The sequence below is a fragment of the Eucalyptus grandis genome, chromosome 10 (assembly GCF_016545825.1).
Source record: "Eucalyptus grandis isolate ANBG69807.140 chromosome 10, ASM1654582v1, whole genome shotgun sequence".
NCBI classification, from domain to species: Eukaryota; Viridiplantae; Streptophyta; class Magnoliopsida; order Myrtales; family Myrtaceae; genus Eucalyptus; species Eucalyptus grandis.
In genome coordinates, this window is record NC_052621.1 from 17,370,779 (window position 1) to 17,442,867 (window position 72,089).

Sequence of the window (72,089 nt, forward strand, 5' to 3'; positions counted from 1 at the left end):
CTACGAACTAGAGATTTTGGATACGGGGACTTGATTACGTTAGATTTCTCTTACGTCATTTCAGTACCTTTCTCTTTTATTTTGAAAAATGTTTTTGCAAACAGTTTGGATTGATTTTAAAGCTAATTCCCTAACATGTGAAGCGATCATACGGGTGCGCAAACCATCAATTTAACACCCAAGAAAGCAATTAAATAATGCAAAACTTACCTCAAAGCAACGAAAGCATCTGTAGTGTTAAATTAAAATCCACATCAACAATCCTATGATATGGTTTCTAATTAACACGTAATTTCTTTTTTTGTTTTCACTTATTTAATGAGAATTATGCAATATGCAATGCGATATTAGCTAAATGACCTAACTCTAATGACATGTAATTTCTAATTAAATGCACCTACAAACAATCTCTAAGTGACGTGCATTTCATGAATCTAATCCTATATGACATGCAAATGACATTTTTTTTTATTTTTTCTTAAAAAGAATGCAACCTATCCTAGGGATTGAAACTATTTATCTTAAGACATGTTTGTATTTTTTCCTGAAATTCGGAATTAGGTAAAATGTGAAAATTATCTAACTAGATTAAGATTCTATTCAATTTGCATTAGGAATTAGATTAAGCCAAATCCTAATTTAAACTAAAATATTATCTTAATTCAAGTAATCCTAAAATGCAATCTAATATCTAAATTTATAATGAATAAAGGAAAATATTACTTAGAATTAAACTAAGTGCAATTTTACCCTAATATGCAATGACGTACAAAAAAAATGCCCTAACACTACATGATGATTTTTTGTGTTTTTATTAATTTTGAAATTAAAATTTCACATGCAATTCAAATAATGATAAAACTAACATCCTAAATGAATGTGCTTTCTTTTTTTGGTTTTCTTGCCCATAATTCAAAATAAAATTCCTATTCTAAAAATGCAAGATAATAAAAAAAAAAAAACAAACCTAATCCTAATTCAACATTTTTTGGATTTTCTTATTTAAAAATTCGAAATAAGATTGCAATTCTAATCCTAAGACTAGAAACATTCTAAAACAAACTTTAACCCTAATTCAAATTGTTTTGATATTTTCCTCTAATCCAAACACCACGACATCAAATCAAGCAAGACAATGTTGATATCCAAAAATTAGCAAACCATATCTTTCGCATGAGATTGGGTTGACCAATTTTAAAATTAAATCGCGAATCGAATCTCGAGCGTGAGATTGGATTATCGATTTTTGTAAGAGATTGCGAGTTGGATTTCGGGTGCGAAAATCAGACTATCAATCATAGCTCGAGGGACTATTTCATGTTGGAATATCAATAATATATTAAGGAAAAATTCCACTAAAACATAATATTAAAGAAATAATAAAAAAATAAAAAATAAAAAACTACCTAATCTGATTTTTCTTTTTCTCTTTCGAGCACGGCTTGCTCATGGGTCTCCAAAGGCAGCGGGTCAATCGGTCTGGCAAAGGGGAACTCCGGCAAGGGCGACAACGGTACAGCTAGTCACGGGTCAGGCGGGACAGGGGTAGCACAGGCGAAGCCACCAATGTTCGGGCACCGGCAAAGGTGCGCTAGTGTAGCAGTGGCTTCACAGGGTCACAAACAGCAGCGGGTCACAGAACAACGCGGCGAGATAGGCAGTAGCTGAGGCGGTCTGGCGTTTTGGGTGAGGAGGAGTCGGCGAGCAGTGGACTCATGGCTTTGAGCGGGCGGAGCAGGGCTCGACGAAGCTGCTACGCAAGGAAGAAGAAGACCCAGTTTTCTTCTTCCTTCTTTTTTTCCTTTTTCCTGCTCTGCTGCACGCCTCTCTCTCTCTCTCACACACACACACACACACTGTTCCTGCTGCACTTTTTCACTTTTTTCAGCCTTCGACGAAGAGAACCCCCTTCTCTCACCGTACATGATTGCTTTTATAGGTAAAAATAGGTGATCTTCGTAGAATATTTTATCTCGCTTGTTCAATATACACGAAGATAATCTATGACCTCCCAATCACCCAAAATCCTCTTATTTTCCTTATCTCCTTAATATTCCCAACGATCTTATCACCTAGAGACTAAAGATAAGATTGCAACCTGATTCCAAAAACCACCGCAATATCGCATAAAATCTCAATTTCTCACAAGATAATTAATTTAAAAAACAACGGGCTTGGGCTAATTTACTCCTTTGGCGGGCCTAATTCGGTTTTCCAAGCTAGAGTTCAGAAATATTAATTCACACCCCTCCACCACCAGTCCTAAAAAGTAAAATGCAAATATGTTGACTAAAAATAAATGCATCTAAATTTATATGCTATGCAATTAATATTTTTTCAGGGATAAAATTACCCCTAATTTTCTATGCAATAAATAAATGACCGGCTCGCCAAAATTTAGGTGTCAACAGCTGCCCCTTTTTGAAGGTGAGCTCGTAGAGGTTGCCTTCAAAGACAAATTAAGACCTAAATTTTGATCATGCACATATATTGAATGATTTTTTTTTGTCGGGAAATGTATCCCATTTAAAAAAAAATGCAATTCATATGGTTTCATGGAAATGCTAATGCAAATGCATGATGTCAAAGGAAAGAACGTACCTATAATTACTTACCAATTAGTGCGGTAAAGCATCTTGAGGTACATGATAAATCCCTATTTACTCCACAAGTACCCAACTCTCACTCAGGTTCCTTGAAAAGTGTAACAGGTAATAGATTGAGACATTGAGATTGAGAAGAACATTCACATTCAAAGTGAAATGTTCAACGGAAAAAATTGAGACATCCAGATCCAGACTGAGATGTCAAGATTTTTTTAAAACTCGAAATATCTAGATCCAGACTAAGGTATAACGAGGAAGCTCGAAAAACAATCACATCCATAGTGAAATGTTTAACGAAAAGAATTAAGACATCCAGATCCAGACTAAGATGTCAAGATTTTGTGCTCGAAATACCTAGATCCAAACTAAGGTATAACGAGAAGGATTGACAAACATTCACATCAAAAGTGAAATGTTTGAATGAAAATAATCAAGACATCCGGGTCCAGGCTGAGATGTCAAGATTTTTGTACTCGAGATACCTAGATCCAAACTAAGTATAACGAGAAAAGTCGAAAAAACATTCACATCCAGAGAGAAATGTTTAGACGAAAATAATCAAGACATCCAGGTTTAGACAGAGATGTCATGATTTTAGAAGCTCGAAATACCTAGATCCAGACTAAGGTATAATAATGAAAGTTGAAGAACATTCACATCCAGAGTGAAACGTTCAACGAAGAGAATTGAGACATCCAGATCCATACTGAGATGTCGAAATTTTGGAATGCAATTTTTATGCAAATGGTAAAGGATCCTACTTGGAATATCTTACCTTCAAGGAGGGTAAAGTGATTCAAGGTAGCTTGCGTTACACGTCCAGGACCTGTAACTTTCTACAGTCGCCTAGCATTGCAACATAGACTATCTGACCAAAACCCCAACCTTTCTTCGGTCGCCTGAATCTAAAGAAAACTTATGGGGGACAACTTAATCAAGTCAAGTGTCGGTGCATTTAAGAGGGAAATACCTGTGCAATGACAAGTATTTAAGGTATGGATAGAGATATACTTACCTGGTAACATCTCTGATCTTGGGGGATATGTCTCCTGCAAAACATAGTCGTAGGAGAGGCAATATGCATTTGCAGTCATGAACATGCTTTAATTCAAAAGATGTTCATACGTGATGATTTCCATCAATTTGGCATTTTCATTCCAATCTGAACACATGAGTGTCATGGATGTGTCAAATGAGGGATCTTTCAGTCTGAATTGACTTTTCACTCATCCTCATTAAAAGGGTCATTTCATCCTGACCTTTGATGCAAGATTTTTGACAATCACTCAATCTTTCCATCGTCATGCCAAACAAGGGTCTGAGCAATCTCGCAAGTGGTACGGCCTTACCAATATGAGAGGTCTTTAATAGGGACCGTAATGCAGGCTTGGTCAATGACTTAACAAAGGAAGACTCTTTGAGTCGAGGCTATTGAAAAATGACATTTCGCAACTATATTGGGGTTTACAAGTCAAGCAACATACGAAATGAATCAGAAATTATTTTACTCGCACTTTCTCGAGCAATGCTTTCAAACATATGAACTTTTACGTTAATTCAAGTGCCCTAATCTGAAGAGACTTTGTAAGGGACGTAACATAGGCTAGGTTCATGGGTTGAGAAATGAAATGATCATTAGGCTCAAAAAGTGTTTAGGGGTCAAAGTTGGTGATCATCTTGACATCTCCACCTACTTTCTCCTTCATCATCGAAAATTTTCTTCACATCACAACTCCATTGATTGCAACATCTCAGCATTTGAGTTTTTTAGTACTACCTTGTGGGGGGATACGACTCAAGTGTTTGATTTTTTTCTTTTCTTTTCTGGGCATTGGCTTTGCTTATACCAGGTACACTGCTTTTTCATGCCCCATTTTTTTTGCATTTATTTTCTTTGAACTTGCACAGCCTTTCATCTTTTGTTATCATTCTAAACCATGCTACTTGAATGGTTTGTTTTTTCTTGCCTTGCCCCAGTGTGGGGATGATCACCAACTAGGCTTAATATGAAACGAATTCATAAGCTCAAATGGGCTATACAATGGATAATAGTGTGTGGATAGAGAAAGAACTGCTCTTCGTCATTCTAAGGCACTTCAAATTATCGTACAAGTTACACTGCGAAAACAATACTCGAAGATTATGCAAGTGAGAGCAAGAAAATTTCAATCCATTTTCTTCACCTCATGATACTGTCTTACCTCTAATTTGCCCCGATGTGGGGTGGTTCTTGACAGGGATAATTTGAAAGAATTTCCACAAGTGTATGGGGCTCAAAGAAATTAAGCAATGGCTCACCTGTAGTGTTTAGGATAGAGAAATGAATTGCTCATCATCACTTCGATTGACGTACCCTTTGCGAGATCACCATTTTCCTCATGGGCATGGAATTTTTCCACACAACTCACCAGGGATTAGTGTATGAAACAGTGTATGGAATAAGGTTTGCCTTTCGTCATTACAAAGTATCTCATTTGACACATTCAATTTATCTCACATAATTCATCAAGGAAGAAAAATGCAAGATTTGTGACGAATTTGAACAATTCATTGAGGCATTTTATTCATCATAGAAATACTTGCAATTCAAAACAAGACATGGCAAATTCTATCATGGATAATACTTTTTGACAACATCAGAATTGACTGGAGTGGAAAACTCATGACCATCCATTTCGCCAAGATCAAAGCACCTCCAGGAAGTACCTTCTTCACCCCATATGGGTCGCTGTAATTTGGAGCAAACTTGCCCCCAAGATCTGAAAAAATTGACAACAGCTCCCTTAGAACAAGATCATTTACCTCATTGGCTTCTTCAATTCATCTAAATTAATAGTGATGGTCTATTCGATTGTAAGAGCCTCAGCTCTTTCATGTTATTCCCAACTATGCTGCACCTCAATGGCACCTTTGATCGAGTCTTCGGAACCATCATTATCAGCACTTGTCGCATTAGATCAGACCATTTCCACACCTTTGCATGCTATATGACTGTCCTTGCAATGGAAAGTAGATGGATCAAAAGGACAAACAGAGTAAATCATTTTTTCAAAAGATTTTTTTTTGAAATTTTTTTGAAAAGAAATTGGAAATGCATTTCTTTAACATTTTCACACGGGAAAGCATAATGAAGCCCAGGCCTCAAAATTCTCCTTGGATTTCTCTTTTTGTTTATCGACTGGATAACATCACCGAGTTGGTTTGGTGTACCTCATCATGCCCTCAAAATAAAACTTGTAATTTCATTGATATTCATCAATCAATTACATTTATTGAATGGAAAATGTGAATTCAAGTCCTAAAAAGAAAGTGAAAAAGAAGAAACCGAAAACAATCGCTAGATAGTGATAATAACTCCTAAAAAGCAATAAAATTCCTAGAAAGCAATAAAAATTCCCGCGTAGGGGAATGTGCAAAAGTAATAAGTTACTCTTGTGGGCCAAGGCCCATTTCTTCCAAAGGTCCTTCATCAATGGCATTCATCATATCCTCATGCTCAGGTAGAGGATTCTTTTTGACATTCGGTTGAGCGGTACTAAAGGTAAACGCCTTAGTGTCTAGTAAGTTTTGAACCTTATGTTTCAAAGTTATGCATTCATCAGTCGAATGTCCTACTTCCCCCATATGGTACTCGCATTTCTTGGAGGGATCGTAGTTGGAAAATTTTTCAGCATTGGGTCGCTTTGGCTCATAGGACAGCAACCCCTTCTTTTAAAGAACCTTTAAGACTTGGGACAGAGGGCCAAGAAGAGGAGTGAACTGCCTTTTAACAAATTGTCGGGGAGCGGACGGTCAGCCTTCCCCTTGTTGATTCTTAGGGACATGAACAACTGAAGACTTGCTAGATTTTGCATATGTAACATTGACTTCTATGCTTGGTTCTTTGTCTTTCTTCATGGTGAACCTTTTTCCTTGATGAGTCGGTTCGTCGAACCATCCATCTCTTAGCCCAATCTCAATTTGCTCACCCACCAGGATAAGTTGGTTGAAGCTCTCCACATACGTGCTGGCCATTCAGGTACGGAACTCAGACGATAGGGTCTTCATGAACAACTTCATTAGCTCCTTGTTGGTAGGCTTAGGAGTGATTTGAGCCGCCAGGTTTCTCCATCTTATAGCATATTCTTTAAATGACTCGCTCCTTTTCTTTTCCATCCGCTCCAAGTCTTCTCGGGAAGGTGCGATGTCCATGTTGAACTTGTACTATTTGAGGAACGCGTTAGCCACTTCGTTCCAGGTGTCGAGGAGGTTCACATTCTTCATCACGTACCAGTTTAGTGCGGGTTTAGTTAAACTCCCATGGAATGATTGGATCACGAGGGACTCATTTTTGACGTGCTGGGTCATGCGCACGTGGTACATCTGCAGATGAGATTTTTGGCAAGATGTACCGTCATATTTCTCAAACTCCGGCATTTTGACCTTCTCATAGACCGAGAGGTCGAACAGGAGTGAGCTTTATGACTCTTGCAGCTGTCTCACTTTCTCTTCCAACTTCGCGACACGCTCATCCTGATCTGTCTTGGGAACGCTGTCAAGTTTGGCCTTTCCAAGAAGGACTGAGTCATCTTCCAGCTCGGGCATGTTGTCGTCAATCGTTTGAACCTTATTTGCTTGCTTCGAGATAACTACTTCAGGAAGAGCGGGTGCAGCTGTTGGATTCACTTGGAGGAATTGGAGTTGATCCGTCACAAGCTGTATAGAGGTGAGTACTTGTTGGAGTTGAGTCTCCACAGAGGACATATGATCTCGCATTTCGGCTTGGTCGGCCATTTTTGCTCTCGACCGTGTAATGATGGGCGAACGTGGAGGATCCGTTATCACCTAATTCAAATGAACGAAAATATGTAAGGAAAATGTGTAAATAGAGAGTCAATCCATGACAACAATCTATTTTTTAGTCAAGAAAAGTCTACTCATGAACTAGAAAACCAAAGATATGGGATGCCCCAGTAGGGACGAAATTTCTTAAACATGAACTAGGAAGAGCCAAGACACAAATTGAAAACAAATTTCCAATTTTTTTTTTATTTTCCAAATGATTTATTACATGGCAATTTCCTCATTTCATTTCTAATTGACAAATGAATTAAATCAAATGACTAACCTAGATTGTCATGGACGGACCAAAAGTATGAAAAAATAAGTAAATTGCATAGTATAGGGATAAAAGACTTACTTCACCAAATAAACGGCAATCACATAGACATGCACATGAGATGTGAGGCTCGATTTCTACTCTAGACAGGCTTAACAAAGTGAAGCCATAAGGATGATCGGACTAGCCGCGAGCATGCGGACTAAGTCGGGTCCTCATGACTTCGGCTTGGTCAAAGAGCTGACCCGGGTTGCGGGCATGCAAACCAAGGTGGGTACTCTTGACACCAAAAAGAAACTCCGAGATTGAAATGGGCAACTCGTACCACGAGCATGCGGTCGGAGTGGTATCCATCTCAATACCATCCTAAATGATCCTATGCAGCCCAGGTCCGACGGCAGGTTTTGTGTGTGCAAAGTGTAGTGATAAATGCAAAGCATGCACAGCAGTTTAAATCAAACAACACTTCAATAAAAAATAAAAAAATAAACCATACATCCCTAACTCCAACCTGCAAGGCAAGGGTTAACAATCACTTCCCCTTATACCTCCTAATCTGCAAAAACATTTAACACATTATATGTTAGGGACGTACCTGGGATCCTCGCTGCAAAAAAAAAACATTTAAAAGAGAAAATTGGCCTAAGTCCACTAGGAGTTTCAACTCAAGTCCCCAGTGAAGTCGCCAAGCTGTCGCGATCAAATTTTTCGAGGTAAACCACCTAGAGTTTGGCTAATGGATTGTTAAGCCTAGACTTAACTCGGGCTCTCCCAAGCCCATACCAATTCGCGACTTAGGTTTGAATTCTTAACATACAAATGATTTTCAATCAAGAGTCACCAATAATCAATTTATGGTAGGTCGATTAGACACCTAAGTAAAATAGCGGGAGAATTATTTTACTTCTATGAACCAGAGATTTTGGATACGGGGACTTGATTACGTTAGATTTCTCTTACGTCATTTCAGTACCTTTCTCTTTTATTTTGAAAAATGTTTTTGCAAACAGTTTGGATTGATTTTAAATCTAATTCCCTAACATGTGAAGCGATCATGCGGGTGCGCAAACCATCAATTTAACACCCAAGAAAGCAATTAAATAATGCAAAACTTACCTCAAAGCAACGAAAGCATCTGTAGTGTTAAATTAAAATCCACATCAACAATCCTACGATATAGCTTCTAATTAACACGTAATTTTTTTTTTTTCACTTATTTAATGAGAATTATCCAATATGTGATGCGATATTAGCTAAATGACCTAACTCTAATGACATGCTATTTCTAATTAAATGGACCTACAAACAATCTCTAAGTGACGTGCATTTCATGAATCTAATCCTATATGACATGCAAATGACATTTTTTTTTTATTTTTTCTTAAAAAGAATGCAACCTATCCTAGGGATTGAAACTATTTATCTTAAGACATTTTTGTATTTTTTCCTGAAATTCGGAATTAGGTAAAATGTGAAAATTATCTAACTAGATTAAGATTCTATTCAATTTGCATTAGGAATTAGATTAAGCCAAATCCTAATTTAAACTAAAATATTATCTTAATTCAAGTAATCCTAAAATGCAATCTAATATCTAAATTTATAATGAATTAAGGAAAATATTACTTAGAATTAAACTAAGTGCAATTTTACCCTAATATGCAATGACGTACAAAAAAAAATGCCCTAACACTACATGATGATTTTTTGTGTTTTTATTAATTTCGAAATTAAAATTTCACATGCAATTCAAATAATGATAAAACTAACATCCTAAATGAATGTGCTTTCATTTTTTGGTTTTCTTTTCCATGATTCAAAATAAAATTCCTATTCTAGATATGCAAGATAATAAAAAAAACAAACATAATCCTAATTCAACATTTTTTGGATTTTCTTATTTAAAATTTTGAAATAAGATTGCAATTCTAACCCTAAGACTAGAAACATTCTAAAACAAACTTTAACCCTAATTCAATTTTTTTTTTATTTTTTCCTCTAATCCAAACACCACGACATCAAATCAAGCAAGACAATGTTGATATCCAAAAATTAGCGAACCATATCTCGTGCATGAGATTGGGTTGACCAATTTTAAAATTAAATCGCGAATCGAATATCGGGCGTGAGATTGGATTATCGATTTTTGTAAGAGATTGCAAGTCGAATTTCGGGCGCGAAAATCGGACTGTCAATCCCTAGCTTGAGGGACTATTTTATGTTGGAATATCAATAATATATTAAGGAACAATTCCACTAAAACAAAATATTAAAGAAATAATAAAAAAAAAAACTACCTAATCTGATTTTTCTTTTTCTCTTTTTCAAGCACGGCTTGCTCGCAGGTCTCCAAAGGCAGCGGGTCAATCGGTCCGGCAAAAGGGAACTCCGGCAAGGGCAGCAGCAGGTACAGCTAGTCACGGGTCAGGTGGGACAGGGGTGGCACGGGCGAAGCCACCAGTGTTTGGGCACCGGCAAAGGTGCGCTAGTGCAGTAGTAGCTTCACGGGGTCACAAACAGCAGCGGGTCACAGACCAGCGCGGGGAGACGGGCAATAGCTGAGGCGGTCTGGCATCGTGGGTGAGGAGGAGTCGGCGAGCAGTGGACTCACAGCTTCGAGCGGGCGGAGCAGGGCTCGACGAAGCTGCTACGCGAGGAAGAAGAATACCCTATTTTCTTCTTCCTTCTTTTTTTCCTTTTTTTCCTTTTCCTCTCTCTCTCTCTCTCTCTCTCTCTCTCTCACTGTTCCTGCTGCACTTTTTCACTTTTTTCAGCCTTCGACGAAGAGAACCCCCTTCTCTCACCGTACACAATTGCTTTTATAGGTAAAAATAGGTGATCTTCGTAGAATATTTTATCTCGCTTTTTCAATATACACGAAGATAATCTATAACCTCCCGATCACCCAAAATCCTCTTATTTTCCTTATCTCCTTAATATTCCCAATGATCTTATCACCTAAAGACTAAAGATAAGATTGCAACCCGATTCCAAAAACCACCGCAATATTGCATAAAATCTCAATTTCCCACGAGATAATTAATTTAAAAAACAACGGGCTTGGGCTAATTTACTCTTTTCGCGGGCCGAATTCGGCTTGCCAAGCTAGAGTTCAGAAATATTAATTCACACCCCTCCACCACCAGTCCTAAAAAATAAAATGCAAATATGCTAACTAAAAATAAATGCATCTAAATTTATATGTTATGCAATTAATATTTTTTCAGGGATAAAATTACCCCTAATTTTCTATGCAATAAATAAATGACCGACTCGCCAAAATTTAGGTGTCAACAAATGGTTAGATTCAATGCTTGATGGTTAATGGGTTTGCTAATTTGCTGTAATTTTTTATGCAAATGATGGCGAAATGAATGAGTAGTACAAAGTTCTCGAGTGTTTATTTCAATGCCATAAGTTGTAAATAGTAATCGTTTGAGTGCCAATTTTAGCTGAAAGTGATCACTTAAGTGCCATTCATGATAAAAAAAAACAAAACAAAAAAACAAAACAAGTGATCCCTCATGGTGCATAAGTTTTTAGTGATGATCGTTTGAGTGCCAATTTTGGCTAAAAGTGATCATTTGTGCATCTTGTCCACATCCTACACTAATAGCTTGCTACATCACCAATAAGCATCTTGTACCAGCACAGCCTACACTAACAAGCTATTGCACCAAACATCAACACACCCTATACCAGTAAGCTACCGTATCAACACCAAGCATCTTGTGCTTGTATCGGTATATCCTACAACAGCAAGTTATTACAAGAACACCAAACACCACAAATAGAAGACAAGAGCATCAACACCTTGTGCTTACACCAAGTGCTGCACCAACACCAAGCATAACCACGAATAAACTAGCACATCCAGGAATGCCAACAAAATCATCACCACTAGCATAATTAACATACCACCAAAACCAAAAGGAAAATATGTGTAAGTGGAAGAAATATAAACAAAATAAACATCGGTCCACTAATATAGAACATAGTGTCTTATAGTGGGTTAATATCCAACTACAATACCCACCTTTAGGGGTTGGCTTCCAACTAAAAAAAAAAAAAAAAAACAAGTAACTGGACACCTAAGAATGTCAACTTTAGTTCATAGCAACCTCCCAACAAAAATTAGAAACAACCATATGTAGCACCCTCCCATCATCATCAATATTCACAACCCCGCCAATCCATTTTATTTTTTTTATAGACCTTTGGCTTGAATCCTCACTCTTCCTAACTGCAACTGAACTTGGAGGTTGTTGTACTAGCTTTTCTATCTTGTGCTTTCGCTTTTTCTTTTTAGTAGGTACCACATTCTTAGTGGTGATGTCATTGGCTGTTTTGGAACTACCAATATCAATTCCTTGAGATGGTACTAGTACCGAATTCATTTTTTATGGTTGTTTTGGAGTTGCCACTTGTGTCATTTGTTTTGGAGCATTTTTCTTTCTCAATTGTGCTCTTGATGTTGGATTTGATGCTCGCATCATTTTTTTTTAAAAGCACTCTTCTTACTCAACTGTGCTCCAATTGACGTTGTTGTGGTTCTTCTTTTGGATGCAGCGATTGACTCTTGGCTCAGGCCACCTTGAGAGATGAGCACTTCCGAAGTTCTCCCAAGCTATAACAATATAATTATATTGTCAACAAGATCCAATACTATAAATTAAATGCATAATACATGCTAAACTTACATTCAAAATAGTTATTCCAGTGTTGAAATATATATTGCCTTATCCTTCTCCCAATAGATCCTCCAGTTCGAAGTGGTGCATCGGTTTTAGTAACCTAAGCAACTTGTGCAGCTTATCTTCTTCTCACCTAAGAATATAACACACATAATCAACCCATAAATAACATTATACACACAACATAAACTGTCACCTAAGCACATAAACAGCCCATAAACCAATATAGCACACACAAGCAGCCCATAAATAACATTACACACACAACAGAAATTATCACCTAAGCACACATGCAACCCATAAAATAATATAACACACAGAGCCAACTCACAACATGACACACAAGAGAAATTATATGACTTACAGGACATTTAGTCATTGTCTGTGCAATTGTTTCATTAAGGGTTGGCCCTATAATTCAGCCTTCAAATAATATTTCAATTGTCTTTTCACTTGATCATTTAGTCATTCCTTCTTTAGCTGGCTCTTCAATAGTTGTTCTTTTAGTTGGCTATTCTTCAAACTCTGTAGATGGTCGTTATTGTTGATATACCTTCTTCAAATGACAACCAGCCTTATCGTGTCCTTCCTTATGACAATAAGAACACTTTATTTTTAGGCTCATCCTGCCCATCTTCTTACTTGAGATCTCCCTCTCCTACATTCTCCGTCTCTTTTTTGGCCTACCCATTTGTTTTTTAAGGGGCAAAAACTGAAGGTTCCATGAGTTGTGGGTTCCCAAAACTTGCTGCTTCTAACTGGCCGCAACATGTTCTTGTAGGAAGCAACATATGTGCCTCTCTTGTAGCATCATTTAGGTAGTCATCTACACTATGATGCTTCAATAGGATGGCACAAATGGTATGTGCACATGGAATTCCAATCAATTGCCAACCACAGCATGAACATTTTCTCCCCTTCAACTAGATAATGTACTTATTAGCATTGTGCATTATCTCATATCCATCATCTTTATTTCAAATCGAATGACGAAACCTACTAGCAACCATGTTCTCCTCTAATCTCTTTGCAATCTTGGGACCGCACTCTCGAGTTCATTTTATAGTCTCATCCTTCTGCCTTTGAAGCCTAGTCATGACTATTATTCTTATATCTTCAAGCATGTTGATGATTGGTTTGCACTTAGTCTTTGAGATCCTCCTATTGAATGTTTCATTGAGGTCATTATCAATGATGTCACACTTGAATTCTTCATTGAAGAATGCCCTATACCAATGTCTAGGTTCAATTTGGAATAGTGCTTTAAATCCTTCCTTAGTCAACTCAAGCAAGACTTATTTATGTATTCTAAAATCAGCTATGTCAGTACTTCTTGTTATAAGCTAAAATTGCTTCTACAACTTGTCTCTTGTCTCTTTTATAGTTCTTTGCCTAGTTTGCATAAATATGCCTCGAACACATTCTATGTTCAGCATTTGGTATCAACTCAGCTAATGCTAGAACAAGCCCCTACAATAACTCCAAAAACAAATATTTGTAAGTTAAAATAAGTAAATAATATGAAAAGTAAACAATTGATAATAGCATTACCTTCTATTGGTCACTCATGAATGCCCAATGTTCCCCATTATTAATGTCTAAGTCGGCCATTATATTCTTCAAAAACCAGGACCAAGTGTCCTTATTCTCTACTCTCACAATAGCCCATGCTATTGGAAACATTTGGTTATTGGCATCTCTCTCAACAATAGCCAACAACTCTCCTTTGCATAATCCTTTAAAAAAAAACATTCATCCAACCCTATGGCTCTTCTAAACTAGTCAAATATCCTCTCTTACATGCATCAAAGCAAACACAAATCCTATCAATTGATAATAGCATTACCTTCTATTGGTCACTCATGAATGCCCAATGTTCCCCATTATTAATGTCTAAGTCGGCCATTATATTCTTCAAAAACCAGGACCAAGTGTCCTTATTCTCTGCTCTCACAATAGCCCATGCTATTGGAAACATTTGGTTATTGGCATCTCTCTCAATAATAGCCAACAACTCTCCTTTGCATAATCCTTTCAAAAAAAAAAAAAAAAAAGAAAGAAACATTCATCCAACCCTATAACTCTTCTACAACCAATCAGATATCCTCTCTTGCATGCATCAAAGCAAACACAAATCATATCAAACTAACTCCCATGGTCAGATAATGGCATTTCCATAACTTCTATACATGTTCTACTCAATAGGTTTTGAAGGTTACACTCAGCAGCATAATTTCAAATCTAAGCATATTCTTCCTCGTACCTACCCATAAGTGTACTCATCACCCTCTGTTTGGCTCTTTTGTACTAGTTCCTGGACACATTTACTCTTACTTGCTCCTTCACTAATTGCTTGAACTGATAACTCTTCATTTGAGGCATCACGTTGATGGTGTTGAAGAAGTGCTTCGATAACCATGCACCTGTTATATTTTTGTTGTCAAACACAATGGAACAAGTATGTTCGTCTTGGAAAAACCTAAGTCAGAATGATCTGATGTTCTTATTCGCTACATCATAGATCTTTCATGAACAATTTCTTTGTGAACACCTTGTTCTCACAAATTTATTGGTATTTCTAATGATCTCAACACTCCTTTGTTTAGCAATTCAATATTTCACAATAGCTTATTTGAACTGCTACGCATCATCAAATATCATACCAATAGTTAATACAAGATAAGCAATAGTGGGATCATAATATGGATACTTAATCTTCCTAATATGCACAGCTCATTTGGCATCTTCATTTTTTGAATTGTCAATCTCGTCATCACTAGCACTTTCTTCATAATCGATTTGATTACCATCAACTAGAACTCATTCATCCCCTTTTAGAGGTTTAGATTCATACGATTCTCCTAATACTGCAATTTTATTTGTCTGAAAGTCCCTATGCTTTTGCCTTGACTGTGCAAGTTCCTCATCATCATCATCACTCGGGTAATTCACATCTTGCAAAGTTTCATCATCTGATTCACTAGATAGAGCAACTTCCCGCTCTAATCCAATGAATTCTTCATCACCTAAGTCTTCACTAGAAACTCTTCTTGACTGTGCTCTATGCCTTGCCTCTATCTCCTCCATAACCTGAGCAAGCTATTGTCCTTCATCTAAAACAGATCCATACCTAATCTGAGTAGTCGGTTCAACACTACCTTCTACTTCTCCTATTGAGTACTCTCATCATCTCCATAGTCTTCATCTTCATCATCTCCATTGTCTTCGCAATACTTGACGTATACCATAGCTTCCTCGCCATGAAGATAATAGCAAATAATATCATTTATACCATTATCATCATTGAAGGTTCTCAAACCCTCATTCAATTCTTTCCCAGAAAGACAATAAAGCAATTTTCCTATTTTGCAACATAACCGATACACTATCTCTCTCATGAAACTAATATATGATGGCTTACCTACATTGATAGAAATAGTCCCCTCATTTCCACCAGCATATTCCCATTCATCGACGCTAATGAGGAATTCCCCACCATATCTAACAATGATGCTTACAGTATTGTTGTCCCCCATGCCGACTTTGGACCCAAAAATAAAATAAAAAAATTAGCTTTTGGATCACATAAAGGACAACCGACAACTTAACATGGAGGTCCCCATATGACATCTAATTTTTTAAAATAAATAAATCGGCGCTTTATCTTTTATCAGACAGAAAGCAACAACAGAGCAATCAGGGGTTGATGTATTTTATATCGAGGTCTCCACATTGCTAGCTTTGTAACCAAAAGAGTAATGAGGTGGTGAGCACTAATAACCTTAATTTTTCCCTCCTAAACCTCTAACTTTTTTCCCTCCGACTGACTTACTTAAAGCAAGGAGGAGATGGTGAGTGACAACTAACTTGATGGAATGAAAGAAAGGATGCGGCGAGCAACGACGGCAAGCGAGCAAGTGATGGCCAGCAAGCAAGTGGTAGCAAGTGAAGGCAAGCGATGTTCAAACACAAAGTGGCATCAACAATGAGGCAACACAATCGAATCCCTAATTTTTGTTCATTTGGGGCAGCATCGTGTAGCGTTGTTATGGGCAAATGATGTGGTGCCACATCGTTTAGTCCAACCCAGCCACATTGGACTAAGCAACACCGTTTAGCCAGTCCACGTGAACTAGAATTTTTAGAAATCCAACTCAAACATTTTTTAAAAAAAATTGTAAATGTCACGTAATTATTTTGGATGGAATTTTTCGTTGGAAGCACTAAAGTGATCTTTTTTCTCAAATTTTGGCACTAAAGTGAGCCAATGAAAAGTTGTAGCACCAAAGTGAGTGCCGTAGACAAGTTCAGGCACTTTTGATGTACTTTTCCCCAAAATTTACTCTACTAGTAGTTGAGTTGTCAAGGGATATACTTTCACTTGATTTTGGTTGGAATTTAACAAACACTATCATTTGCATTTTTAAAAATGTAACATTTGCAATCAAAGAGGTGAGAGTTCGATACGCTTAAATTTCTCTTTGAAGAGTTCATAGAGTTTTTTCTCCAGCAATGTCTTAGGAATACTTGATTCATAATAATAAGTAGCAACCTTCTCTAGTAGAAACACCATTTCCTATCATTATGGTCCGTGCCAAATCTTGGAGATTACAATTTTTTCTTTCTACAATACCTTTTTTCTGTGGTGTATAAGGTGAGGAAAAATTGTTCTCATAGTCATTTTCATCACGTAATTCTAAGAAGCTATGATTTTGGAATTCTCCCCTATGGTCATTTCAAATAAATGAGATACTATATAACTTTCTCATTTTGAACTTTTTGAGCAAATTTCACAAATGAGTGGAAAGCTTCACTCTTTTGTGTTAAGAACATTACTCATGTGAATCTCGAATGGTTATCCACAACCACTAAGCAATACTTTTTTGCTTTTGAGGCTTGTGTTTCTAATTGGTCCAAACAAGTCCATGTGGAGTAGCTGGAAAGCTCTATAAGTAGCAACAATGTTCATAGACTTGAAAGAACATTTTGCTTGCTTTCCCTTGGAACATGTGTTACATAGCTCAACTTTCTCATACCTGATATTGGGCAAACCTCGCACAAATTTTTTAGCTACTAATTTTGAGATTCATTTCATCGTTACATGACCCAGCTTTCTGTGCCAAATTCCTTTCTCATCTTTAGAAGAGATTAGGCATTAACCATAGTCACAATCAATATCAAGTAGGTAAGTATTACCACATTTCTTTCTTGTAAACGATTGAAATTTGTTTTACCTACCCCAACACATTAGCTTTCCTCAAAATTAATTTTAATTATTTTGTCTGGTGATGGCTTATGCAGGTCAAATTGTGACAGAGTCCTTTAGCAAGTGAGACATCCTTGATGATTAAATTTTCTGTTTGGATGTTGTTGCTCTTACCAACAACTCTTCCTCTATCCTTACCCCAAAGGTGACAATCCCACCATCGACCGGTTAAGGTTATAAATTTGGTAGCATCGCCAATCATGTGCGCGAACAGCCACTATCTAAGTACTACTTGTTCTTCTTCCTTTTTACCTACAAGAAATAAAGATTTCGATGTCTCTTCGGTACCTTGGTAAATTTGGGTCCTTACTTGTCAGTTGAATTGAATCTCCAACAGATCTTCTTTGATTTAACTTGCTCATTTGGACATTCATTCTTAAAATGACCACATTCATTGCAACTGGAACAGTTGAAAAATTTTCCAACAATAAATCCAATGTAGTTCCTTGCATAATGATTCTTATTGTTATAGATTGGAGGTTTCTATCTAATTCTTTATTTTGCCTTTGCAACTGGATTCTTTACTTCCTATTCTTCCTCAAATCTCGAGCTTGACTTATTATAATAATAAATCTAAATGGAAATAATGTGATTGTCTTTGAGCCAAGAGAGAACTTTGTCCAGATTTTAACATGTTCTCCTTAAGAGTAGTTAGGGATGTGCAACTGGACCAAGTATACCCAAGAACCGGACCGACCCACCTAGAAAACAGGGTCAGGAACCGGTTCTCGTTGAAACCGGCCTAGGAACCGGTTCCTAAAATTTGGAACTGGTTTAAACCAGTCTCAGAACTAGGTCCGAATGATTACCTACCTAGGAACCGATTCTTGGACCGGTTTTGGAATCAGTTTGGGTACCAATTTTGTAAGTATATGTCCAAAACCCTATTTTTTTCCCCTTATTTCTATTTTTACTCCTACAATCACACGTCGTTTTTCCTCAACACGCACAACACTCCTCCTTTGTCGTTCCTCTTCTTCACTTGCTTCGCTCCCTCATCAGCTCCCTCTTTGCACCGTCCAACAAGCGGACGGTGTTCATCGCCACTAAATTCTCGTGTACCACGTAAATTGGCTCCCTAATTTCTCTCTTGTAGGAGGAGTTATGCTTGCATAAATGAGTAGCTTCATGTAATAGTTGTGAGAATAAGACTAATATTAGACCCATGTTTGTTGCGAATTCTTTTTCTTATGATTTTATTTATTATAATTAGCCCCGTGGATCCTTAATTTTTCATTTAGTCAAAAAGTTCATGTATTTATTTATTACAAGTGCTTAATGTTTTGATACAAATTAGGAGAATTGTGTTATTTTCTCGCATATTAATACAAAATTCGAAATCGTATAGGATATTAGAAGATTGCAAAACAAGTTCCAGTGGAAATAGGGTTGACCCTAAAACCGGACCGAAAAAACAAGATGGGTCGAGTACATGGTCTAATACAAACAAGGTCAAGTACAAGGTCCAAAAAATGGAAACCAATTATAATAGGGTGGGCTACAGGGTCCAAGTCTAGACCCTACCCACCCTGGACCCGATCACCCCTAAGAGTAGTATTCTCATTCTTAGAAAGTTAATATTCACATTTGACAGTGGCAAGTTCCTTTTGCATACTTATAAGTTCTTCCTTTTGTAACGAGTCTCGGCTTGTGAGTTTTGAAAATTCTCTTTTTAGCTTAGAGATTTTAAGCCTTTTTGTGATCCTAAAAAAATCTCTTAAAATTTTCTGCATCTTTTCATAAGAGAGTTCAAAAGTATCTACCCCGTCTTCTTTATCAACTTTAGAGCTGGCATTAGACACTGATTTGCTTGTTTACATTATCAACACTTGGTTCGCATTTGGCGTTGCTCCAAGTTTCAGCTTAATGCACGTTTTTTCTTTTCATATTTGCCTACTTTCTTCTTGAGTAATTGGCAGTTTGGTTTGATATGACCAAGTTTCCCACACTTATGGCAAACAATGTATTTACCTTTACTTTCATCCTTTGTCTTGGAGAGATTTTTCTCTTCTGTGAATTTCATCTACCTTTTCCCTTAAAAGTTTCTTCTTTTTCTTATCATGCTCTTCAATCTTCTAGTCATAAGCCTCATTTCTTCATCATCTTCATCTTCTTATGATGTCTGATTACCTAAATTGTCATAATCAGCTTCGAAAGCAATAACTTTTTTTACATTTTCTTTTCTTTCTTCATTCATATGCTCAAGTTAATAAGACATCAGCATTACTATCAGCTCATCCATGATTATGGGCTGAATTCTTATTGTCTTTCATATAGAGTTATTCACATGACTCCATTGTTTTGGAAGTGCTCTCAAAAGTTTATTCATCGTTTCAACTCTGTGAAAGTTATCCCTTAATTTGCAAAACCATTCAGGATCTTAGTAAATCTTGTGAACATTTGTGTTATTATTTCGTCAGATTTCAACTTGAATGGTTCATAATTTCCAAGAAGGATGTTCATCTTTGTTCCCCCTCATTTTGTCCATTCCTTCCAATGTGACTATGAGTCAATCACAAATCTCTTTAATTGTCGCATATGATGGGATTTTGATCAATTTAATTGAAGGCATTGCATGGTGCAATAAATGTTTATCGTTTGCATTTTGTGCAAGTCTTCTCTATGATTCTTCAAATTGAGCTGCAATAGCAACAGCAGCAGTAGGTTGCAACTTCTTGCCTTCCTGTTGAGGGGGAGCTCTTGTTGGTATGGGCATAGCATGTCCATTTTGAATGATGTCCCCCATGAGGAATTCTATTGCTTCAATATAAGCTTGCATTCTTTGTTTCTTAATGTTAATGCCTTGAATGTGAGCCTAAAAAGTAAACTTTCCTAATTTAAATAGTTTTCTTAGTTAAAGTTGGTTTCCAATTTGACCGGTTACCTAGTTTCAGTTGGTATCCTATCATGGATCCAATTCATGTCTATGTCTAAAAGTAAATTCGTTGTGGAAAGCATTCAAGAGGCAACTTCATCAAGAATTACACCTTGAACCAATCCAAAAGGAGCTTGTACTATCAATTAATCCCAAGTGCTCTAAAGCTAATAAATCCAATAGTGAGATTTGTGAATTCCTCTATGAGATTAAGAGATTGTTTTGTGGAAAATTGTTGGGCTAAACATTCTATGAGTTATTGGGTGAAGTTAAGAATTTGAAAATGCTAAGAGTGTTTAATGACTCGAGTGTGGTTTAATCTTTGTCGAATGCTTGATCAATAGTGAAATTCTATGGCACTTTCCCTATGGACATAAGTTACACCAACCAAACCATGTAAAACTCGCGTTTGATCTTTTTTTATTATTATTATTCTTTCTATTTTTATTGTTTGATTGCTTGTTTACAAAACAATTCTCATCAAAGCTAGGCTTGGTTAAGTTCAACCAAATAGATGGCAACAAAAGAAATAAAGAAAAAATGAAAATTGATGGATTAAATGGTAATTATTTTGGTTTCTAGAAGATGGAAATTAAGAATTGTCTTTAGCAGAGAAATTTGATGAGTACGTTATTGATTAATTTGTTCTAAGAATATTTAGTTGTTCATGTTATGTTTGAGCGAGTGATGATTAGCTTGATAGGATGGCAAGAAAGTGCATATTCCCAAGCTATGCAAAAGGTGAGCAAGGTTATTAGTTGGGGTATTCGGAGTTATATTCACTTATTGTCAACATAAAAGTTATATTAGATGAGTCTCCAGTACTTTTGAGTAGGGGTATTTATGGTAGTATTTATTCATATTTGGAAAGTGTTCTACTCAAGGTAAAATTGTAACCACAAACTCATGAGCTAGTGAGTAGCTACGTAGTAATTAACATGGATTAGCTTGTAGCAAAGTGGGGCTTGTAGATCCAACAATTACTATAGTCGCTGATTTTTTTAAGGTGTGTGCTAAATCTTGAAACATAGATGGATGCAACGATGGTTTTGCTTTTTTGTGTTAGAGGAAGTTGTATGAGTATTCTTGTGAAATAGCTAAAGGTGCAGGTAGAGTTAGTGTTCTAATGAGATCCATAGTTATGACAAAATTCAAGTGAGCCTTGGATTTGGAAGACCTCTGTGGTGATTGCGTTCATGAGGGATTGGGGGAGAGTAACACTAAAGTTCGGATTTTCCAAGAAGCAATTGTAACTTAGTTCAAATGTCGAGTCGAGGTGGATATTGTTGAAAATAGTCTTGAGTTTGAGCCCAAAAAATAAACTTTCCTAATTTGAATAGTTTTCCTAGTTGGAATCGATTTCCTATTTGATTGGCTATCTTAGTTTGAGTATGTTTCCTATTTTTGGATCATACTATATATAAGAAGCATCTTCATTGTGAAAAGCATCCAAGAGGCAATTTCTTCATGAATTACACCCTAAGCTAATCCAATAGAAGCTTGTACTCATGAATTACATATCAAGTCTTTTCAATCCAATAAATTTTGTTTTGTGAATTCCTTTACGAGATTGGAGAAGAATTATGGAGTTAAAAAAAATTGTGAGTTATTGGATGTAATCGGGAGTTGGAAAATACTAAGAGTTTTGAATGACTCAAGTGTTTGGATATCTATTTTGCTCTTCCAATGGACGTAAGTCACTCCAATATAACTAAGTGAATATGATATCCAATTTAGTTTCTTGTTACGTCCATTATATCATTCGATTGTTTGTTTCCACAACACTTTCTTGATGACCTTCTCAAATGAAAGTGTCGAGCTTCTACTACGCGTTCTAAAAGTGGTATTAGAGTCAGGCTTAACTAAGTTGAAGCAAATCCATGGCAATAGAAGAAAGAAAAATATAAATTGATCAATTTGATGGGAATGATTTGGTTAACGGAAAGACATAATTGCAAATTCAAGATTACTTTTATCACATGAATTTACACTTATCTTGAGAAAGATACCTAGATTAAAAGGGGTATGCCTAACACAAGAGCTCTTATACAAATGGCATTTACTAAGTTATACTTGTAAGTTGTATTAAAGGAGCCCCATATTAGAGATTGGGTCTAATGTGGAGCAATTGACCTTATTTTACTTAACTCATTACTCATTTGTGGATCAAACTTGAGTTTCTCTCTAGGCTTCTACTGCACATCCAACAAACCATCTTGAATTTATTCATGTTGAATACATAACTTTATATTAGTTTTAGATGAAAAATATACTTTTGAGATATTTGTTAAATAACTAAATGAGAAAACATTGCAATTTTTGGTGCATCAAACAACCTCAAGATATGCATAATCAATATGTTGAAAATCGAATATACTCTTGTTAAGTATTTCTAGCAAGTGACTCGAAAACTCTTATTTACAAGACTTGATATAAAACAAGATTTGAAAAATATTGCACCACTCTTCTTTTTTACCATGTAAGAACAGTCAAATTACCAATTGAATGGCAAAAATTACTGGCCTAATACCCATAAAACCTCCTACCTTAGTTCTTGTCCCAATTTTTCCTTTTATCTCATTAAAAAGAAAAACAAAACAAAACAAAACTTCCAACTTTAAGTCATGTCCCAATCTACCCTAAACTCTTTTTCATTCCATGAAAAACTCTCAACTTTAAGTCAAGTCCCAATTTTATCTTAAACATTTTTTATATCATAAAAAATGATTAACTTTAGGTCAAGTACCAGTTTTATCCCGAACTTTTTTTGTCTCATAAGAAAATCTCAAATTTAGATCAAGTTTCAGTTTCACTCTAATTGTTCTTTTATGGTCTCATTAGATATCACAAACGTTTACTCAAGTCTCAAATCAGCTTTTCATTAACCTTCCGCCAAAACCTTAGGGATTTTGCCCTTGTTCATCTCTCATGCTTGGGAATGTTTCTATATCTCACAGTCAAAGAGCTCGTGCTCAAGACGTTCAAATAGCTCGTGCTTAGGAGTTTTCTATCTCTCAGTTGTGAACGAGAAATTTTGGACAAAAGGTTGATGTGGGCAAAATTGTGACTCAACTAAAAGTTTGTGGTTTTTTGTAAGACTGTAAAATTTTTAGGGTAAAATTATGATTGGATAGTATAATTGAGACAAAAACGGTTTTTCGTAGGACCAAAAAAAAGTTTATGGAAGAATTTGAACAAGACCTAAAATTAAAGAATTTTTTATAAGACAAAATGTGAAACTGGAACAAAAGCTAAAGTTGGATATTTTTTAGGTTATTATGCCAAAAACCATATACTAATGATAACTTGACAGCAATACCGAGAAATTAGAGACCTCGATTATCCCAAAAGTTTATGAATGAATACTGAAAGCAATATAAGTTAAAGAGGATCAAAACTAGGGGTGAGCACAGTTTCCGGGTAGAACTGGGTACTGAAGAACTAGACTGGTGGGTCCAGTTTGATTCTCGGTTCTAAAGGGAGAGATTCCGATTCTCGAGTCCATTTTTTCGAGAACCGGCAGTTCCCGATTTGATTCCCGATTCCTTTAGGAATCGAAACCGGGTTTTGGAACCTAAAAGTCCTATATTTCAAATTTGTTTCTTCCCCTTCCCCCTTTCTATTTCTTCCTTTTCCCTCTGTTTCCTATCCCCGACTACCCCATGTCACTCTAAAATCTCTCTCCGACAACTTGATTCATTCCTCTTGGTGACACCCCTCGACACCTCTCGACGCCGCTCGCCACCCTCAACGCCCTTTGAAGCCGCTCAACCCTCTGCGCCATTGGACGCCCCGCATTACCCTCAGTGCCGCTCAACACCCTCAATGCCCCTTAACGCTGCTCGCCCCTCTTGACACTGCGTGAACCTTGATGCCGCTTGACCCTTAGTGCCGATCGACGCCCCTCGACACTACTTGCCCCTCTTGAAACTGCTCGACCCTTGGCGCCGCTCGCCCTTCTCCACGCTGCTCAACCCTCGTCATAAGTGTGCATTCTTTAGGTCCCAAACTACACCATGTGTCCATGAGAAAATAAAGTGTACTGATAGATTTTTGACATCCCTCTTATTATGGCGTTGTGTCAAGAAGTAAAGCATAATGTTTGTGAATGCTTTTGTGGGTGTAGGAGCAAGTATGTCAAGCGCATTTATGTGTTTTATGAAATGAGAAGAAATCATAAAAGACACAATTGTGTATTATAATCAATTCGATCCCCCGATTGGATCGGGGGCAAACGCCTACGAAAAGGTTTACCATCAAGTGTAGTTTCTGATTGGGACGTGAGTCAAATTTGTTGAAGCTGTTGATCAATCCCTTTTGCTTTTATCTATTGCATAGAGGTTGTAGAATCTTGCTATATAATATGGATGAAATTAAATTGTGAATTATTGTTGCTATTTCATATGGTAGGGAATAATGAATTAGCTGTATGATGTCATGTATGAATTTAACTTTTCACTCCTAGCAGACTATGCCATGGTGTTAAGAGCCCCAGGATCACTAGAAGGGACCGCAAAACTTCTAGACCCTGATTTTAAAGTTATTGAGAGTGCTTACCCTTTTGTCATTGAGAGACTTCTGGCAGACCCCAATCCTGATATGAGAAGAACTTTGCGGCGACTTGTCATTCGGAATGATGGATCTATAAGGTGGAATCAGTTGGAGCGACTGATGGGCCATTTTTCCTTGTCCCTTTTTTAACCTTGCAAGATTAATCTATTTTTAATAGAGGACATGATTGCATACTATTGGAAATGTATACTTTTTCTCCGGTTGCATCTGAATGTGAGATTTTTCTATGGTATTTGTGTCACTTGATATATCTTTTATTGAGAACATGAATGCTTGGACCTACATGCTAGTTGAGCTGCTGTTGTTTATTCTCTGAGTTATTACAATGAGAAGTGTTGTACTTTAGCTAGTACATCCATGATGGGATGCGATTGGACTGCACCATTTGGACTTGATATGCTACGATGAAGGGGTGTGATGGGGTCATATAAAAGACCCCTGAAGACAACCGTTGGAGTGGTTGGACAAACGTACGTTCAGAACATTTCCTTCATTTTCTCTCCCATTTCCATCAAGGCGTTCCATTTCATCTTTGCAAGAACAATAGGCATTTATGCTGTGGAAATTTGGTGTTTTCCTTGTGATTGCATCCAGACTAACGTGAGGTAGTGTTGTTCGTGATTTATTCGCAATTCAACGTTCGTTCCGGGGCTATTTGCTGTTTGCGCATCGGAATCAGGTAAGTCGTCTTCCGCCAACTTGAATTCCAACAAGAAGAAAATTGTTGCATTATTTGCCTATTTTAGAAATGCGCCTCTATCCAAATTTACAATCAATTTGGAATTTGAAATATCATCAGTGATTGAATCTAGTGATCGGATTTAGTTTATGAGATAATATGCTACATATGCTCTCTATCATGTACAAGATATTCTTGAAGCTGTTTGGGCCAATTATTACTTCTTGATTCTATTATCTCGTGTCATTGCTTTTATGAATCCTCGCTTGCGTAAATTGTTAATTACTGTCCAACCTTTCAAAATATGAATGACCTGTTTCTCTTGTTTCATGTTACTTCTTTTGCTTTTGCAGAGAGATACAACATCTAAGTTGCAAGTTAGATAGTCTCAATTCCCAAGACAACAATGGAGATGGCAATACCAAAAAGGTACTTGTTTGGTAGTATCCATTATCACTTGTCATTTGTAAAATATTCAACATAGGTCTAATGTGGTATGTGGCATACTCATTTTTGCTAGTATCATCGTGTAGAATGTTGGTTCACATTCCAAAATATTAAACGTTTACGAGTATTATAGATTTTGTGTTCATTATGTATTCTCTTTGATAAATGACAAGCTTATTTATCATTGTTACGTCCATTTCCATTTTTTAAAAACTAAAATAGAAACCCAAACAAAAAAAAAAAACCTTTTGGAACCTGGAATCAACCTCAGAATTTGTGACAAAGTAGGTTCCAGGTTATTGATTCTGACGGGTAGGTTTCAAGTTCCAAAAAATGAGGAACCTATACCCGATGGTAGGTTTCAGATTTTAGACGAAACTAGTAAGAAACCGGGAACTACTCATCCCTAATCAGAACTACATATTTCCTATGTGCCATTATTCTCTTTGGAAAAAACCATTTTCTTATTTATTTTCATGTTAAATGTCAATCTATTTTTCAAAAATACTCTTTCCCCAAGTTTTGAAGATTTTAAATTTGTTAAATTTGAAATGAATAATGCTTAGGAATATCAGCCAGCCACAATCCTTGTCATGTCATCGAATCAATGACCATTATTAAAGAATTGCAGAAATTGATTCAAAGCGCGGAGTGAAGAAAAAGTGCCTTCTGCAAAATTAAACCTTTTTCAATAATCGCATACGAAAGAACAAAAGGGAAACTTAGTAAGGAATTTGTTTCCCGGATTCTATCCACGAGTGCTTAATGAAACTTGTTAAGCAACTAAATGAAAAAAAAAAAAAAATTGCAATTTTCAATGTACAGATTACTCTAGTATGATGTATAGTTAATACCTTGAAGGTTGAATTGTTTTAGATAAAATATAACTTAATATAGTATTTCCGAAATCCAAGTGAGTTTTGATGTATTTTATAGAAGGCTAGTCCCTTGTAAGGCAGGTCACTCATGCAACTGGGCAGTGGGCACATTGGGATGTTGCTTTCATTAAGCAGTTGGACAAACTCAACCAATTAGATTGCCCTAATCGGTTCACTATTACCCATAGAGCAATAGCACATGGACAGACACATCCTTACATTAATAATCCTTTCTTAATGATTAATTGCACAATGCACACCTCAAAAGTCAACGATGTTTAGGCTGATTAAATTTGTTAATCATAATTACTTTATGATGTCACTAATATACTTCCTCTACATCGTTATTAAATTACTATGAATTTATCTTTCCGTCCTGTTGACAAACCACATCACAACTGTTTAATCCACCGTGTTAAACCCAATTTAAAGCATGTTTAACATCAAGTCATTCCCTCCATGGATGAAAAATGAAATATAATCTTTGTCCCCATATGATTAAAGTAAGTGTTGCACTAGCTAATGACTTCCTTCTAGTGTTTCATCAATTGCTGGATGCGTAATTGTTGAGATACCCTTCTAGTCAATGACGAGCTACCGTTTGAATTCCAACATTAAAGTCACTTTCAATATTGATCTAATAAAATTATTTCTAGGAAATACGCAGGACTGTTAATATTGGATCGAGCCGACTTCAAATGCAATTGATCGACCTGATCCTATTAGGGGCAGCCAAGTTTCTATGACTAATATCACAAAATCAATTCATTCTTTTGATTCTTTTAACAATTTAAGAATACATTTTTATTTCAAAATGAATAATGATTCCTAAATTTTGATCCAATACATATTATGATTCATAAACAAAAATGAACCAAAAAATCAGGAACGACATTGCATATTCGATTAAATTTTAAAAATTATATTGAATAAATTCAAAATTAAAGTATCACATTCCATATTAAATCAAATTCCAGAAATCATACACCATTTTTCCAATTCAAATTTTCCAAGGGAATAAAGACCCATGACATCATCTGGAGGTGGCGTGTCCGAAAACCAGGGGCAATTCGGACGCGGTCGGCTCAAGAGTAGTACGACTCAATAAACTCTTCGGCTCAGCTAACGAGCCGAGAGAATTCTGACGAGTGAGGATGACTTTGACGGCGCGGACAGACAATCATTTCAGGTCACTGTCCCGTGCGACCTGTGAGAGAGACGGGACGCAAGTTTCGCATATAAAAAGAATCGTAGTGGACACGGTAATAATTCCCCCTGCTCCCAAGTGAGATCATGACAAGGATTGCACTTTTCCTTTTGGAAAATTTTTCTTCTCCTTGCCCCATCCAGAGAGAGCGATAGGCATTTTTTTTCTTTTTTGCTATTTTTCGAAAACGTCCCGAGATTTTTTCTCTGTTTTGTGTAATCAGTGCATTGCGGATGGGGACATTTCTTCATTATATATGATTAAAAAATTGTCCAGAAAACACCGACTAACAAGCCCCTTTATTCTATCTTTTTACTTACTCATTTGTCTCCAATGTGAAAACCTAACTTTCCGATCGTTTCCAGAGAGCAACAGCTGCCAAAATAATGACCTAAATTACATTTCCGAGCCCCCACGTCTCTTAATCATCGACCTAATCCAATTAGCCCCCGGACATGATTAAAATACGATATTTTTATCCCAATTTGTCAAACTTCGTTTGCTAATTATGCCTTAAGGACCCAATGAAGGCCCCGAGTAGTACTCATCTTGGACTTGGAGTCGTACCTAATCGAGAAAAGAAGGAGAGCCAACCTAGCCTCACCGCTGGAACTTGCCCCTCCGTTTCCTTCCCTCCTTTATATTTTCTTATCCTACTTTTTGCTGGTGGATATCTCTTTTGCCTTCACTTGATTTGCTCGGTACTTTAATTCCCCCATTCCAACCACCTTGGCACCAATGCTTGGAATTGGAGAAGTTCAACCGGTTTTCTTAGTGCTTATCCGAAAGTGAATGGTGTATGCATCTTCTTTATGACTTTGAGGTAGTAGCTGGGGTTGCAAATTGAACCGAAAGTTAGCGCAATAAACAGGACATAAATTGTGATTTGACTTAAAATTAGTGGTAGATATCAATCTGAACTATAATCTACAGCAAGGAAGGGAGAAACTAGTTTTTGGATCAACACAAGGTGTATTTGGGATATATATTGTATCAGGGCATGTGCACAGAAGATTGTTTATTTGGAAGTTTGCGAAATACCTTACAAGCCCTATCAACCAGCCAAAGGCCTTTAACTTGTGTACGTGGCTCTAACCCAAAACAATTTAAACATAAACAATGATATTTGAATAGGCTGTGCCCAGTTCCCTAGTAAAAATCCCTCAATGTCTCAACCAATCGTGGTAATCTCAAATGGTTATTTTCACTGCATATTAGCACAAACAAGCAAAATAAGTGAACAATATTTACATTTAGCCAAACCCCTTTAGACTAAAGGCCTTTTTTATTTCCCCAAGGACATTCCCCCAAAGCCGAACCAAACGGGGCCTATATCAAACAATTTCTCCTATCCATAGCCGAAAATGACTTAATGTCAAAACTCATTGTAAAGAGGTAATATATCATTTTTCGAGTTTCAAATTGAACATAAGAGTTGAGTCTATTCTGATGTCTCAAAGTCAAGCTTAAACAAACACAATCTACCATAAAGCCCAAGCTCAAATTCTCTTGAATTGTCGTCAGATCTCTTCTTTCTTTTTTTTTCCTTTTTTTCTTTCTTAGTAAATTAATCAAATCAAATTTTCCAAGAGTCTAGTACATATATTAAACTCAATTTGAACCGTTGAATTTAATAAAATTTTCATGAGATATAAAAGATTAGATTGCTATGATAATGAGGTGAATATATTTTGCTGGGACACAGCAAATTTGACAATTGGGTTAGTTGCTTGTCCCTTCCCCACATCAACCTGAGCTCTACTCTAGGAACTGTACGGAATGTGCGGACACAGGCAACAGCAAATGCTTGCCATATCCTGTTTAAGAAAGCTTTGTCCATTAAGGAGGAACAAAAAGGTTCATCTACAAACAGACCGGTGGTATCTTTTATTCCGACCAGCGGAGTTAGCCGATGCGGATGATTTTCGTTTATGTTATTCAGATCATTCAAATCCACACAAATTGATTGGGCATATCACGAGTTTGTAGACGCACTGAAAGCCGAAAGACTTTGCTATTTGATTAGAGTACTTTCCTAATATCCTTATGAGTATGCTAGGGCCCTTACTTGAGCTTGAATGTTGGGATAAGGGGGCACATGGTCTCTACTGACAATGGTTCTAATTTCAAGAAACTTTTCATCAGGTTACAACCCTATTCAATTTTTTATTATTCGTAAGAGCGGAGACATCGTTGAAAACCGTAAATACTCATTGAATTATTAGACTAAAATCATTTTAGTAAAAGGGTTTTCTTTTATATGTAAAAGAAGTTGAGATTAAAGATTTGCCTTTCTCATCTGTCTCTCCCTCTGCAATTTTCCACTCCTTTCTTACGTTCGATATCTGAGTTTGCGTAATCCCTGAATTTTCTTTTATCTATATATTTAAACTTGCTAAACTTTTGTAGTCAAAATCCTCTGACTTCAAAAGTTAATTGGAGTTGACGCGGTCGTTGGAGCTAACAAATTAATGATGCCATTGCGGATCATTAGTTATTTTGTGGGACAAAAGTATTTGTAAATAAAATCCTCTTCTCTTTTTGAATTTTCCGTTTTTTCTTTTATGTGGCACTAATTATACAACCACTTTCATGTTTGGATAAGCGTGTTTATAGCTACAAGGTATTAAAAACAATACGGAAAGGACATATAGGATTTTTTTTTTCCACGAAAAATGGACAGACTAAACGGAAAACCTAAAAATTAGACGAAATAGCATAGATGGTAATAGTGCCAATAATCTGACTTATAAGTTGTAACTCCTCATTTACCAAGTAATTGTAATAAAATCTCTTATTATCTCTAATAACATCGAAATTCTAAAAAAGCTTTGCTGGGAGGTCTCTTCTTTCTAAATTGAGGACCTGTCCAGATTAACCTTTATTTATTTATCAAAATTTTGTGGCACATGTACTTCAATTTCATTTTCAACAAGATATTTGAAACTTTCACAAAATGCAAATATTAATCAGTAAAGTCGCACAGAACTTTTTCATGTCTTTTTTTTTTTTTTTTTTTTTGGAAATTCGAAACAAACAAGCATGCCTTAAAGTTGCAATACGATCTAAGGCGAAGAAGCAGAAGAAGCGCAACGCATGTTATATAAGAAAGAAAAATCCATCCATATACATATTCGCGAAAATGAAAGAATCGGTGTAATCTCTACAAAACAATGGAAAAACCCAAAAAACAAGGAAGAAGGGATCCCAAAATCCAGCACCCTCTCTATATAACAGTGCAAGCAAATGAAGATTGATCGGCGATGATGATGATCTCTCATACTTGTTGGCATCCGTTGTGGCTCGCGGTCGAACTAGAAGCAAGCTTCGCCAAGAACGTGGGATTCTCATGCCCGGGCATTATGACTACGATCTTGGGCGCATTGTCCTCTTGTTCCACCTTTGATGGCTTGTTGTCATCGCTATCCACTCCGGTTTGATCTTCGGGGTCACGACTCAGGCCGGATGATGCCGAGGACTTCCGGTGGGAGCAAGCGAGGACCACCAGTGCGACCGCGATGAGGCCCAGCATGAGAGCCAATCCTGCGAACAGGTACGGAATCGGCGTGTTCCACTTGTGGAAGCCGCCGTCCACGGTGGCATCGGAGCTCATCTTTGATGAGTGGGAAGCAAACAGTCTTGTTTTGCTTTCTCAAGTTTGTCTTTCGGGCTCTGGTTTTGTCAGTGAAATGTGATCAGGGTGGTTGTGCTGTGCGTGCCTGTGGTTATACTTGGGCGCCAGGATATAAATAGAGAGACGCTTGCTTTTGAGTTGATAACATGTTATTCGATGACAAACCGTGTTTTTAGGGAAAAAAATAAATGGAAAAGATGCACAGTGCTTGTTGGATTAGGACGAAGAAGGTGCAGAGGAGGTTTTGCGAAAGGGAGATTCGGTTTCCGTGTGCTTCGCTGGTACGCATCGCACTCGATACTAAGTATTTCTTTCTTTTTTCTCATTGTCTTCGAAGTTTCCTTCGCCTTTTTATGGTGCCCAGTTTGCCCTCGAGGTTTCCTTGTAATGCCTATTCAGATTAACTTGAAAATGTTATGGAATTGCGTATTTTTGAATAAAATCCTCCCACTTATTTGAACATTATTGGGAGATAAGACTCTATTTTCAAGCCCCTATGCTACCGCATTTTTAATAATTGAATTCATATCATGTGACAATTAATCACCCTCTCTTTGTTTCCACTCCTGACTTATGTTCAAGCCACCGCCCATCCAATGCTGCCGCCTCCTTTTGTCCTAGATGCCTTCCCCACCCTGACTGTCAGCCTCCATGAACAATGATGCCGCCAATCCCCTCTAAATTCATCGTGCGGCTCTCGCCATTCTCTTTATCTTGGCCGCCTCCCCTATTGCTCAACTCCTTGGCTCGAAGCGTTTTAAACCTCAGAAAGCTCAAATATGACTGCCATGGTCCCAATTCGATCTTAATTTGAGGTTGAGACTTGAGCCATGCCCAATCCGAGATTCGATGCTTAGGTTTTTTGTGGAGAATCAAATCTAGAATAGTTTTCTCGTTTCTATTTTTATAGTGGAAATGCATAGGTATTGACGTAATTTGACTTGGTGAGAAATTTCACGTTGTTCCATGAGTAATGAGAAAGGAACCAACGGGGGTGGAAAAAGTGAGGGGTGAATATGTGCCGTGGAGCCCTAATGGCTTTTGGCTCGGCCAATACCAACATCTCCCGTCCCCGCCATCAAAGCGTGTCCTCTCGGCTCAAGTATTAATTCTCTCGATTTTAATTAAGCCATGTTTAATTCACTGACTGGAGTGCTAATCATAACCCGGCCAGCTTTATTCGTCATTTGATTGTATTAAGGCTACTCGATGTGCTTTTGTGACGGATGATCTTAGCACTTCAGCATTTAATAAACGCAATCGTAGGAGACATTCTATATAGGAATCATGTATCCAATTGATTTCTTGTTGTAGGATCTAATCAATTTATATCATCATTTAACTTCGTGCTGATAGTTATCAATTATATGTTAAATCAAGTATTGATTAAACGGTAGTGCAGTTGCAACTTAATTGAAGCAATACGGTCTGATAATTAGCCCAATGAAAAAAAAAAAAAGATAAAAGCTACTCTACATTTGTCCTTTGCCACATATTTGCGCAAATTGCAAAAGTTGGAAGAGAACAGAAAATTAGCCGTATCTTGTCCTGAACCACACAGGCTACGTTTAGTAGTCAAGATAAAAGTCAAAATAGGATAAATTTTATCCTATCTTGTGTTTGGTTTATAACCAAGATAAGATGAAGATGGATATAAGGCAATATTACCGGGATAAAATTATCCCGTAAGGGAGGTCAAGTAACGGTGGATAGAATTTATTATATTCATGGCAAAAAAATATATATATTCTTGGAATAAAAAATCCTTAAAATAATAATTAAATTTAAAAAAATATTTGAATTCTAATGTAAAAAGGAAAGTTCAAAAAAATAAATAATGGAAACTTTTTTTATTTATATATTTGAATTTATATCTATTCTATAATATATTATGTATATATACTTAGTATCTATATTAGTTACATATTTTAGGTGTCCTGGTATAGTTTACTACTTACTCAAATTTTTATTAAGGAGTGATGGAAGGGAATAAAAAAGAGAGGAAAAATAATAAAAAGATAAGTACATGAAATAAATAAGAAGAACCCTAAATTTAAATAAACAAATTCAAACTTGAAATGGATATTTCTAATTCATCTCATGTCCTTTTTTGTATCTCTAGTTCATATTGAAACTTTACAACTCCTTAGTAATTCTTTGTTTATGTCAAAGCTCAATGAAATCAATGAGAGAGTCAAAACTCCTCCTCTGTAACTATTTGATTTACATCAAAAGTACACAAAAGTAGCAAAAGAGTTGAAACTCCTCATTTCTACATCTCTATGAATCATGTTGAAGTTTCATGAAAGTAGCGACAGAATCAATGCACAATACTTTTCAGAATCATGAAGGTAAATAATCATATTTTCTCTCTTTTACTGGATTTGGCATTTACAGGCTGACCTACCTCATTAATGTTGTTGTAGCCTATTTACATTTCTCGTATTGTTGACCTATGGCTTACAATGAGCTCTTCTTCTTCTTTTTTCTTTTTTCTTTTTAAGATGTAATCATACAATATTTATGAATTGCTTAGTAAAAGGTTATCTCCATTTATCTATTTGTGATTTCTTTCACAATGAATCATGAGAAACTTTTACAATCTCCATTTGTGCATTTTCATATTCATTTACATCAATATGTTGTTCATACCTAGGATGTGAAAATATCTTATGTTATTACTGTAATTCACCGAACTATAGACATAATATAGAAAATTCCTAAATTTTATATATTATCTTATGCGAAGAATTAGATTACAAAGCAACCAAAAAGTCTTTTTTCTCTCCCTCTCTCTTTTCTATCCATCGTCTTCTTCAACCTTTAGGCACAAGGGAAGGTTTAAGCTAGTCTCACCCTCCCTTCTATCTATCATTAATTTTATTTGGGTTTTCTTCTTCTTTCCTTCTTTTTTATTCTCTCCTCATCTAGATCTGATAGCTCTTTTCTCTCGGTCTAATTTTAAATCAGAAAGTTTGAACTCTTCTAATCTAATTTTAAACCTATTAGTTTTTCTTTCCTAATTTAGATATGAGAGTTTAATTATATTTTTGGGGATTTGATATCCCCGTGCTCTGTCCTTGTACAGGTCCTTCACCTCAAGTTTTAATGATGATCGTAGAATCTCTAACATCTTGCTGAATTATGAAGATTGACTCTTAGATTTGTGTTTATTCAACATATTTTGGTTGTCTCTGTATGACGATAATGTAGAGAAAATTGAACCTAGGTTCATATCACCAACTGCCAACACCGTAGTTATTAGAGAATGAACTTCTAGTGTGTGCTCATCACTACTGATGATAGTTAATCCAATGATTGATAGCTAATTATTTTGCTTGACAGATTTATTCTTATGGAACAAGTGTGTGCTTAACCCTGCCGATGCTCTGTTGAATCTCCTTATTTCCTCGATTTGGCTTTGTTTTGTAGTATTCTGGCCTTTGCTCTGCTTCAATTTTCTTTGTCATGAAAGTCTATACACTTCTCATGTACACTTTTAAGCAATGAATACAATTTTATCTCGACCAAAAAAAAAAAAATCTTACCATATCCTATCCAATCCTATTTTGCCAAAAAAAATCCATACGGACTACTGCATACAAGGGCTCAAGAGCTGGGCAACATATAGCATGTGATAGTTTTGGTATTTGTTGACACAAAAAAATTATAAATTCTCATTATGGATGAGTAATTAGCTTGGTCAACAAGAATAAAGTTTGGTTAGATCAGAAGCCATCAGTCAACAAGATGAACTTATCAACAATTAAGAGAATCAACAACACCCAATCTCAATAAAGTGAAAAGTGAAATCGATTCAATCATTACGAATCAAGAGATTCACTGAGCAACTAGTGAGTCAAGTAGTAGATTAGCCCTCGTAAAGCCACCAATTAGTTCAGTATAGGTGAAAAAGTTATGAATGAGAGCCCCAAGCAATCCCAAATTCTAACTAAGAGTTGAGACAATGCAATTAATGAGCAGAAGCATACCAACATAACAAATAAGGACAGGGCTAATGGATCGACACAAGTGCATAACCGCTTAATGGTTGTGTCAACAATTTTTTTACTAAAACTTTTTGTAGATAATCATCACTAGATAATTGGAGATCGAGTCTAATGTTTGTAACTGTCAAATTAAATTAAGAGGTTATTTGTGGATTTAAAATTTATAATAAATAATTGTAGGTGCGTGGTATAAAAGCCACTTTGTAATTATTGTAAAACACACAATCGATTACAACATGCCTGTTTTTCTTTAATTTCCTCATAATGTACATTTCTAGCAATATTTCAGTTTCCACTACCCTTTACTGTTAGGGCTAATAGTACAACCTAGAGGGGGGTAAATAGGTTGAATGAGAACCCTGAAGAACTTTTGCAGAATGTAACAAGTTGAACTTCACCGATAGCAAAAACAGATTAACATAATCGAGTGTACCTCTAATGAATAGATATTGATAATAATGAATGGGTAATGCTAATGGTGAAGAGATAAAAGATAGAATATAGAGTTTTATAACAATTCAGCTTTATCCTCAAGGTTACGTCCATTCTCAATATCAACAAGTATTGCACCTATCAACTTATAGATCACACTATTAAAAAATAAACACTACTTTTACAATTGAACACTTTACTTTATCACGATTACAACTCAATATCATCTCACGGAGACATTATCAGCAACAAACGGTCACTATCAATCAAAACAAAGCAAAGAAGAACACTCAAATCATTATATAGTCGCCAAGAAAAAATTATTTTCTTGCTCAAACACTTGGTACATATTGAAAAGTATAAGAACAAAACTTACAACATTACACATTGAGATTTATATGCTTCCTAGTTAATAATCAAATAGTAAACACTTTATTGTGTGCAAGTTTAATAAAATGTGTAAAAAAAATAAAATGTTTTACTCCATATTTCATCAATAAATTTTGCTCCCTCCCTCCCAACCTAATCCTGGATCCGTTATTGCCACAGCCCAACGCTACAACCGGCTGTGCCCACTTTAGACATTCCATTTGTTCACGCATTATCTCATTCATAGCTGGTAAAAACATCAGTACCTTGCTGAGACTTCTGGTTAAGCGTTCAAGTGTTGCTGGTAAAACATCAAAGACCACTGATTTACCATGACAATCAAATCTTTCTCGATATCTTTAGCATACTCTTTACCAAGTAATATTTTACATGTATTCTCCAATTGTCTAGTCCTTCCAAAACACTATATACCAAAAAAAAAAAAAAAAAAGGCAAGTGATGTTCATGTTTCTCCCTTACCTCCATTTAAATTTCGACATCCCTCATCGTTAATCTTTGACAGGACGAAAAAGTGCATTTGCAGAAGGTCCACTTAGGAAGAAAAAAATGTCACATGTGGTCACACGATTCAAAAGTATATGACCTCCTCGTCCTGGCATCAAAAGTCAAACTAATTAGCTGACTCCTTTACCCTGGTCTCTAGGTTGATATTGCCAAGATTAAGGTCAATAGACTTCGCCAAAGAAATTATCCATCAGACAAAAATAATAATCGAAAGGAAATGAGTGGAAGAAGAAATTATCTGACGCATCTCCTATGGTTTGTTGAAATTATGATCTCCATGCAGGGCCAACATGGAAAATTGTTGGCTGAGAACCCTGGTTTTGCTTTTAAAAGATGTATTATCCAGGATTCAGAAATATCTAAAGTGGTGGTGGGATATGCACTAATAGCCCAAAAGTAGCAATTGAGCGGTGGGGGTCCTTTAAGATTAGAAAGTCGATGCTATTTGATTTTGTGTGACCAGGCCTCCCAACACTAATTCCTGCACACACCTTTATGAACCAATTTTATATTTGGAGATCTTCACAATTCAAAAGAGAAAACGAATCAATGAGTTGTAGACCATGTAAGTCTCAATGTTATATTGTTAATTTCAAGTTCTCTAGATGAACCACCCAATTTTCGATGAGTTAACAGAAAAAATATATATCTTTAGAAAGTTGTCTCAGCAAACTTTGAGGTGCTGCAGTTTGAGCGAATGTATCACTAAATACATAAATTAAGTCATTTCATTATACAGCTATAGATGTACACCATAGAATTGTACAAGACAGACGCTATATTAAACTACATATCTTAGAATGAAATGTAGATTTAAGATACACAGTTCATAGGAGAAAAACTCGGGTTACAAAGAAAAGGAATATGTAAAGTGTATATGAAGGTAAAGTTGAGATAGATCGTAGTTTGCTGGCCCACGCGATTTCATTCTTTCCCATGAAACAAGTCTCACAATAGCAGGATGCAAAAAGTAGATTTTTCTGAAAATAGGCTACGCAATATAATTTATTTCAAATGGCATATTGCGGAGAGCTTTATCACTTGACACCAGAATAATCATATTTTCATAATCAATTTTTTCATAACACTGTGGGAAATCGTAAGTCCAATACATTACGGTGAGAGATTGCTATAGTTAGCTCTAATATGAGCCATTAGCATTTACGTAATTGGGTATATTTCACTCGAAAGATTCATTCGATGAATTGGGAGATATTATGATGTAATAGCTACTTCAATCAATTAATCCTAACCTAGTGCATGAAGTTTGGTAGATATCCATATGTCAAGTTGATTTATAATAGGGATAAATGCATTGTAAGTCTTATAATTCTTCAAGAAACTATAATTAAGTCGTAAAACCTTTAAAAAAATGCAATCAAGAATTAAAACTTATCAATTTCTAGAAGTTGTTAATATTTTCCATTTGTTAAGTTGGACGGAGTTTCTAAAAGGACTTGACTACACCAATTTGATAAGTTTTGGAAGTTGATTACACTTTTTGAGAATTTTAGAATTCAATTACATTTCCATGACAAATTTTAGGATTTGATTGCATTTTTTTTTTAAATTTAGAACTCAATTGCATTTCGTAATAAATTTTAGGACTTTCGGTACACTTATCCATTATTAATATAAGTATTCTACATGATCGAATTGACACTTATCCACTTTTGTATCTGATTCTTTTGTAGAGAACAGTGGATGACCCTTGAGAGAGTTGAATAGCCACATGAAAATATCAAATCCAGGTGAGCCCTAGCACTTGACCTTTAAGTCGCAGGCGGGTCATACATTGATTACTATATCTGCTTAAAAGAAGCAATACTCAAATCTTCCGAAGCGTCGCCTACATTGCTAGAATCTAGCTAGTACATTTAAATAAATTGAAGTTCATTGCTATTCCACCATTCTGTTCATTCTCACAGCCCTTTTTTTCTTTATCCTTTTTCTTTGGAGGCCCAAATGATAGAACCTGTTGCCTGTGAATATGTGTTTTATTTACAATATATTTTGTGACTTATTTTGGTTCGGGTTACTTATGTTTTCATTGATCTATTTAAGTCAAAAATTATTTTGTCTCACTTCTACATTTCCCGCTTAGTTTAAAGAGAAAATTGTAAATTGGCTAAGAAAATGAATAAGAAGGTTAATACCCATCTGTGAACTTTCTTAATTGTCCGCACAGTGAAATTCCATAATTGCCCAAATTTGCAACAACTTCATCCTTCTCTCACTTTCTTTTTCAAAATTTTGAGTAAATGTTAGATTTTACTTAGTGAAAGTGTACAAACGTTATTCGATGTTTGTTTTGTATAAAAAAAAAAATCATATACTGGTAAAAAAAAAAGATAAAATAATGCTAACTATCTTATTTCTCTATCCAAATTATTATCAACTTATTATGATGTTACATGAGGAATGAAAAATAATTGCGCAAGTGCTACGTGCATGCCTGAAAACTATCATCCTATTACATTAGAAGGAATTTTTATGATACCATATACTATATTACCAGTTAAGGACATGTAATGGAGGAATATGATATAATCGTAGACACGAGTCAACGGTTGATGTAAGTGAATGAATGCTTCAGTTAAGGAATGATAGAAGCCCACTTATGTTATAGTAAGGTGGCATTTTCTTGTCTTACCAAAATTACGATTTGAATGTTTGTATTAATAAATCTAAACACAACGACCTAATTCTTATTCATTTTTTTTTTTTATGATTGGGAATATTATTGAACTTGTACTCTATATTAAATTCCTCCCCTTGTGTTTCTTATAGATTGCCCTTGTTTCCCTCGTTGTCTGGTTGTTTGATTGTGAAGTATGCAATCCTTGTTGAATCTTATGAATCGCCTGAAAATCAGATACTCCAATTTTGAGGGTCCAAGGATTTTATAGAACGCTTCTAGTGGAAAAATGTGAATAAAAAACCTCAGCCCAATTTAATTAGGTCAATGAAAATTATAAAAACTGGTAACTTAGCTTTTGCGCTCTATGCATATTTTTTATCCTTAGTAACACCAATAATATCAAATGCGAGTTAAGAGAAGGGATGATACTTATTCAATGGTAATATATGAAGTTTTTCAGAATAAGATCAAAATTAATGGGGCCTGAGATTATCACGATGGAGAAAGACACTATTATTATGTTTACTAAGCACTTAAATATTAATAGAATAAAGTGATATCTTAGCATACAATCATTGAATATTATTTACGATACTAAGTCTAATCAATAAAAATAAATAAAATATAAAATCTCTATCTTATAATAAGTTGCAATTTCAATCTTTTATTTACTTAACAAAGTTTGTTGCAAGTTCAAGATAATATAAATTTTTGGTAATACCGAAGCAACATGAGTTATTTATTAAATAAATAAATTTAAACAATTGTATTCTAAATTAGCTATATTCGTTTAAAATTTTGTGCATTTATCAAGGTAAATTTATTTTTTTGTTTATGCAATTTGTTTAGTGCATTAAATCAAATTATTATAATAAAATCAGTCATGGTTAAATTACAGATAACATTATTATTATTTACACATACTATTCTGGTGGAATTTATTCAGTTAATGGTAATGTATATATTAAGAATGGATGTCTTGCTGATAAGATATGATTTTAGGTTTCCTCTAATTTTTCTATTTTAATTTAATAATTTATATATTTAAATTGTTGTGTAATTGATATAAGTATTAAATATTAAATATCAGTACAAATTCATTCACATAATAAAATAAGCTACGATACAAACTATATTTAGTAATATGTAAGCAAAATGAGATTTTTAACTAAGATTTATGCGTGTAATGAAATAGGTCATACTTGAAATCATGAACCGTATATTTGTTAAATAGGCATATTATTATTTTTAAGTGTGGTTCATTCAATAATGACATATATGATACATTCGCAAATGGGTAATATTTTAAATTTAATTGCCTTATATTTACCATTTGTTTTTTCTTTTTTTTTGGGGGGGGAATAAGCTATATTGTTGGAAAAATATTATTCATTAATATGTTCTTTTTATCTATTTTTTTTCCAGTTTAAGGTCAAACACGAGATATAGATTAAAAAAAAAGAAGAGAAAAGTTGTATTACGAAAGTTAAATCTCATGAGATTTTCCTCAATCATTTTATTGAAATATCAAATGAAACTCTAAATTTAAACTAATATATCTATTGAGAACATATGTCTTTAGTTTGTTTTACAATTAACCTTACTTGTTCAGCTTTTATTTTTTATTTCAAAATTTTATTTTATTCATGTATTTATTTTCTTGGATAACGAAATTTTGCTGAATATAGATATAATCTAAACTATATTTACATCATTCAAGAATATAAGCTCTATTAGTATGTATGATAACACTTTGTCTAATGGGTTTTATTTTCAAGCTCAACTCGATGAGATATAAAGTAGTGATATACTTTGTGTATATCAATTTTCTGAAATTTAGACACAACTAAAATGGAAATTTGAAGAAGACTAATGAATAAGTGGATGATTTTTTGGTCGAATATGGGCTTCAGACAAAACCATACCACGTGTCATACTACGTGGCATACACAGACGAGATGACGTACCACTTGGCGAGTACAGAAGAATCACACTCTCAGCTCTGACGTCACCCTTGTATAATAGAATAATGAAAATTGTTATTGATCCGTCTCAATTTGAAAATCCAACAATTGAATTGGTGTATTTCCCCTTCACATAAGAAAATAAGCCCAGCCCAGAATTGAAGGTATCCAGTCCCCAGTGAATTGAAGGGGGCCGGGCCATTAGTCTTGAATGGCCCCGCCATTCAAAAAGATGACAATGGCGTGGCATTCTCACCCTTTTTTCAACAATCCTATATTTTCTAGAAAAAAACTATAAGCCAATTAAATAAATTTAGTATAATTGCCTTTATCGGTTAGTAAATAAAATAAATTTGGGATTTTTTTGTATCTCCATAAGTAAGAACTCAAGATAAAGATGAGTATTTTGTGTCAAGTAAAATAGTGTCGTCAATTAATTTACATGTTTTTCTAAAACTATGAACTTCATGAAATAGCGATTTAAGAAGTCTTCATTAATTACTTTCAGAAAGTGATAATCAAGACCAGCAATATGAGATAGTAGATGTATGAAACAAAGAACGTCACGCACAATTCGAGCCTTCCAAATTGAAATAGAGTAATGGATGTTACAATTCTCCAAAATAATTTGATAATAGTTGAATCCTACCAGATGTGACATAAACTATCTCCTAATTTTAAATCATGGAAAGTTCCATTCCCGTCTGCAATTACATTGTTGGTTCGGCAATGCTCCTAGATTGAATTGTAATAATCAACTACCTAATTATGATCATGGGAACTACTATCCTCAAGACAATCACAAAATATATTTCATACACACATGTGACCATCTATCTCATGAATATAAAGTCCTTACTGGGTCATGTCAACAACTGTGCTATCAGCTTTTTCTATGCGCATTATTCAACGTTGTTTATATGGATGGACCTTGCTTCACGTAAGTTGCTTTAAGTTAATTTATTCAACCTTGTGTTGAAATCCACAATCAGAAGCTAAAGCACATTGCAGATCCTCCTGCTTATATCTGCAAGCCACAACCGTAGTTGCTTTCCCTCAGTAACCAAACATTTAGCTACATTGCGGTGAGAAAGAATGAACTACAACCGGTGGAGACCAAACAATGAAGAGACTGCTGAGAAGAGAAGCTGCCATTTCTTACTATGGAAGATTCAGATGATACCTGAATTCCACCGAGAGGATGGTCATGATAATTGCGAATAATTTTCCAATCTATTGCAACAATGTTCTCAACCTTCTTCGTTTCAACTCGCTGGACTGAAGTCTCCAACAAACGGATGAGGGGTAGATTATGTATGCAGATGAGGCGACTGAATTCTCTATGCTCCAGGAATAGAGTTTATTGAATTTATTTGGAGAGACTTTGGAGAGTATCAGCACTTTGAAGGGAGACATATGTCGAAGAACACTAAGTTGCTGAGGTTGATTATTTATTGTATTAATCAATGGCAATAGCCTGCCAAAATTGTTTCCGAATGCGATTGGATTTGCGATTCTGTTCATTAGTCCACCACATCCTAACATTTTCGTGTCATGCGTACTCGGAGTACTCTGTTATCCAACCTCTCTCTCTCTCTCTCTCTCGCTATCTTCTGTGCAGATCATCAATTCCAAACTAGCTGAGTAAATATATAAGGTCTAGAATGGAAACTACTTCATGTAGCTACTCTACTGTATGCTGATAAGTAGTAGTAATATTGCAAAAAAGATATACATCATTTTTGCCCGCCTAGGGAAATCAGAGCGTACTGTTTATGCTTTATTTCATCAGAGAGTCGTGGACTTGTGGTGATGCAAAATTACAATCCAGATTAATTTATTTGTTTCTGCACTCCAAAAATCCTTAGTTGAACATAACTGAAATAGGACTCCTGACAGAGTACTTCCCAGAATCCTACCTCAAATATCCTTGGGAGAAACTGCCGGTCTTGCCAGTGGAATTTGCGCGGCTGAATGTCACTGAATACGTCACTTTCTCGTTTGACTTTGAGAAGCTGAGTATGGAAGGCATCACGCTGATATACATGCCTTGTGGGGGAACAATCACGACAACATAAGACAAATTTCCTTTGCCGACATTAGTCACAGTCCTGTTAAAAGTCTGCGGTGGTCCAAGGGTAACTGAGAACAAAGGGTAATTCAGCTCTCCCCCAGGAATGCTAGATGAGCACTTCACTGGTTCGTGAGCAATTGTAGCCACCTGCTTGTCTGTGTATCCCATACCACGGAGATAAGGAATGTAATAATCGGGTTGAATGTCGTAAATGAATCCGGGGTCAATGGCCTTTATAGGATCCCCATCGCCTCCTCCGATGGCAAAGACATCTGCAGGTTTAAGTCTTTTGTCCAGGATTGGGTTTTCCTTGATGTTAAGCTGCTTAGCCACAGTCATTGATCGCAGATTTAATCGCCACTGGAGACCAGTCCAATTGAACGGCCTTTATCAAATCCACAATGCCGCTAAGATGAGGGCAAGAAGTGGATGTGCCAGAAAGGATGTCGAAGTAAAACTTTGTTCTTGTATCATTTCTGATGAGAAATGGCCATGCTCCTTATATATTCAAACCAGGACCAATAATGTCTGGCTTCAGAATTCCGGGGCTAACCAAGCTTGGGCCTCTCAAAGAGAAGGCAGCAAGTGGGGGCAGCAGTTGGATATCCATACATGTTTCCTTTGTACACGATTGTAGTGGTGGGAGTTTTGGCCGAATTAATATAGGCTTTGATCTTCATACCTGCAAAGTAGCTGACTTGAGACGCAGAAAGGACGCAAGCATTGGCTACCGTATTGAATTCATAGAATTCTGGGTTCATCAAAATCATAGTGGCTCCCCCAGCTCCTTTCACCTCAATTGATTGTTCAAACTGGCTTACATCCCCATATTCTCAAAAGACAATCTTCCCTTCCACTTGACTGCTTCTTAAATGTCCCAGGACACAATGTATGGATTCTGCTGTACCGTCAATTCCAGGGTACACAAGAGGCGATAAAGTTGAAGGGGAGGAAGGTTGATATACAGTCTCACCTTCATATTCCTCTCCACTCCCGAGTTTTATGTTGGAGACTATATTCCTATCGATGGTGCTTGCCCAGACAGTCAGTGAGCATCCATGGAGCTACATTCTTTACACTAGCGGAGTAAGGACCAGACTTCCCAGCAGAGCAGCAGACGAAGATCCCTCTCTGAATGGCTGCAAAAGTTTCTACGGCAATGCTGTCCATATAAAATGGATGGAAGGGACCATTGAGCGAGACTCAGAGCATGTCAACACCGTCTGCAAGGGGAGCATCAAGTCCGGCAAGTATGTCACCCTCAAAACAATATAATGTGAAACATACTTCATAGATTGCCTAGTGAGCATATGGAACCATGCCAACAGCTGTGCTATCAGCCATCCCAAGCATATTGGCATGCAGCACAGAAGCACCAGCCGCCATGCTGGCAGGGTGAGTGCCGTGACCAACATCATCCGTTGGTGGCACGGTTGCATTTTTCTTAGCTGAGCTGTCGAAGGCCCTAGCCCCGATCAATTTGTTCTTGCATAGGGATGGCTTGAAGTCGCAGTTAACAGAATGTTTAGAAAGTCCAGCAAAGAATAATCAAAGTAGAAGTTCTCAATTCTCATCCATTGTTAGCTATTCGTTACAGTGATCACTTGTTTTCTTTAATGAAACCCCAAAATCCATTCTCAACAGGAGTTTGTAAAATCTGCAGATGACGCATAAATATACTGAAGTAAAATTTCCCCTCATGTAATCAAGAAAGAAATATTATCTCAATGCTGTCATCTGTCCATGAGGTTTGAGCAATAAACGCAGTTAAGTATCTCAAATAGGATAGAATGTCGTGTCAATTCCCTTTATGCTCTAGTAACAATTAGCAGTTTTACAAATAGGTACTTGTTCAGTGCATCAGAAGAATATTGAGTCGTTACCAATCAGCATCAAGAGCAAATGGAGTTCCAAGTCCGGAAGACATCAGCTGTTGCTTTAGGTTCGGGGCAGGAAAAATGAATGTGAAGACTCAGGAAAGAATTGCCAGAAAAGGTTAAATTAGGATATGACATCAAATGTGACATTGAACTTGTTAAAAGGGCACTAGACCAGAGTAACATCAATTGCTTCTGGTAAGTGCCCTGTGTAGGCTTCAGCGGATGAGGTCTGTCGAAAATTAAAACTCGAGCTTCATTCGAAATCATTATGTTCTGATGAATTTACCCCGAAAAGGGAAAAAGAAACATTTTACGGCTATATCAGGACATATAATACGAAAAGAGGAAAAAAGGAAAGAAAAACAACTTCACGTAAGAGGGTAGGCGGAACATCTTTGTCATTCTGTGTAGGCTAACTCTTAGTAAGTGCTGGTGTGGTGACATGCTCAGATCTCTCATCGAACGACTTTAAAGAATGCATTCGCAAAAAGATCTAGATCGAATTAGTAGTTACTTGTCACAATTTGGAATCCCAAATCACGAGCCTGCTTCTAGATTAGCTGTCGCGGGTCAAGTAGGAGTCTGATGCTAAAGAATTTTGAGTATAAGGTAACGTCAGTTGTGCAAGATTGAAGCCAGAATTTGCTCAAGAAAATAAGCCCTTTCACGAAATTTAACTTGATGTTGCATAAAATGCTTTAAAAATATATTCCAACGAAGGATTTCTTCAATTTTCATTCGCAGTTTCATTCGTAGCATGCGGCTTTTTTGTCCATTTGCAAGCAAGATGAAACGTTTTAATCATCTTTCCGTAGTATTCAAACACTGTGATTTAATCCAATTTTAGACATAAGTCACTGCATTAAAGTTCGAGAAGTTGCAGTTACGTGCAAGTGAGTGGCCACGGCACGAAGGTCAAGAGTTAGACCTCTAAGGCACTTTAATCAATTTGGCAGTTCATTGTTGATGTAAACTCAAACCCAGGATCGAACCTGTTCGTTTTCTTCCCTAAAAGTCTATCCATACAAGAATAGGCGTTACAGATCACCAAATCAATTTCGATTTAGAAAAATCTTTAGCCCTAACTCAAACCAAATTAAAACTTCAGTTTGGTTTGGTTTCAAACCGATAGTATCAATTCAACACTGTTGAGAGAACACCTTTCCTATTTAAAGGATGAGAAATATTCAATGTGAACTATACGAGTACCTGAGGGTGCAAACAAAATATCCTCCGCACACAATTTAGTATTTTGATATTATTTATAACAGGACGCTTATTCTAGCAGAGAGCTTCCTTAATCAGCAAATTGAGAACAAGATGCTAAGTAGAAAGTGGGCTAAAGTATACCGCAAGTATTAAAACTTGGCACAAGTAAGCAAAGTGTCAAAAATTCCAAAAGATACATTTAAGTGTCACTTTAAAAAAAAAAAAAAAAAAAAAATTGAGATACTTAAGTATCAATTCCGGCAAGCTTGCCGGAAGTCCGACGTAGCATTAAGACAACACCAAAGGCTAGGGACATCAAAGACTAGGGTTCGAGACCATTCGAGACCCACTTATTACAAGCCTATTGCTATAATGGTTAACAGTGACCGGTGCTATAATAACCTTATTACAAGCCTATTGCTACAATGGTGAACAATGACCACCGCTATAGTAACCTTATTACAAACCTATCCCAATCCGGAGATTCCAAATTTGACTTCAAAGCCGGATTTTAGCTTATTGGAATGTCAACTCAATAATCCTTGTCTAAAACGATGTTGTCTTTTATGTTAACTTAAGTGCTAGTCATAGTTAAAAAGGATCACTTACGTGTCAAGTTATGGCATAAATGATTACTTAAGTTCCACTCATGATAAAAATTGAACACTTAAGTGCTAAGTTTTGTATAAAATGATTACTTAAGTGCCAAAAATGAAGTCGTTTACCACACTATTGGTGTCTACGTGGATAATTTTTTTAGAAAGAATTGTCATTTTAGTTAAAATCTCACTGGAAAAAGCCAAATCAATAGTTTGGCCGAAATTTTTCACCGTTGGCACTGGAGTGTCCCTTTATTATCCAATTTTGGCACCTAAGGGTTTGTTTGACAATTTGCCAAACAGTGTTTATTTTTGTTCTTTTGTTCTAGGGAGTAGATTTGAAACAGCAATCCATTTGCTAAAATTTGTGTTCCCGAGAACAAATTTCTATTTTTTTGTTCTCGGAAGTAGATTTGAAACATAATCAAAAAGGAAAAAATAGTTGATTCTTTATTCCCAGGAACAATTCTAGAATCAATACCCCTATTTTCTCTCTTTTCTTTTCTTTTTTCTTGTTCTTCTTCACTCTTTCTTCTTCTTCATCTGCTGCCACTGCCGTTGTTGCCATCCACCATCATCCGCCACCCACCATCACTAGCAACTTGTCCAGCGAGCTCACCAGAGACTCCTAGGCCAGGGCGAGGCCCAATGATCTCGTCGGAGGTGAGCCTAGCCACCAGCGAGGCGTGTAACATCTTGGAATTTCAGTCATGTTTTCAATTTAATAAATCGGATATTTCATCGACGCACTTATAGTGCTATTCTCAGAGCTGATCACTCCTGAGATAACTAAACTATTTGGGGAAGTCATTAAGGAATTCTAATGCAATAGACTTGAGGATTTGACTAGGAATCGACTACTCGACCATGCTCATCTGCGGAGATCATTACGGCACAGTTAAAAATCGATTAGAGATTAGGGATAGGTCGGTTCAACTGAGATGTGTGGTTAAACGTGGGTGATTCCACCAAATTGCAAAATTCTCGTCAATCGGCACTAGACTAATTTTTTCTATCATTTTGGTATTTTGTGTCCGTATTTGAAACCTCAAGATTTTTATGACTATCGAAAGTCGCCAATATGTCGAAGAGGTTCATTGTGGCTCAAAAAAATCGACCACGGGTCATTTGCACTAAAAATTTCTGAAAGCTACCCGGTAGCTTAGGTCATGCTAAAATCGCGCCAAATTGAAATTAACAGTGAATTTGAATCCAATTTCAGAAATTGAAAGTTTTGTCATATCACAAATCATTTTGGGAGTGTCAACTCATCTTCTGAAGATTTTTTTGCAAACCGAGATTTTTGACAAAAAGTTAACATAGGGCCGTTTTTGTCTAGAAAATTCCGATGACCGTTTGTTATCGCGAAATTGAGATGCAAGTAGGTTCTATTGGCGAGGAAAAATGCCAATGTGATCGAGGATACGTTAGTAGATTTTATAGGGCCGAATTTGACTTCGATTTGAGGAGGATTGATCCAATTTGGTGGGTAGATCTCCAAAATTCGTAGCTCCCCCATGGACACCACTTTTAGACCACTTCCAAAGCTTTTAGAGGAAGTCAAGAGGCTAGAAAATGCTGAGCATAGGGCTAAGTCTTGGGGGGACCAAGTTGAGGGGACAAAGAGATGAGGGAGAGACCAAGTGGCCCCCTCCTTGCTCAGCCGATTCCCTCTCTTTCTCCTTCTCCTCACGGTCAAGCTCTCCATTTTTCCAGCAACTTGAAGACTTTAAAACTTGCAAAAAACCGAACCAGTAAGCCGCCGGAGTAGCCCTGCCTCCCATCCAACCGCTGCCCCACTCGTGCTACTCACTCACACCTGAACCTGCGCGCCTCCTGCTCTATGTCCACCTCTGCTCACTAGTCCAGCAGGTCGTCCAAGCCCCATCCAGCGGTAGAAATTAATATAGGAGAAGAAAAGAGAGCGATGTAGAAATTGACAGAAGGAACAATGAGAACGTGTAAACTAATTTGGGTTTACCACGTCTCACACATTTTATTATTAAATAATACTTAATGACCATAATAATCCTATCACTGTAACACTCCCCCTTAAGCTGGAGCATAGATATCACGCATACCCAGCTTGTTACAAATATACTCAACCCTACTACTCCCTAAAGACTTGGTGAAAATATTAGCTAGTTGCTCACTAGTCCTAACATGACTAGTAGAAATAACTCGAGCTTAAAGCTTCTCACGGATAAAGTGACAATCAACTTCAATATGCTTGGTACGCTCATGGAATACTGAATTTGAAGCAATATGGATTGCTGCCTGATTATCACACCACAGCTTCCTTAGCGCAAGATCTTTGAATCCAAGTTCAACTAATAGCTGACGTATCCAAATTAATTCACAAGTAGCTTGAGTCATAGCTCTATATTCTGATTTCACACTAGATCTAGCCACAACACTTTGCTTCTTACTCTTCCAAGATACTAGGTTTCCTCCCACAAAAGTGCAATAACCCGATGTAGACCTTCTATCTGTAGGAGACCCAGCCCAATCAGCATCCGAAAATGCTTCCACTCTTCTGTAACCATGATCACCAAAGAAAAGACCACGACTTGGAGTTTTCTTCAAGTATCTTAAAATTCTGACTACAACATCCCAATGAGAGGTGCGAGGAGAAGACATAAATTAACTCACAACACTCATAGAAAAGGAAATATTGGGTCGAGTGATAGTCAGATAATTCAATTTTCCAACAATCCTTTGATACCATTCTGGATCATTCAATAGTTCACCTTCATTTGCCATTAATTTTAAGCCAGCTTCCATGGGTGTATCTAAGGGTTTTGCTCCTAGCATATCTATCTCTCTAAGCAAATCCAAAACATACTTATGTTGTGAGATATGGATACCTTTCTTTGGCTATGCCACTTCAATACCCAAAAAGTATTTAAGTCGTCCCAAATTCTTTGTTTGAAACTGTTGTTACAAATGCAATTTCAATTCATCAATCCCTGTAGAATCATCTCTAGTTATGACAATATCATCCACATAAACTACAAGAAATATCCGACCAGCTCTTGAAATACGGTAAAACATAGAATGATCTCCACTACATTTAATCAATCCAAACTAGAGCACCACTTTTGTAAACCTCCCAAACCAGGCTCTAGGAGATTGCTTCAAACCATATAAAGATTTCTTCAAACAACAAACATAACCAGACTCCCCCTGAGCAACAAACCCAGGTGGTTGCTCCATATACACTTCTTCATTTAAATCACCATGAAGAAATGTATTTTTAACATCAAGCTGAAAAAGAGGCCAAGAAGTAGAAGCAGCCAACGAAAGTAAAAAACGAACAGAGGTCATCTTAGCCATTGGAGAGAAAGTATCACCATAATCAACCCCATAAACCTATGCATAACCTTTAGCAACCAATCTAGCCTTGAGGCGAGTAAGAGAACTATTAGGATTAACCTTAACAGTGAACACCCATTTACATCCGATAGTAGTTTTGCCTTAGGTAGAGGAACAAGATCCCGAGTCTTGTTTTGGTCAAGCGCCATTAGTTCCTCCTCCATAGCTGTTCTCCAGCCTTGACTAGATAATGCTTCAGCAAAAGTTTTAGGAGTAGGATGTTTATCAATAGTGTCTAGACTAGCTCGAAAAGAAGCAGACAAACCAGAATAGGTGACAAACTGTGCAATAGGGTGTTGGGTACAACTATGAACCCCTTTGCGATGAGCAATAGAGATATCAAAATCAATATGTGATAGGCTTACCTTAGACTTAGAAGACGGAGAAGACGAAATAGGCGGAGGTGCATATGCAGGGGGCTCCACATGCTGATGATGATGTCTACTGTATACATGGTGAACTGGTGGAGGGACTGGAGGCAAGTCTGAAGTGGGTTTCATAATGACATATGTAAAGAAATCATCATCCACTATAGGAGGCTCCATTGGTTCATTAGAATAAATAGTCGACTCAAAAAAGGAAACATCTGCAGTGGTGAAATACTTATGCAAAGAATGACAGTAACAACGATATCCTTTTTGTATATGGGAATACCCCACAAAAATACATTTAAGAGACCGAGGGTCTAGTTTGGAAAGCCCTAGACGATGGTCATGAATATAACAGACATAACCAAATATACAATGTGGTAAATGAAACAAGGGTTCCAAAGGAAAAAGAAGAGAGTGTGGTGTTGCACCCTTAAGAACAGAGGACGGCATGTGATTGATAAGATAGCATGCGGTCATGATAGCATCAGCCCAAAAAGATTTGTCTACCTTTATTTCAAACATCAATGATCGAGCAACTTCTAGTAAGTGATGGTTCTTCCATTCAGCGACACCATTTTGTTGTGGTGTATCCGAACAAGAAGATTGATGAAGGATAACGCATTGGGTCATGAATTTAGAAAAAGAATTAGAAAAATATTCTTTAGCATTATCACTTCGAAGAATACAAACAAGAGCTAAAAATTGAGTATATACTTCGTTAACAAATGCACAAAATATAGAAAACAACTTAGAACGACTTTTCATTATATATAGCCAAGTGGCTCTTGAATAGTCATCTACAAAAGTAACGAAGTACTTGATACCCAACTTAGAAAGAGTAGGACAAGGACCCCATATATCATAATGAACTAACACAAACAGCTGAGAGGCTTGTTTATTGACTCTTGGACGATAACTAATATGGTGCAATTTCCTAAACTGACATGACTCACACTCAAGACTAGATAAAGACTCAAACTGGGGATCTAACTTCTTTAAACTTTTCAAGGATAGATGGCCCAAATGACAATGGATCTGATGTGGGGAAGCTACGGAACAAACAACACTTGTAGTATCATCAAGCAAGTATAGCCCCCCTGACACATGTCCTTTGCCAATTGTCTTCCTCGTCTTCAAGTCCTGAAAAACACAAAAATCGGGATAGAAAGTTACGGAAAAATTATATGCTTTGGTAAGCTGACTAACAGAAATAAGGTTGAACGGAAAACTAGGGAGATACATGACAAAAGATAAAGATATGGAGGATGTTAGGGGAACTGTGCTTATCCCCTTCCCTATGGATAAAGAACCATCAGCTAATGTAACATTAGACATAGACTCATGAAAGTGAGAAAATATATCTGAGACTCCAGTCATATGATCGGTAGCACCTAAATCAATTACCTAGGGGCAAGAGGCAGAAGAAAGACACGCTTTTGCATTACATATCTGAACAAAAGTAGCTGTAGAGGACTATGAAACTGACTAGGAAATTTGGAGTTGATTATACCTAGCAAATTCCTCCTCTAACATTCTGATCAACTTTCCTCCCACAATGGATTGTGAAGAGGCACTAGATTTTACTACATTGGCTATATTAGCTATAGCCTGTTGAGAGGGCCTTCCATGAAGCTTATAATAGAATCTCTGAATATGTCCAGGTAAACCATAGTAATGACAAGTTCGAACCAAACTGGTATTACCCCCATATGTCACTATAAGTTTTGCTAGCGAAGGGTGGTTGGCCTCTAACAAAACTACAACTGGCACCACCACTTCAACCACCACCACGACCTCGACTACCACCACGATTTCCTTGAGCTACCAAGGCTGAGTTCTCACCTATAGAAAATGCATCTTTAGGTGGTTCAAGTGAGACCCTTAAAACACGAGCAAATGTCTCAATGAGTGAAGTCACCCTATCTCCTCCAAGTATTTGGGAACGAACGGGCATCATACTCTTGCCCTAATCCTCCTAAAAAAACTCATAACAGCCAATTGCTCCTATTGCTCCTGCATTTCCTTGACATTAGAAGTAATTGGCAGTAGAGAATTAAGCTCCTCATATATTTGTTTGAAATCAGCAAAAAGTGACCAACCCTTTCTATCAGCCTTATAAAATCCCCGGGACACTTCATATATCCTTGAAAGATTATTTTCTCCAAAATAAAGAACATTCAAGTAGTCCCACAACTCCTTCATAGTATTAATATGCGTAACCAAATCCGCAATTTGAGATTCCATGGAATTTAACATTTGACCCAGAATTCTAGCATTCACAGTATCCCAATTTGTATCAGAAGCAGATCTTTTACCTGTTAGATGATTTTGTTGCTCTCTTCCAGTCAACACTAACAACATGATTTTCCTCCATTGTTGGAAATTAGTGATCCCTTCTAACTTCTTCTTTGTCAAACGATTAGAGGATGTAGACACAACCTCAGCTACTACACCTCTATTCTCTGCCATAATTCGATGTGTACCAATATAACACAAGAACTTTCAGCACAATTATCAAATTCAAATCCCTCCAACTAATTCAATTCAATAAACTACCGTGATTTGTTTTAAACAGTCCAAATCTCCATAATACTTAAATTAACTCATCATATTTCATCAAGACAAATGCCCAAATCATAGATTATGCCCAACCAGAAACCACTTCATCCAACATCAATTTCGTGGTGAACAGGATTAGCATCTCTATCAAATAAGTTGCTACAATTTTTATTTTTTTTTAACTAGAGAACAACGAACACACGAGCGAACCTTAGAGGACCACACCAATGAAATCAGCTTACACTGAGGGGCGCCATCTCAACCAGCGTCAGATCTTGAATGGATGGACAAGACCGCGTGACGCTAGACGACATCGGATCTAAGCCAACGAGGCTAGATCTAAGCTAACTATGCTTGTCGGCATCAAATCTAGACTCAAGAGGGCTGGCCAACACCAGATTGGGTTGAGTGATGCTTGTTGACGTGGCTCTAATACCATGTAGAAATTAATATAGGAGAATAAAAGAGAGCGATGTAAAAATTGACAGAAAGAACAATGAGAACATGTAAACTGATTAGGGTTTACCACGTCTTACACCTTTTATTATTAAATAATACTTAATGACCATGATAACCCTATCACTGTAACACCATCGACGTCATCCGAAGCTCTTTAGCCACCGTTCAGCTACTATCCAGCTCCGCCTGGACCCGCAACCACAACCACCACCTATCCTTGCTGATTCCAGCCCTAAACAACCATCGGTTTCCCCTCTCTTGACCCAGACCAGAACCGAAGCCCGTGGGTCTCACCAGCACTGTTTGGCCCGCTTTGGTGCCCTTTCGGACCTCGAAAGGCGCACCCGCTTTGAAGTTTATCGATCCTTACTGTCTCGCCGTCATTGTGGTGCAATCGACTAGTTAATCAAGTGAGTTTAACTCATTAATCCATGCTTAGTAAGTTAATGATGGTTAAGGGTTGTTTAGTTTAGGCTAAGCTAGGATTATGTGGTTAGTTAGAATGGATTAGTGATTTAGTTAATCCTTGATGCATGTTAGGTGGTTAGATTAGTGCAATTAGCAAGTATATAGGTTGTAGGATTTAAGTAGACAGGTTCGAAAATTTTCCGAACCCGTCTCGGCTTTTAATTAAGCTTTTCCAGCCTAAGTGTGCATTTTTGCTATTTATTGGTATTTATTAATTAATTTTTGAAATTATTTAATTAATTATTATTTTTCGAAAATTAAACCGTGATAATTAGTGACCGAAATTTTATACTGATCGCAATGGTGGGATTTGTTTAGTTAATTGAATGTCGATTTGGGCAAATTGAGTGTGATGTGTAATTTTGGGGTATTTATCACAAAATTTATTAATTTCAATATTTAATTAGAAAATCACCGGGCGTTGGTTTATAGCACCAAAAATATTTTTATCAATTATATAATTATTGGGATTTAATAAAGTAAAAATATTATATTTTTTGGCAGAGGTCGACTGTGTATCCACACACAATTATTTTTATCGAGTATGATAAAATGGGCAAAATAATCGATTGGGTAGAATGGTACTATATCGACCAGAGGGCTTGATATGTCAACTTAAAGTGAGTAATATACCTTAAGTATCATACAGCTTCGGTGAGCAACTAAGTATCGCACAGCTTTGGTGAGCAATTAAGTACCGCATAGCTTTGGTGAGCATTAGTCGTATACTATATCAGCCTGAGGGCTTCGATATATTAGCTTAGAGGGAGCAGTATACGTTGGTGTCAGCTTCTAAAGAGCATTTCTATCCATATTCAGCTTAGGGTGAGCAGTTCTTGATGTGATCGGACTTTATAGATCGTATTGAATGAGTAGACCAAGAGATGGTCTTAATGACATGGAATCGACTAAATCGATTGATCGAGGACTTGATCTAGTTTGATGTTTTGGTGTGCTGAAATGATTTATTGAATTTACAAATTATACTGACTTGCAAGAAGAAAGTAAGGCAAAGGTAAGTCCTTTGACTCGTGTTTGTGCTTAGGCAGCCCATGGAGCGTATTTTCTTCCTAGTTGGGTCTTAGGGGGTGAACTCACTGAGACGTCGTCTCACCCCGTTATGGGATAACAATTTCAGGTCCATAGATGGCAGCTCCTTCCGAGCGTTTTGGTCAACCGAAGAAGGTTGCAGAGTAGGTTCATGGGCACCCAGGGGGCTTGGTCTATGAGCTCGTGAAGTCCGTGGTTTGGGTTGATGAGACTCTACCCCATAAGGTACCTCATCAATACAAATCATGGTATAGTTGTGAGCGGCATGGACAGAGAAAGTGTCCCATACCAGAATCTAAAGTACCTGTGTACGTGCTAGAGGTTGCTTTTGGGAAAGGCATAACAAATCCCTCTAGTGGTTCAATGGTAGACCTGGAAGACGTGGATCTTGCAGATCCAGGAACTCTGGTGTATTCAACTAAAAGCTCCAATGAGGATGAAAATGTGGAGGAAGAGGAACTGTAGTTTTATGACCCCCCCTATTTTGCATACCTTGTTTTTATAGACTTGTATTGTATAGAACACGGTTTGTTACGTATATATAAGTGTGGTTTGGTTTTTAAGAAAATTGTGGTCCTACTTTCCTATCCTATATTGTTGTTGTCTAGTGATTTATTTATTTACTTCCGCATGCGTATTTAAAAAGAAAGGGTCGACGATGCATCCTGGGACATTGCTACTTAATCGACCGCAGAGGGATGAGCACGTGCTTGGAGGATCGGGACGTGACATCCCTGTTTAAGTGGTATTAGAGCATGGTTAGTGATTGGAATGATAAGGTGCGATGGTTTATGGGATAGTTAGTATGATTGACCTCTATTTCATGCTGGTGCATGTCTGTGATAATTGATTGGTAGAATTGTTTGTTGTGTGGATCGCTCAACTTCTAATTCAGTGTGGAATTGGAAGGCAGGTTTCAGTTGAAACTGAGTTATGAGTGATCAAGAGCAGAGGACTCCTAGGAAGCATACTATAGGGTCTGCGACTCGAGATAGAACACTAACGAGGGTTGGTACCCGAGGAGGTCGCGATAGAACGCCAGCATAGGCTAGCGCTACTGGAGTAGCACCACCTCCTGTTAATGCTGGAGTAGTAGCCCCTAATGATCCAAGATTTGCTAGGATCATGCAAGCGCTCGAGATGCTGGGAAACCTGAAATGGATCAACAAGCTCAAATTCAAGCTGCTAGTGCTACCGCTTCAGCCACCATTACCACAGCTGCCGCTGCTACTATCCCACCTGCCGCCACACCTGTCGCCGCACCTGTTGAGGTTCCACCAAGGAACATAGTAGTTGGGAGAGAGAGAGGCTGATGCATAAGCTGGTGGAACAGTTTCTGAAACTGAACCCACCAAAGTTCACTGGAGTAGGAGACCCCGAAGCTGCCGCACTATGGATCCAAGGATTGGAGAAGGCATTTGCATTTCTGATGTGCACTAATGTTGACACCCGAAATTTTCGTCGACATTTTAATCATCCATTTTGCAAAAATACAAAAAAATAAATAAAGAGCCAAAAAGATTAAAAAAAATGAATGATGAATGAATGAATGAAAACATAAAAAAAGAAAAAGAAAACAAAAGAAAACAAAAAAAAAAAATGAAATGAAATGAAAAGAAAAAAATAAGAAATAAGGAAAACGAAAAAAAAAAGAGAAAAGAGAGAAAAACGAAAAAAAAAAAAAAAAAAATATAAAAGGGAGTCTCTGATTCTCTCGGGGGGGATTCTCTCGCACACAGTCTCTCTCTCTCTCTCTCTCTCTCTCTCTCTTTGGGGGTTTCGCGCAGGGACGATCTCTCTCTCTCCCCGGGAGTTTTCTCTCGCTCTCTGAAAAAAAAGCTCTCGGCGTCTGCAGACTCTCAGGAGCTCTGTTTTTTTTTCGTTTCCCTCTCCTTCGTCTCTTTAGAGGGAAAAACTTGGGAAAATCGGGAGGGAGAAGCCTCCTCCTTCCGCTCACTCTCTCTTCCTGAACTAGCTAGGGCTTCCGGCTCAGCTCGAGCTCCGCGTCCATTGCTCGCTTCCGGCGGCGGCGCAACTGAAATCGCTCCGGCTTTCTCCGGCAGGGGGACGGCCTTCTCCGGCTGCCCGGTCCTCGGGGTTTTGTATTCCTTTCGGCCTCCGAGCACGGCGATTCTGGCGATTCGAGCGCGCGTTGACTCAGCGAAAACGGTGGCGGTTACAACGAGGAGGACGACACTAGCGGTTCTGGTTTCGCTCTCGCTCTAGCGATTCTCACTCAGGGGATCCCTCTCTTTCTCTCAATCACTCTCTCTCTGGCTCTGGGGATTTGGATCTCTCTCGGAAAAACTCGATCGGAGGTTGGTTCGCTCGATCGAAGGGGGTTTTCTTTCGATTCTGGCTCTCTCTCTCTCTCTCTCTGGAGCTCGATCGGTGATTCTCTCGACCGGGATTCTCTCGCCGGATCTGACTGGCCGGATCAACCTCTCTCCCTCTCGATCGCTCTCACCGGATCTAACTCGCTAAGACGGCCGGTCGAGGAGCTCGAAGTGCAGGGCTCAGATTCGCATCGAAAGTAGAGATGGCGACAGCGACGACAACGACGGCACCACCTTTGCAGTTTCCTCCACAATCGACTTTGGCTCGGTCTTAGCTCTCATGTGACAACTTCGGTAGCTTCTTTGAACTAAGGTTCGACCTCTGTAGTCATTGTTTCCTCAGTTTTCTCTATTGGAAGTGTTGTGTTCACTTACTCAACCTGCGTGACATGGTATTTGTTGCACTAAGTTGCTTTTGGTGATGAACAATTACTATGCATATAAAAGCTTGCTCGCCAAATATGTTTGAGCGACAGAATCAATTTGATTGCTGAACATGACCCAGTAGTACTTATTTACCATTTGTCATATCACTTTTAAACAAGTTTCTCTAGACCGTCTACTATCTTAATTCTCAAGTGTTCGCTCATCTGTCAAACGTGAAAATTTTGGTTTGCAACTTGAGATCTGTGTTGCTTGAGCTGAAAAGTGTAATGTCCGGTTGGATCTAGCACTCTATTATCTTTGCAAAAAAAAAAAAAAAAAACTGATGGTCTTGATATGATGTTACTAGCGTTGAATTAACTCTTACTGAGTTCTTTTTTTTGTACTGAATTCTTTGTGGGTTTATGAAAACCTTCCTTTCTGGCTTTTTGTATTGTAATGTGGCTGTCAGTTTTCCTTAGCATGTATTGGCATTTAGCACTAGTTTCTGGAAATTCGTTCTGACTTGTGCTCTGTTTCGGATGACCTTTTGCGCAAATGACGTGAGATGAGCAGGTTGCTGTGGTTGTCTGTGTTCGAAGTCTTCATATAGGTTGAAGATGGTTCGATTATCTTTCCAATGATCTATAAAATTCCCTAATCGGACTTCATTTAATATGGTTTTTGCCTGTCCAAAGTTAGGTCTAGAATCTGCCAAATATTTGTTTCTCTGTTTCGGATGACCTTCTGTATAAACCGCTTGATATGAACTGGTAGATGATGTTATTAGGACTTAATGTCTTCTAGAGATTTGTAATAGGCTTCTCAAACTTTCCATTGACATATTATATGTGCGATTTGGTCATCATTTGCCGTGCCTTTCTTTTTTTCAAATCGAGCTTTGAAATCTGGAATTTGTCTTGAACTGCAATGCTGTCTTTTCTGTGGCTAGTTGTTGTTAGTCTTAAGATGAGATAGTAGATTTGTCCAAATTGTTTTCAATATGTTGTAGAATGATGGTGTGATATGCTACTATGATCTATTCTTGATTGACTTGTTCATGTCCTTAATATTTTTAGAAATTCATGCGTTAGGAATCTTGAGGTGCTTCCTTCATGGAATGACATCCTTTATCAATTGTCTACACAACGGTTTTAGGTGTCATGTGAGTTACACATTGATTGCTCCGTTTGCCTTAAATACATATGTTGAGTGAATTCAATGGTGCATGTTTTGGAATAAGTGATCTTTAGTTGGTTCATTCATTGTTTTGAGTTGATTGAGGACCAAGGTCATGTGGCTTGAATGTTTGTCATGTTATATGCTTTGTGTGTGATCATTAGATAGATGATTTAGGTGTAATACATAATGATGCTAAATCTTGGGATTTCATTTAGAATTTGGTGTAAGGACTTCATGACTTTAGTCACCATTTTTAAACGCTAATAATGTCTTGTTCTTTGATGTTTTGATATGTTTGTTTGTTTCCTTCCATTGCATATACCTAGTTATAGGTTTATTAGATTAGGTTTAGCTTAAGATCCCGAAGATGGAGAAGGCACGAAGAGGGTGAAGGTCGATGTCCATTCCGACCATTTTCATGCAATACCCATTTTCCCGACATATGTCTCGGGTTTTATGCATTGTATAAAGCCCAACGAGTTGCGGATTTCCTTTCTTTCTCGATTGTTTTCTCTTTTATATTCTTTAGAATTGCATGATTAGGTTTACTGATTTCTCTTGATTGTTTACTTCATGTCTTGTGCTTTCAATTTCATTGATTGTTTTCTTTTCATTTTTAGAAATAGAATTGAATGAAAATGATCAACCACGCATGATCACTTAGCCTAGGAATTGATGATCCCGAAAATGTAAAAAGAAACGCATGGACATATTAGGAAAAATACAACATACTTGTTTAGGTACCGAAAGGGCGCTAATAGCAATATTAGCGTAACCCAAGTCCCCGAACCTAGATATCTGGTTCCGTAGGAATCGAGGGAACACTCCCGACCCTCGATTGGGTTTCTAGCCGACCCCCAAAGTTAAGGCTAGTGGCGACTCCCGTCTATTTTTAGGTTGTCATAAATAAGTAAATCGTATAAATAAATCCGTTGTCGCGCGGGGTATGAGTTTCGATGAAACTCACTATGGTTTAGCATACTTGATGTGGGAGTAGCCCAAAGGATGAAGTGATGCTATCCTAATGGGTGAAGCGTACTATCGAGAGGGCTACCATGGTAAAAGTACCCTTAAATTCGATATCCACATTCGACTCCTTTTTTTAGGTGTGTCGCTTATGTGGGTATGGATCGCGACATTCCGTTGTCACGCGGGGTACGAGCTTGGGAGAGCTCGCAATCTCGTAGAGGGAACTCATGAGAGGCTTGATCCAAAAGGCGAGGTGATGACGTCTTTTGGAATGCAAGCCGTGAGGAAACTTTCGTGATCAAGTACCCCTAAATCCGACCTTTCCCCCTTTTCTCTCCTCGCGATGATGAGGGATTCGAGGGTGGCGAGATCGGGTCGCAACTAAGGCGGAAAAGGTAGTTCTTGCAACCTACTAACTGCAGGGAATTACAAGTATTTGGTGGAGAACCACCCAAGGAACGGTATTCCCTGAAGGTGTAGCCCCGGAGTGGAACGCCTTTGTTAAGATTTTTAACATTAAATACTTTTCTGAAACTGCCAAAGAACTGAAGATGGCAAAATTCTAGCGCCTTTGCCAAGGCTCAATGACGGTAGAGTAGTATGAGGCGAAGTTCGCTGAACTATCGCAGCACACTCCTTAACTGGTCGAGAATCCAATAAATCAAATTAAGAGATTCAAAAATGGACTCAGGCTAGAATTGAAAAGTCCATTGATATTGCTCAACCTGAGGAATTATAACGACCTGTATGAGCAAGTCCAAATGATAGAGAGAGATCAGAATGAACGAACCACCGCATCTAGGTCGCAATTCGGATCTAACCGAGATGGGAACTGGTATGGGAAGAAGCCCATAACTGGAGGAAGATTCCCTGTCCCGCCCAACAAGAGGAGTGGAGTTGGCAAGCCAGGGTCAAGTCAGAACGGAATATGTCGCTTTTATGGAAGGCGACATGGTTTGACCCCGTGCCCCCGAAAGATGGGCGCTTGCTTCGAATGTGGCTAGCAGGGTCACATAGCCAAAGATTATCCTAAAAGACCAAAAGGATAACAGCGGTTACCACCGCCGCCACCAATGGGTTAAATCAAATGATATACGCCGCAGAACGCATCGCAGGGTGGACAGATTAGACCCCTAGCTTAAGGAACAGTGTATGCCATCACCAAAGTTCAGGCAGAGGACGCATCTGATGTGATCACAGGTACAATTTTGCTAAACAACCGTGCTACTCATGCTTTATTCGACCCTAAAGTGACTCATTCTTTTATTGCCGAGCAATATATTAAGCTGATAGGATTAAGTCCTGAGTTGCTGAAGTCAGTGGTTAGCATATCTACATCGTTAAAAGATAAGGTATTGTTTGCATTAGGTTATTCTGGTTGCAAGTTAGCGATTGGTGAGCGAGAGGAAATGATGGACTTGTTAGTCCTTGCCATGTATGACTTAAATTTGATAATTGGCATGGACTGGCTCACCAAGCAATGAGTTAAGATGGATTGTTATCGTAAACCAATTTAATTTAACCCATTAGTGGGTGAGAGTTTCGAGTTTGTTGGAAGTCGAGAAAGACCCTTGATTACATTGATCTCGTCGCTTAAAGCAACCCGTTTGTTAGACGAGGGTTGTTGGAGTTACCTAACAACTATCGTATCCACGATAGTTGAGGAGCTGAAGATCAAAGATATCTCAATGGTGCAAGAATTTCCAAATGTATTCCCGAAGGAATTGCTAGGCCTACCACCAGAGAGAGAGATTGAGTTTATGATTGAGTTAGCACCCAGGACAGAGCCAATCTCTAAGCCTCCTTACCAGATGGCATTGTCTGAGTTGAAAGAATTGAAGGTGCAGATGCAGGAATTGTTGGATAAGGGATTCATACTTCCTAGTGCATCACCTTGGAGAGCACCAATTCTGTTCATAAAGAATAAGGATGATTCGTTGCGTTTATGCATCGACTATCATCAACTCAATCAAGTGACGATCAAGAACAAGTATCCATTCCCAAGAATTGACGACTTGTTTGATCAGTTACAAGGAGCGTTGATATTCTCCAAAATCGACTTGAGGATAGGATATCATCAGTTGAGGATCAGGAATGAGGATTTACCAAAGTCAGCATTTCGTACTTGATACGGCCATTATAAGTTTAGTGTAATGCTGTTTGGATTGACGAATGCTCTAACTGCCTTTATGGATTTGATAAACCCAGTGTTCAAGGAATATCTGGATCAGTTTGTGATCGTGTTCATAGATGATATCTGGTGTATTCGAGGAGTGCTGAGGAGCACGAGAGTCATCTAAGATCGGTACTTCAGACCCTAAGGACTCATGGATTGTACGCCAAGTTTAACAAATGCAAGTTTTGGCTGACTTGTGTAACATTCCTAGGTCATGTGATTTCAAGCGAATGAATCTCCGTGGACCTATCCAAGATTGAAGCAGTGATCAACTGGCCAAGACTGACTACAATCACAGAGATCAGAAGTTTTCTGGGTTTGGCAGGTTATTACAGACAGTTCATGGAAGGATTTTTAGCATTAGCATTCCTGTTGACTCGACTCTTGAAAAAAGAAGATAAGTTTGTTTGGACAGACAAGTGCGATAGTAGTTTTCAAGAGCTTAAGCAAAAGCTTACTACCTCACCTATGTTGACCATCCTATCTGGTCCTGGAGGATACGAGAACTATAGTGATGCATCATTCAGAGAACTGGTTTGTGTGTTGATGCAACATGGTAGGGTTGTTACATATGCCTCCCGTCAATTGAGACCTCATGAGCAGAATTACCCGATGCATGACTTGGAACTCGCGGCAATTATATCGCTTTGAAGATTTGGAGACATTACTTGTGTGAAGAAAGATTCCAAATCTTCACTGACTATCAAAGTCTCAAGTATCTATTCTCTCAGAGTGAGTTGAATATGAGACAACGCCGTTGGATAGAACTCCTAAAGGACTACAATTGTGATATTCTATATCACTCAGGAAAAGCAAATAAGGTCGCCGATGCTTTGAGTCGAAAGTCTTCAGTCGCACACATACTGGTTAAGGAGTGGAATTTTAATCAAGAGAGCTTGAAATTCGGTGTTCAAATTGAGGTAGGCTACCTTTCGAATCTTATGGCCACCCTCAAAATTGACCCAGATGTGCAGATCAGAATCCAATTACTTCAGCTATCAAACCCAGATGTTCAGAAGATTCTAGAAAAGGATACCGATAAGAGGAATACTGACTTTCAGATTTCTAAGGACGGAACACTGAGGTTCTAAGGAAGATTGTGTGTACCTGACAATGCAGAGCTCAAAGAGAAGATTTTATTATAAGCTCATCATAGCAGTTACAGCATTCATCCTAATAGTACCAAGATGTATCAGAATCTGCGTTAACACTATTGGTGGTTTGGCATGAAGATGGACATCACCAAGCATGTTGCCAAGTGTCTAATGTGTCAACAAGTAAAGGCACCACATTATAAGCCAATAGGACTTTTGCAACCTCTCAAGATCCCTAAACGGATGTGGGAGCATATCACGATGGATTTTGTAACAAGTTTACTGAGGAGTCAAAGAGGTAATGATTACATTTGGGTAGTGGTCGACAGACTAACAAAGTCGACTCACTTCATCACGGTACGAAAGGATCTAGACTTGGATAGGCATGTAGAGTTGTACGTATGTCAAATCGTTTGTCTACATGGAGTGCCGATAACGATTACCTCAGACCGAGACCCGAGGTTCACAACTGCTTTTTGGAAGAGTTTGCAAGCTGCCTTAACAACCTAGCTACAATACAGTACAACATATCATCCTCAGACAAATGGCCAGTCTGAGAGGACAATTCAAACCCTTAAAGACATGTTGCAAGCTTATGTATTGGATTTCAAAGAAAGTTTGGAGGAACAATTTCATCTGGTTGAGTTTGCCTACAACAACAGCTACCAATAGAACATTCAGATGGCTCCTTTCAAAGCATTGTATGGCAGAGCACGTAGAACACTAATGTGTTGGGATGAAGTCGGGAAAAGAAAGATCACAGGCCTAGAGTTGGTTCAGCAGTCAGTGCATACAGTTGCAATTATCAGAGGTAGGCTAAAGACTGCTCGGAGCCGCTAGAAAAGCTACATAGATAAACATCAAAAGCTTTTGAAATTCCAAGTTGGTGATCATGTTTTTCTGAAAGTGTTACCGATGAGGGGAACTTCATGCTTTGGCAAGAAATGAAAACTGAGTCCGAGGTACGTAGGTCCATTTGAGATTCTAGAGAGAATCGGGATCCTAACATATCATCTTGCATTACCTCCGAAACTGGCACAAGTGCACGACGTCTTTCACGTGTCGATGTTGAGAAACTATGAGCCTAACCCGATCCACGTGCTTAATTTTGAGGAATTGGACATGGACAACATAGTGTCGTACATGGAAAGCCCAGTTCAGATTGTGGATCGAAAGGAACAAACTCTGCATACAAAAACCATCCCATTGGTCAAAGTGGTCTAGCAACACCACAGCACTGAAGGAGCAACCTAGGAGAGCAAAGAGTCAATGAGACGATTGTACCCCCACATTTTTGCTTAAAGTATTGTAATGGTTTAAATTTTGAGGACAAAATTTTTATAAAATGGGAAGAGTTGTGACATATTGAAATTCCAGTCCTGTTTTCAATTTAATAAATCGGGTCTTTCATCGACGCGCCTATAGTGCTATTCTCAGAACTGATCACTTCTGAGATAATTAGATTATCTGGAGAAGTCATTAAGGAATTCTAATGCAATAGACTTGAGGATTCAACTAGGAATCGATTACTCGACCGTACTCATCTCCAGATATCATTACGGCATAGTTAAAAATCGATTAGAGATCAGGGATAGGTTGGTTCGACTAAGATGTGTGGTTAAACATGGGGTGATTCCACCCAATTGCAAAATTCTCGTCAATCAACACTAGACTGATTTTTTCTGTCATTTTAATACTCTGTGTTAATATTTGAAATCTCGAGATTTTCACAACCACCGAGAGTTGCCAATTTGTCAAAGAGGTTCATTGTGGCTAAAAAAAAATCGATCACGGGTCATTTGCATTAAAAATTTCTAATTGCTACCCGGTAGCCTAAGTCACGCTAAAATCGTGTCAGATTAAAATTAATCGCGAATTTGAATCCGATCTTAAAAATTGAAAGTTCTGTCATTCACAAATCATTTTAGAAACGTTGACTCGTCTTCAGAAGATTTTTCTTCAAACGGAGATTTTTTACGAAAAGTCGACATAGGGCCGTTTTTGTCCAGAAAATTTCGATGATCGTTTTTTTATCGCAAAATTAGGATGCAAGTAGGTTCTATTGGCAAAAAAAAATGTCAATTTGATCGAGGATAAGTCAGTGGATTTTATAGGGTCGGAATTGACTTCGATTCGAGGAGGATTGATCCAATTTGGTGGGTAGACCTCCAAAATTCATAGCTCCCCCATGGACACCACCTTTGGACCACTTCTAAAGCTTCTAAAGGAAGTCAAGAGGCTGGAAAATGTTGAGGATAGGGCTGAGTCTTGGTAGGACCAAGTTGAGGGGACAAAGAGATGAGGGAGAGACCAAGTGGCCCCCTCCTTACTTAGCTGGTTCCCTCTCTTTCTCCTTCTCCTCACAATCGAGCTCTCCATTTTCCCAACAGCTTGAAGACTTCAAAACTTGCAGAAAACCGAATCAGCAAGCCACCAAAGCAGCCCTGCTTCCTATCTGACCGCCACTAGCCCCGCCCGTGCTGCTCGCTCGCGCCTGAACCTGCATGCCTCCTACTCAATGTCCACTTCTGCTCACCGGTCCAACAGGTCATCCGAGCCACGTCCAGCGCCATCAAGGTCAATCGGAGCTCCCTGGCCACCGTTCAACCGTCGTCCAGCTCTGCCTAGACCCGCAACCGCAACCGCCACCCGTCCTTATCGGTTCCAGCCCCAAACAACCACCAGTTCCCCCTCTCTTGACCCAGAACAAAACTGAAGCCCGTGGGTCTCACCAGCACTGTTTGGCCCACTTTGGTGCCCTTCTAGACCTTGAAAGACGCGCCCGCTTTGGAGTTTATCAAAAATGGAGTGCTCAACCTTCAGGTCTAGGGAGGGTAGGACGTGGTTTAGTTAGTTCAGGTTCAAGAGAACCATTTCGTTTACAAAGCTACATAAAGAAAAAAAAAGTGGAAGACTGATTGGAGGGGTTTGAGGGGCTTTGTGAGAATTTACTCGTGACAAGGCCTTTGGTCATATAATCTTATGGCGCCTCCATTTTCTCGGATGACTCTCCCGCTAGTAAACATGGGATAGGATCCATTCTACCATGGCAGCTAAGTTTCTTTGTCTATTTAAACCATGTATCTCTATTTACTACGCCCAAGAAAGAAAAGATCTAGTTCAGGTCCCCGGGGGAAGCTCCTACTTTGATGCTGGCCAATAGGGAGTAGGATCCTTTCTGCCTCACCGTCATTGTGGTGCGACTGACTAGTTAATCAAGGAGTTTAACTCACTAATCTCTACTAAGTAAGTTAATGATGCTTAAGGATTGTTTAGTTTAGGCTAAGTTAGAATTAGGTGGTTAGTTAGAATGGATTAGTGATTTAGTTAATCCTTGATGCATGTTAGGTAGTTAGATTAGTGCAATTAGCAAGTAGATAAGCCGTAGTATTTAATTAGATAGGTTCAGAAAATTTCCAAACCCGACTCGGCTTTTAATTAGGCTTTTCTGGCCTAAGTATGCATTTTTGCTATTTATTGATATTTATTAATTAATTTTCAAAATTATTTAATTAATTATTATTTTCCGAAAATTAGACCAAGATAGCTAGTGATCGGAATTTTATGCTAATCGCAATGGTGTGATTTGTTTATTTAATTGAGTGTCGGTTTGTACAAATTGAGTGTGATGTGTAATTTTGGGGTATTTATCCCAAAATTTATTAATTTCAGTATTTAATTAGAAAATCATTAGGCATCGGTTTATAGTGCCAAAAATGTTTTTATTGATTATATAATTAGTGGGATTTAATAAAGTAAATATATTATATTTTTTGGCAGAGGCTGACCGTGTATCCACACACAATTATTTTTATTGAGTATGATCAAATGGGCGAAATAATCGGTTGGGTAGAATGGTATATTATATCGGCCAGAGGGCTTGATATGTCATTTTAGAATGAGTAGTATACCCTAAGTATCACACAGCTTTGGTGAGCAACTAAGAATCGCACAGCTATGGTGAGCAATTAAATACCACACAGCTTTGATGAGCATTAGTCGTATACTATATCAACCTGAGGGCTTCGATATATCAACTTAGAGGGAGTAGTATATGTTGGTGTCAGCTTCTGGCGAGCATTTCTATCTATATTCAGTTTTGGGTAAGCAGTCTTTGATGTGATCGGACTTTATAGATAGTATTGAATGAGTAGACCGAGAGATGGTCTTAATGACATGGAATCAACTAAGTCGATTGATCGAGGACTCAATCTGGTTTGATGTTTTGGTGTGCTGAAGTGATTTATTAAATTTACAAATTATACTGACTTGCAGGAAGGAAGTGAGGCAAATGTAAGTCCTCTAACTCGTATTTGTGCTTAAGCAGTTCTTGGAGCGTATTTTCTTCCTAATCGAGTTTTAGGGGGTGAACTCATTGAGACGTCGTCTTACCCTATTGTGAGATAACAATTTCAGGTCCCTAGATGGCAGCTCCTCCTGAGCGTTTTAGTCAACCAAAGAAGGTTATAGAGCAGGTAGCCTATATTCCTATTCATGAGCACCCAAGGGGTTTGGTCTATGAGCTCGTGAAGTCCGTGGTTTGGGTTGATGAGGCTTTACCCCATAAGGTACCTCATCGATACAAATCATGGTACCGTCGTGAATGGCATGGACAGAGAGAGGGTCCCATACCAGAATCTGAAGTACTTGTCTACGTGATGGAGGTTGCTTTTGGGAAAGGCACAGCAAATCCCCTTGGCGGTTCGATGGTAGACATAGTAGACCCGGATCTTGTAGATCCAGGAACTCCAGTGTATTAAATTGAAAGCTCCAATGAGGATGAGGAGGTGGAGGAAGAGGATCTGTAGTTTTATGAACCCCCTGTTTTGCAGACCTTGTTTTTATAGACTTGTATTGTATATATCACGGTTTGTTATGTGTATATACAAGTATGGTTTGGTTTTTAAGAAAATTGTGGTCCTACTTTCCTATCACATATTGTTGTTGTTTGAGGATTTATTTATTTGCTTCCCCATGCACATGTAAAAAGAAAGGGTCGGCGATGCGTCTTAGGATGTCGCTATTTAATCGATCGTAGAGAGATGGGCACGTGCTCAGAGGATTGAGACATGACAAGGCAGGCCTCGCCCGAGCCTCCCCCAGCCACCGGCGAGGCTTGCCTGACCGAGCAAGGCTCACCCAACCCTAGTGAGGCTCAACCAACCCCACCGAAGCTCGGCTGAGCCTCGCCTAGCTGCCGACGAGGCATGGCCTCGGCAAAGGCCGGCAATGCTCCAGTGAGGTCGTTGGCCCTCATTTGGCCAATCACCGAAGAAGAAGAAGAAGAAGAAAGGAAAAAGGAAAAAAGTATTTAAATTATTTTAAAATTAAAAGAAAATGATTTGGAGTAGAATTAGAAATTATTCTCGGGAATATAATTAAAAAGAATCATTTTTTATCAAAAATTATTCTCAAGAACAAAAGCGTTACCAAATACGCCATGAGTGTCCACCCATGTCAAATTTTGGTGTTTGGAGTGCACTCATAGAAAGTGTTAGAATTGGAAGAATCTTTGGGGAAAGATTGGTTTGCGACATGGACAGACTAAGAAGAGACCAACTTGGATAACTCAAGTACATAAATATGCGTGCAAGGACGTAAGGATTGCAGGTGAAAAAATTGGAATTGATAAAATCATAAAGTGTGGATGGATCATGTTGTAGAGAAAGTTCACATTACAGAGGAAGTGGCGAATACTCCACGTAACCAAACTGAAGATTCATCTCTATATCAATTTGATTTAAACTCAAATTGATGCTTTGGTACCAATTCCAAGTCTTGGAATCCACAAAGAAATATTTTAGAGAAGATGGGTTTTGCCATTTTAGATAGGTAGAGAATGTGTCGGACAAGTTTACAAGTTGTTTGTCAATGTTGGACAATGTTGATTAGCTCACACCAGGTGAAGCTTTGAGTTAAGAGCCAACACTTCAATGTCTCTTTTGACCTAGATGAAAGACTCCAACGTGGAAATTAAGCTTGGAGGCCTACATATTCGTCAAAATGGGAGTTGAAGGTTGACGTTGACCAAAGGGGTCAAAATGATCTCAAAACTTGTTTTATTTCGTTTGCTTACTCTTTGAGAGAAATCCTGTGATTTTAATTGTAATTCTCTAAAAGACTATTGGTATAATCATTATAAAGAGAGCTTTGAGGTTAGGGTGAAGTGTGAATAATTGCAGAGTGAGCTCCATTCCCTCGTAGAAGGGTAATTTCATCTGAAAATGCTGTCAAAGTTTTCAAGGATTGCACTAGTGCATGCCAATTTAATTATTGGGCTGTTAGAGCGAAGAGAGCGTAGTAAGCCAATTGGCAAAGTTGGGAGAGTAGAGTAAACCAATTAAAAAGGTCGAATCCTACCTTACTTTACAATTTCGTCTATCCCTTACTCCTTTTACATTTCTGTTGATAGAATAAATTTACTCTTCATTGCATATTTCATTTGTAAACCTTGTTTCATCCTCTACATGTAGTTTTGCACAAAAACACAAAAAAAGTTATAAGAATTCGTATAATAACCAATTCATCCCCTCCTCGGATGTTATATTCAGTCCATTTCAATTGGTGTTAGAGCTCGTGTGCTCTATTATTTTTATTGTGTTTTACTTTCTAGCAAAAGACCCATAATGGCTGATTTCATGGGAGCATACTTTGGTGAAGCTCAATATATTCCCTCCAAAATTTGATGGAAATAACTCCACTTATTGGAAATGTAGAATGAAATTTTTTTAATCAACAAAGTAGGACTAGGACTAGTGGAACGTGATCGAGAATAGTCCAATTGAGCTACCAAGGAGGATCACAATCCCGACACCTCCACCTCAGCTTCCCATAACAAGAATTCCACTTATATATTCAACCTCCAGTACTGCGTCAGTTCATCCAACACAACTAAAAATTACACAAGAAGAGCTAACGAGAAGACTAACATTAATCGTTAAAGCCATTCGTATCATGTATTGTGCGCGGTCTCGTACTAAATTTAATAGTGTTTCATCTAGTGTCACAACTAAGGAGATTTAGGACCGACTTGAGCTCCTTCATGAAGGAAGGGAGCATGTACCTGAAACGTGCTGCATAGCTTTATGGTTGCGAGATACTTGTACCAGCACAAGTCACATTTAGACCATGTGTGAGCAAAGACATGCCTGAAATATCTGAAATCCAACATGAGCGTCCACGCAGTTCAAGACATTATTTCGAGGCAAAGTTAGAAATGTAATGACACATCCACTTCAACAAACTGCAGTCAAAACTTACGTACTAGAACTTCAGTTCAAGAAAAGAGTGTCCATTTCAAAGACCAAATTCTGTACAGTTGCAAACACTGAAGCCGTTTGGAGCTGACATATATTGGAACGACTATAATACAAATACAAATACTCATCTTGTGCTCACACATTCCAGATAGCTCTCAGATCTCTCATGTAATTCCTTACAATGTTTACCCCATTTAACTCAGGTATGCTATAAAGTCATACGAAAGGTCACCAACATGAATTCATTTTCTCTATATGCAATAGCTACAAGCTGTTTCAACCTCCTCCGTTTCCAAAACTATAGATTTTGTCAATTCTTCGAAAAAGAACCATAGTCACCTAGGGCCTGAGAGCTCCATCGCTTGGACCAGCAAGGAAGAATCATCGGTGAGATCGGAATATCTGTCTGACGATGAGAACTCATGAGGCTTGCCTTTGTTCGATTCAACTCTCTGAGAGGCTTCCCATCTTTCCGCGAGGCCATCACCTTCGAGCATTCGGACCACTTCCGACATCTTTGGCCTGTGAGCAGGAAGGTACTGGGTGCATAGGAGTGCTACTTGTACTATTTCCTCGAGCTCAATCCGATCATAGTTGCTTCGGAGGTCCTTGTCGACAAGCATTTCCAATTTCTTCTCTTGATGAATTTTCTTCACCTGAAGTGATCGCTCAGTGTTAGCCAAGTGAGGATAACCAAACATCATGAAAAAGGAATGAGAACATTAGGATTGATATCGAGCAAATACAATCTTTGTAATGAAGTTTCGCT

The 72,089-nt window shown here is 37.7% G+C and overlaps 2 protein-coding genes across 2 annotated transcripts in view; both read right to left on the minus strand.

Moving 5' to 3' along the window:
• Window positions 1–31,399: 31,399 nt before the first annotated feature.
• Window positions 31,400–32,064, minus strand: LOC104422063 (protein GLUTAMINE DUMPER 2). Its single transcript, XM_010034286.3, has one exon. It carries the CDS (start codon window positions 31,933–31,935, stop codon window positions 31,600–31,602), a length of 336 nt encoding a protein of 111 aa, XP_010032588.1. The 5' UTR covers window positions 31,936–32,064; the 3' UTR covers window positions 31,400–31,599.
• A 39,267-nt stretch (window positions 32,065–71,331) lies between these two features.
• The window catches only part of LOC104422064 (protein NSP-INTERACTING KINASE 1), a 3,790-nt gene continuing 3,032 nt past the window's right edge, over window positions 71,332–72,089 (minus strand). The window contains exon 11 of the mRNA XM_010034287.3: window positions 71,332–71,976. Within this exon, the coding sequence (XP_010032589.1) occupies window positions 71,656–71,976 (321 nt within the window). The 3' untranslated portion in view covers window positions 71,332–71,655. The remainder of the gene's footprint in view (window positions 71,977–72,089) is intronic.

Coding starts and splice junctions, on each gene's coding strand:
- LOC104422063 (XM_010034286.3), bottom strand. CDS start 31,935: ATGAGCTCCGATGCCACCGTGGACGGCGGCTTCCACAAGTGGAACACG.